Source organism: Dermacentor andersoni, unplaced genomic scaffold (assembly GCF_023375885.2).
Source record: "Dermacentor andersoni unplaced genomic scaffold, qqDerAnde1_hic_scaffold ctg00000039.1, whole genome shotgun sequence".
Lineage (NCBI taxonomy): Eukaryota > Metazoa > Arthropoda > Arachnida > Ixodida > Ixodidae > Dermacentor > Dermacentor andersoni.
Genome location: NW_027314752.1, coordinates 36,245,245 through 36,304,174, shown reverse-complemented (window position 1 = coordinate 36,304,174; position 58,930 = coordinate 36,245,245). Strand labels below are relative to the sequence as shown.

At 45.6% G+C, this 58,930-nt stretch overlaps 3 protein-coding genes across 3 annotated transcripts; 1 reads left to right on the top strand and 2 right to left on the bottom strand.

Annotated features, from left to right (window-relative positions):
- Nucleotides 1-8,892: 8,892 nt before the first annotated feature.
- Nucleotides 8,893-30,570, bottom strand: LOC126519846 (cytochrome c oxidase assembly protein COX11, mitochondrial-like). The gene is made up of 6 exons (XM_050169145.3): nucleotides 30,257-30,570; nucleotides 28,712-28,867; nucleotides 26,109-26,233; nucleotide 25,578; nucleotides 15,489-15,530; nucleotides 8,893-9,155 (listed from the first exon to the last, which is right to left on the bottom strand). The coding sequence occupies exons 1-6, from the start codon at nucleotides 30,473-30,475 to the stop codon at nucleotides 9,015-9,017; spliced, it is 684 nt and encodes a 227-aa protein (XP_050025102.1). The 5' UTR covers nucleotides 30,476-30,570; the 3' UTR covers nucleotides 8,893-9,014.
- On the bottom strand, nucleotides 9,343-10,919 carry LOC140214335 (tigger transposable element-derived protein 6-like). Its single transcript, XM_072285696.1, has one exon. The coding sequence runs from the start codon at nucleotides 10,880-10,882 to the stop codon at nucleotides 9,356-9,358; it is 1,527 nt and encodes a 508-aa protein (XP_072141797.1). The 5' UTR covers nucleotides 10,883-10,919; the 3' UTR covers nucleotides 9,343-9,355.
- A 2,026-nt stretch (nucleotides 30,571-32,596) lies between the features above and the next one.
- LOC126519845 (uncharacterized) lies at nucleotides 32,597-41,702 on the top strand. Its single transcript, XM_050169144.3, has 2 exons — nucleotides 32,597-32,736; nucleotides 41,457-41,702. The coding sequence occupies exons 1-2, from the start codon at nucleotides 32,600-32,602 to the stop codon at nucleotides 41,662-41,664; spliced, it is 345 nt and encodes a 114-aa protein (XP_050025101.2). The 5' UTR covers nucleotides 32,597-32,599; the 3' UTR covers nucleotides 41,665-41,702.
- Nucleotides 41,703-58,930: the final 17,228 nt, after the last annotated feature.

Genomic DNA, 58,930 nt, shown 5'->3' with positions numbered 1-58,930 from the left:
TACTAGACGTGTCCTTGCTGCATTCGTGTTTGTCAGTGTATATATCATAATCAGACCTATATATCATGCAGGCCTTTGCCCTGCAGTGGGCGTAACCAGGCTGATGATGATGATATCATAATCATTACCCAGCACCTGGATTAGCATGTGAGGCGAACAGCGAGGACTAACATCTCCAGCATATCATTACGGAGAAAGAGAATTTATTTGAAGGAAGGCAGAGAGGTTGGCCTGAGCTAGCGTGCTCTAGCCTGCTACTCTGCGCAGGGGAAGGGGTAACGAGGACATAAAGGCGTGATGAGGGATGACTATGGCAAAAAGGGACGCACAACGGTGGAAGAAAGTTCAACACTCTGCTGATAAACAGTCAGAAATCTCATCCATGAAGCCGCTATCGGGTTCCATATCTTGTCTGTAGTCACTAGCTCAAGTGAACCTAGACATAAAGGTGCTAAGACGAAGCTGGCGTCTGGGCCTCCCCTGCCTGAGCAGCACAGGCGCTTTTACAGCACGTAAGGAGAGGCGATAAGTGGCTCCAGTAATCACGCACATTGACTCTACTAGGTACTTCAGCATTTTCTACACTCTTTCCTTCTCATTATGTCCATCTCCTTGCTTGCACATAGTGTCACCGGTAGCAAAGGCCATCCTGTGTCTGTATCAGCCGGTGGAGGTGAATATTCGCTGCGTGCTCTCACCGGCCTTGAATTAGCGGTAGGCACAGTTACCATCCTCGACGCTCATACAGGCAGGGTTAGTCGTGGTGTCTGCACCCCGCTATGTAGTTCTTCTGAAATGGATTTGTGGTGCTTCTTTCACAAGCATTGGTAACTTTCGCAGACAGATTGCACAGCCCCTTTACGTGAAGATCGGTCTCTTACCATTTTTCGAAAAGAATACGAGCTTCTTGTTTCGTATTCAGGCATTCCTTCGAAGTTGCTTCGTGAGAGTCAGTACAGTTGGACATTTAAATGAAGACGCGTCACAGTCGGCGGTATTGCTCTCTCCGCTGCAACGTGAGCAGGTGACTTCACTTTTGCAAACAGCACTCGCATGTCCTATGTTTAAACATTTCCGGCACTGAAGAAGGCTCAGAATAAATGGTCGTACGCGGTGTATCACGCAGCCCACTTTGACAGATGCTGGTAATGTCGAAGAAGCAAATATTAACTTGATATATCGGGAGTTACCCCAAGTGGTGAATCTCAAGAATGCGCACTGATTACTTCGAAAGACTCTTGAGGTCCGCATACTTGATTTCAAGCGCTACGTAGGGGATCACACCAGTCGTCTCCTTCCCGAAAGTAATAAAGGAGCGGATGGGAATTGCGCTTAACTGTGGAATGGTCTTTAACTTCTTCAGTATTGCGGAATTTTTCACATCTATCGTCACGATGTTCTTGCGAGCATTGATCCTGGTCTTGTTGATTTGCCCAGGGGTCACACTTTCAAAATATTCAGTTAAAGACTCATGCTGTGTGACATCAAGAGTGGCACTTAAGAAGCCACGAAGGATTCCTGCTCACTCTGATTCGAGGATGTCGTCTCAGTTGACATACAGCGCATCTTCTTCATATGGTGGCCCGTGGCTACGTTGTACTCACTGTCGGATTCTGACTTCCATCGTTGAGCTCTCCCAGGAATTGAGCTGGTCCGAGCTGCCAAAGGCACGTCATCCAAAACGAGCGATGAAGCAGATGACTGACCTTGTTCAGGTGGTCGTGGGAGCGTCATCTCGCTCATCCTTGATGAAATGACTCAAACGAAAATGTCAAAAAAGAAAAAAAAAAAGAAATGCATAACAGCGAGAGGCCCAGAGCACCAGTGAGCCCTGGGCACTTCTTTCTCTTCCTCTCAGCACATCATTATAGCTTGCATCTCCAAGTGACAAAGTAAGGAACAAATATAGTACAATGTTCCGTGACAGTGGCCCCCATTTCTCTCTTGCTATGCTTCAAAACAATGTTTTGTGTATGTTTACTTTATATCATGGCTCTATAGCAAAGCTGACTAAAGGGAACCGGTGATTAGGTACCCTTGCTGGTTAGAACATAAATGTAGCCTTGTGCTCGGTCTACGGTAGATTTTAACCAGCACATACTCCTTTGGACGCTTGGCCAATTCTTCCCTAACTGCTCCTTGCACAGTTTCTCCTGATATGCTTCTGCAAGCTTGGCCACTTGTTGCAACATGCAAGAGCATACTTCTCTCTGCACTGCTAAATTTACGTGACTGCCGCTTTAAATGCAACGTGATATGTAGGAACATTATAGAATGTTCGACGTATGAACGGGGAACATAATACATAGTAGTCAATGGGATCTAGGTTGTGAAAGCGAAAATGACTTACCAGCTGGGAAAATGCAAAAGTGAAGAACACGTTAATGAAGTTCTACTCTATTTATCGCAACTCCTGTAACATACCGAGTCATAGCCAACCTCTGTCTTCTCTTGTGCAACATAATAAATTTGACCAAATACACCAAAAAGGTTGCCCACCCCCACGAAATGCCATATAGCATCACGGCTGACCCATGCACTATAAAGGTCCACGGTTGAAAGGAACATCTAACCAGTAACAAAACTAATATGACTGGAAAATTAGTTTTTCATAAGAAAGAGGTGGCTCTTATACTTAATCGTACATACATAAAAACAAACACTCCGAGTGCCTTTATTCCATATGTATGCAATAATCAATGGCAAAAATACTAACTGCACCCTCCCGTTAACTGTGGGCATAATTTTGAGTCACAACAGGTGGCATTTTATTTATAATTTGGCTATTTTTTTACAGAAGTACAGGTGTTTTCTACCAATACTACATAGTAAGCACATAGTGTTAGCAAACTATTGTGAAGCATGTCGACTATTGGTAAGTCTATACTTCTCACTTAGCTCATGAGCTTACAGTATATGGTGAGCACATAGCGTTGGGAAACTGTTATGAAGCATGCTGACTATTGGTAGCTCCCCACTTCTCACTTGGCTAACGAGCTTTCATTGCTGTTACACCAAGGCATAGCACAACTTCCCTTCCTCATGAACGACATTAGGGCTGCAAATTTTTTAACCATGCCTTTCCAATGCTATTCTTTTTTACGCTTTGTCAGTGGTCAGAGTGATGCCCTGCCCACATTATCAGTGGAATCAGCCGGTCACGAATTGTGGATGATAAGAGTGGCATATAATCAAGCGGAAGACTATGAAATCGTGGCCGAGCTGACAAGGTGGACGATCATTTGGGATATTGCAGTACTTGGCAAATTACCAAGACTTCTGTGCAGTCACTGAGACAGTTGTCATTAGCACATGCATTGTTAAACCCCGTAGTGACTTGTATATCACACATGCTACTTGAAACCAACTCAAGGCTGAAAATAATTCCAGATTTCTAGGAGGAAGTGAAAGGAACACTTGGAAATACCTGTCCCCATTTTTTCACTTTTTCACCACTGTGTACTTGAACACGTACTTGAACGTATTTGAAGCGTACTTGAACATGTGCCTCAACCTCTGTGATGGCGAAGGGTTTGACGTGAACTTGAGCCCTCTGCAAGTCAATGCATGCCCCTTCTTCATTTGACAGCCATATGTTTGGAAGGAAGTTTAAGTCAAAAGTTCCCCGCAGACCTACTTATGTAGAAGTGTCAACACCCCCCTCCCGCCGTGGTGGCTCAGTGGCTATTGTGTTGCGATGTTAACCACGAGGTTGCAGGAATAAACCTTGGCCGCAGCAGCCGCATTTCGATGGGAACGAAATGCAAAAACCCTTCTGTCCCATGCATTGGGGACGCATTAAAGATACCCTGGTGGTCAGAATCAATTCAGAACCCTTCCCCAAAGGCTTGCCTCATAATCAAATTGTGGCTTTGGCACGTAAAACCCCAGAATTAAACTCAAGAAGTGTCATCCCTTGTGGAGCAAAAATATATATATTCTTTTACTATATCTGAAAGAAAGCTCAAAATTTAAGTACTAATAACCCAGAGCCCTCTGTTATGGTGCCTCTAATGGCCCACATTTCTCTTGAATATGTACAGCCTCAAGAATTTTTCAGTAAAATGCTTCATGATGAAAGAATTGTGGACAATAACTATCATTTGAGATTCAACTCTGCTTTGAGGACATATTCATTCAAAATGTGTTGTAACAGCAGCATGGGACAGATTGTAGTGACAACTCTATTTGGCACTGCGGTAGCTAGAAGTGCTTCGACGACAGCTGTTCACCCGAGGTCTACTGTACAGCTCAGCTGCAATAATGGAGAAATATGTACTGACTTGCGTGTTGTATGCATGAATAGAGGAATGGGCTTTTGCAGTGATTAGAAAACATTTTATACGCACAATAAAACGAACCATTGAATCAGCTTAGCCTTATGAAATAGCTTAAAGCTCAGTCTTCGTTTATTTGGTGCTAATGGGTTGATTATTGGAATATTTATTGATTTATTTCAGTACTCTCTATGCCACGTGGCATGTTAGAGAGGAGTGGAATTAGATACAATATGTGAAAACTGTAGTTTTGAAGGGTGATGGAACAGGATTGCCAAAAACGTAGGTGGGCAGGCAGTTCCAACTGCTTGCTGTCCTTGGAATGAATAAGCGCGCAGGTTTGTACACGAACTTGGGACGTGGACCGACCTTGAAGTTGTGATCCGTGTGTGCCGAGATGTAATGGGGGGGAACGGTGAGTAATGTATTCTTGAGGTGATGATTGGTGTGGTATGTTTTGTGGGACAGCACAAGTCGGGCTATTTTTCTTCGGGTCGCAAGGTCAGGTAGGTCCAGGTGAATTTTCATTGCAGTAACACTAGCGATGCGGGAGTAATTAGGAAGGATGAAACGGGCATCGTGGTTTTCGTTAGCTTCGAGAGAAGAGGTGAGCGAGGCTGAGTAAGGATCCCAGATATAGTTGGCATATTCAAGTTTTGGCCTTACAAGTGTTTTATAAAGTAGCAGATTTAAAGAAACAGCATCTAAGGAAAAGTGTGGATGGAGAAAACCTAACATGCAATTAGCATTGTTAGCCACAAAGTTAATGCAAGTTTGCAATGTCCAGGTGTTAGCTATATGAATGCCAAGGTATTTATATAAGCTAACAGCCTCTAAGATAGCATTATTAGTAAGTACAGGTAAGGGGTAGCAGCATTACTGCTACAACATACTCTCATTACATCAATTTATTTAGGTACATTTAATTTCATTAGCCATTGAATGCAATGCAAAATGAATGTCCAAGTTCCATTTTTGAATTTTCATGCCAGGACCCCAGCACTGTTGTATCACTGTTATGCAAGCATTTCCTCATTTTGGCGTCACTGTGCCTTCATCAATGTACCTCAAGTTTGCCAAGTTCAGCGTTCGGCTCCTTTAAATTGCAGTTCAGTCCATAGGCGTTGAGTTTTCATTTTCCCAGTGGGGACAAGGGCCCGGCGAGCTTTTCCAACCTCCATCCCCCCCCATGAAGTAGTTGCCAGTAATATTGCCAAACATCGCCCGGAAGCAGTCCAGGAACACCCACCTTTTTGCCTTCTGCACTTCCTGGTCACCCACAGTGAGAAAGTCATCACTGAAGTGGGGTGCAGAATTCACTTTGGCCGCCCACAGGACACACTTTGAGAAGCTGGATTAGAGCGCAGCCACTGTGCACGTACGAGATCATTTGCGCCATCTACTATGGGCTGCTGTTTCTAGACAACCTGCTTTTGAGCACGCATTGCCAGATGAGCTGGTTTCTACTACTCTCACTGCTTACTACGCAATTGGTTTTGCAGGTCCCTTCAAGCCATCTCCATACTGCATTAAATCTTTTCTAAAACCATGCAATCCTTCAGGCTGAAATTCTGTCGCACAATCGTCATCAGTCGCATGTGCGTTTTTTTTTTTTTAGTGTGCCCAGTACTCACCTCGCGGGAACATCTGCAAGTGAACGTTCCAAAGCCAAAGCCTTCAGTGCATGGAGGAGTGTGTGACTTGGCCCACCAATCAGACACCACTATCTCAGAAACAACTTACCTGTATCTCGAGACATTCTGTAGATTGCGCACACGTGCTTCAAGGTCAAATGCAACAAAATTTTGGGCCCTGTAAGGAGTCCAGTTTCAGGTAGCGCACGTATAGAGCAGCCTCCATGGGAAGTTTCTCATTTGAAATACAAGTGGATGCGTCTCGAAAGGCTTGCAAAAGTAGACGTTTTCTACAACAGAACTCAAGTCTCCCCTGAAGTGACGTAAAACTCTGAAAGCACGGCTCCTCGACATGACCTCAGGGATCGGATGCCGCACGTGGAGCATTTATAAAAATCATGGAGGCGAATCCTGGCATCTGCAAATGAATGTGTTCACATATTGTGCTTCTAGGTTCACAAGCTCTTTCTTTTCTTTTCTCCATATAGTCGACGCCCTTTGATTCGACCCTTGCGGGACCGCAAGATTTAGGTCAAATTAGGAAACAGCAACAAAATACACAAAATCGAATATTTTTCAAGATCAAGAGATACTGAATAATTTCTTGACCTGCGACGGACAGCACTATATAATTGCCAGGTGACCCCATGCTGAATGAATGGAGCAGACTGATGAATACAGGGGCACGTCACAACACAAAACAAGTGGCAACGAATGGCCTTACAGGTGGAAGGACTGTGAGTAATTGAAAACTAAAAATAAATGAACTTCACGCCTTGGGAAGCAGTAGCGATGTCAGCTGAATTTCTTGTTTTCAAGCTTTTAGTAACCAGTGCATGCATGAGGAAGTGCCAGTAGGGATCAAATTAACATGAAGTGGCATGCTTTTGCATATGAACTAAACTGAGCATTCTTTACATAGCATCCATAGCAATACAGTCGAACCTCGGTATAACGAAAGCGCACATAACAAAATGAATATAAAAACTTTATCACAAATATCACTGTTAGCAAATGTAAGCCTATAACGAATATTGGGTATAACGAAGGTATTTTTGTGTCAGATACAACTTCGTTGTAATGAGGTTCAACTGTATGTGGTTTGTGGCCAGGACTTTCGAATTACGCATTCGATGAGCAAGGAAGTTAAATGAACTGATGTCTAATTAATGCGAATTGACTGTATCTGCCTTTGCGTAATAAAAAAAAAAGTTTGTAGACCCCATGAGCTTTGGAAATTTAAACAATGCTTTCTAGGGTGTTGCAAGGAATGCAGTTCTTTCTTGCCGACAGTTTGAAGCTATAGAGTGCAGGACGAAGTTCGACGTGTTTTCACCAAGAAAATGTGTCTGTCTTAACACTGCGCATCAACACCACCTACTTTCGCATTTCTGGGCAAAAGGTTTACCATCTGACAACATTATTATTAAGAAGGTGTGTATTATGTTAAAAGATCTATGCAGGTCCTATGCCCTCTGCAAATCAATGGTAAGTGAAGCACTTTGCAGGTAGCTGGCTATCCAGTATCATTTGCGATTTAATAAAGCATTACCAGACAGCGCAACAAGTAAGAAAGTGGGCCAACTTGAAATTTGGAGGCTGGCCAGGTGAAATTTGGAGGTGGGCCAACTTGAAACTTGGGGATAGGCCGACTTAAATTTGGGGGTGGGCCAACTTGAAATGTGGGGGGTGGGCCAACTGAAATTTTGGAAACAAAGTCAAAACGTAACAGCCAAGCTAAAGAATGCTTATGCATTTGTGCGGAATTCTCAGAATTTCTGCACAATTTTTTATAAAGAAAGCCTCGTAACGTACTATGCAATGACAGAAAATTGACAACTTTAAGAATTATAGGATGTAAACAACATTTTGTAGTTACTGCGATAACGGCTGCTCAGTAGTAGAAAACTATTCAAAAACTATATGATTCATTTCTGGCAATATTAAATTTATATTCGATTCGGTCTCAAAGATCACTATTTGCACACCCTGCCCTGTTTCAAATCCCACTTGGACATAATATTTAGAGCAATAGCTCTACATATTCGAGGTACAAACCCACAAAATGCCTGGTTCCGTAAATATGACCGTCAAGCTCAGCCAAGGTCAAAGTGGGACTTGGCTGCCACTACCGGCGGCTGCTGCGTACACCCCGTGGGTGCCCATATCTTGAAAGTAATCTGCAATGTGCACAAAGTGCGGCGAATGCTGGTAGCTTCATATGCATTGTGCTTTTGATGCTTAGTTTGTGTTGAAACGAGATGCAGCATGAAAATCAATTCGCTCACTGCCACACCGAGCAGCGTCTGTGTATTGTTTTGTGGTGCAATTGTAGATGCGATAGTGGCTGAAGGCATCCAGCAGCGTCCGTATCCTTTCCCAAAGCAAGCAGAATCATGCTAAAGCTCAACAAACTTGGTTTAACCAAGTTCAACCATGGCACTTTTTTTGTGTTGTTGTTTGTTTGAGGAGGCTGTGAAAACGAGAAAAGATAGGAACCTGACTACCTACCCATCACCACCCACCACCACACAAAGTGCTTGGTAAGGAGCAAGGCATGCTTCGCTTTATTAAAATAAACTCTACCGAAGTTCAGCTGTACTTGTTTCAATGCCAGAAATTGAACATGCCGGTTGTGGCAAACTCCTGGCAACACAGACTGATTTTCTGGCTCTCGATGCTCTAATGAGCTCTGCCGATATACGATTCTGTCATGGACAGTGATTTATTAATTTTTTTGCATGTAACATTCTAAAGTTAAGCAGGGGCTGGGAGTGAAGTTATACTAGAGGGTTCTGGATTAAAATATTATCCACCAGAAGTTCTATAACAAGCAGCCAACACTCGATATGTGAACGATTCTGCATTCCACCCGCATTGGAATTTAGCTGCAGCAGCCTATAAACAAACCCGCAACCTCTGAGGCTAGCAGCCAAATGCCAATGATCATTGAGCGGGTGTTGTCATGGCCATTATTCAAATGCTGCCAAACGCTTGTCACAACACACAGTTCATTGTTCACTCTAAGCAGCGTGAACTGCACGCTTTCTGCGACACGTTGCAGAAGAGAGGAGACTAGATGCCGGGTCACATCGGTGCGCGTTCACCGGATGGTGGGCAGTGGCAGCTGTATGCCTGGCTTGGCCTCGAAGAAGGTATACGAGAGTGTGATGTCGTTACAGGTCTCTAGCATCGGGTCGGCCGCAAACTCCGGGTCGATGTAGAAGAAGACCGGCATGTCCACCTGCGGTTCGGCACACGTGACACACTTCTCTTAGTAAACGAGGCTGCTGAAGTAGAAAGGGCAGATGCGGAGGGAAAAAAGGTGCTACAGTTGAGCCCGCTTATAACGAACCCGAGCGTCACGCGGAATTCGTTCGTTCTATCCAGAAGTTCGTGGTATGTGGGCCACACACAAAAATTGACATCAATCAAAACAAAAATTTATTGAGAAAAAAAATCGGTGATCGTTGTCTGCCTCGTCAGAGCACACCCAATGACGGCGGTTTCAAGCTTGTTCAAAGCTGCGATGTGTTCGTCACCCAAGGCCTTAAAATACACAAGATTTCTAAGTGCCTCAATATGGCTCACTGCTGTGGTCGCGCTTACGGGTGCTGGCTCCGACGGATCGTTGTCATCGTCCGATGCTTCGGCGTCGCTTGATGCCCGCACTTCCCGGACGGCGGTCTCGTCGCAAAACGACTCCGCAACTTCAGCAGCGTCGTCCACATCAACAAAATCTTGCCAATCAAGATCGCAGCCGGCCAGGTTAGCGTCAACAACGCGTCGCCACAGGTCGTCGTCAGGCTGGCTTTGTTCAGTGTCTTCAATGCCTGCTTCAGGTGCGTCGGCGAAGCCGGCCTTGCGAAAACAATTCCGGATGCATTCGGGTGTCACTTCCATCCACGCCGCTTTGATCATTTCTATCGCCGAGTACAGCGAGACCTGCAGAGGCACATTGGCAGCGGGGCGATCAACTGCAATCAGCATCCGCTGTACAACACGGCGCCTGTAGGCCGCTTTAAACGACCGTATTACACCCATGTCCAGCGGTTGCGCTTTTGAAGTTACATTTGGCGGCAGAAAAAGCAACTCAACTGCCGTTAAGACAGCTTGGACATGGTGGGCGGTACAGTTGTCGAGAATCAGAAGAACTTTGCGCCCTTTCTTCGCCATGCTGCTGTCAAAGTCAATAAGCCATTCCGCGAACAACTCGCGTGTCATCCACGACTTCGAGTTATGCCTGTAACGCACTGGTACATATGTGCGGAAGCAACGTGGCCTCTTTGATTTGCCGATGACAAATGGCAAGCATCGATCGCTTCCATCCATGTTGGTGCACAAAAGCACAGTTATGCGAACTTTGCTGTGCTTGCCGCCAGCACATTTGTCACCCTTCATAGCGTGCGTTTTGCCAGGCAGCATTTGATAGAATAGCGCCGTTTCATCGGCGTTATACACATCCCTTTCAGCGTAACTTGATACGCGGGCCAAGTTTTTAGACATCCACGTGTTGATGTCTTCGTCGCTTACCGATGCCGATTCGCCGTTGATGGTCTTGAAAATAATTCCGTGGCGGAGCTTGAAGCGATGGAGCCAGCCATTGCCAGGAGAAAAATCTGGGAAGTCCAGGAGGAACGCTAAGTCCTTTGCTTTGGACAACATCATCGGCCCGCTGATGGGAACATTGCGTGCTCGAGCATCAAGGAACCACTTTAGAAGCACGTCTTCAACGTCTGCATATGTGGCTTTCCGTAGGCGCTTCCTCGTCGCGGAGTCCGTGGCGGCACTCTTGTAGATTTTGTCCTTCTCTTTTAGTATCGTGGATATTGTCGATTTCGACAAACCATACTTTTTCACCTGTTCGTGGTTTTTTGCGCCTTGGGAAAGGTCTTTCAAGATCAACAGTTTCGTGGCCAAGTCCAAAGCTTTTCGCTTCACTGTCGAAGTAGACGCCGGCGAATCTGCCATCTCGGATAGGCACGGGAGCACACCAGTAGGAAACAACGCAGACAACGCTAGCACAACCACAAGCACGAAAAAGACAGTCCCGCAGTCATGTGAGGTGTGAGGCTCGGCGTTAAGGGGGGGAGGTAGAGGAGAGGGTACGAAAGCACGTGATGACGTGCTACGTTGTCAATTGGTGGAAAACTTCGCCGCTGTCCTGACGTCGACGATGGCGAGTGTGGTGCCATGGCGAATGAGCTGTCACTTTCAGGCTTCCCTTCGACTTGCGTGTGCTCATGCGGGCTGGACCGGCTCTTTTTTTTTTTTCTCTCACGTTATCGCGCGATCCCCTCGCCGCATCGCCGCTCCTCCGTGCCTCTGGCGAGACGCCGCGGGAAAGCCAATTCTCGGAGCGTGCACAGCACAGGGTCGGCGGATCTCGCCACGTGAAAAGTGGTCCGCGACACCAAGGCGTTCGCTGTAACCGATCGGCTAAGCTCGCGGGCGTTCGTTGTAGCTGAGACCGAGCGCCATAGCCTAAACGTATATTTTGACGGTCACGCTGGACTTGTTCGTGATAAGCGAGCGTTCATCTTAAGTGGGGCCGTTATAAGTGGGCTCGACTGTAGCTGAAATTTGAAAACAAGGTGAAGGAGTTCACAGTGTAGTACAAGGATGCAGAGGAAGAACAGGATGTGCATGCATTGACAACTTCCAGTACTGATTTGAGGGAAAGAACATTTACACATCCTGCACTTTACATCACAGAGCAAACACAAAAAATTTATATTCAGGGGATTATATGTTCCAAGACTACGATCTGATGAGGCATGCCTACAGTGGGGAACTTTGGATAATTTTGACCACCTGGGCTTTATTTTTAGCATGCACTCATATTTAAGTACGTGGGTGTTTTTGCATTCTGCCCCCGTGTGGCAACCGTGGCCAGGATCGAACCTGTGACTTTGGGCTCAGCAACGCGACGCCACAGCCACTGGAGTCGGAGAGCACAAAAGTATTGGGCGTATCAGAATCAGAATCGATTTTAGTGTGATGATTAGAAAGATTATGAGATGTTAATATACAGAAGGAGGTCCCAAAGTCAAAGACTGCAGCGGGACCTCCTTTAAAAACTAAACGTAATAAAACACAGATTACAGCAGCTTTAACAAATCGTTAACTAGAAAGAATTATAGGTTTTAGTATGAATAGCATAATTGAAGAACTAGATGTGCATCAATAAGTCATATGAAAAAGCACTGTAGCATAATATCGTTGACCACTAATAAATTAACAGCATAAATGACATGACGTACACAGCATAATTTGCGAACTTGAATATATAAGCATGGCGAGGACATCAAACAGAAGCCTAATGGTATGACCATGAAAATGGAATGAAGGCACCCGAAAGAGTGGTTGTGAGTATGAACTAGGCATCAGTATTCGACAGAATGTATTCTTTTCGTTGTTTCTTGAATTTGTGAATTTTAAGAATTTTTTTTAATATATCTAATGCTAGTGTTCCAGGCTGCAACAGATGAAAAATTGATACTCTGCTTGCCATATTTAGTATGTACGTATTTTGGGTGAAATGAAGTTCCTGTTTATTGCAAAGCTGGTAATATTAGTATTTATTAGAGAAGAGTGTGGTATCAAGCTACCGCATCATGTGTAATTGATTTGAAGGAACAAAAAGGTACTGAGGTTATATTTAACGAATTGTGTGACAGAAAGAATGTGATTAGTTTGTAAAAGATATGAGGCGTTGTGGCTTTATGGGCTAAATGTAATTATTTTAATATAGTCGAACCCCCTTATAATGATATCGGTTTTAACAATATATTGGTTTTAATATATCAGTTCTAACAATGAGAAGCTGCTGTACCGTCAACTTTTGTACGTTTTGCATGGTGAAATAACCTGTTTACTACAATACCCTGATGCCGCATTATCGGTTATAACGATGAAGTCTGCCTCTTCGGTGTCTGAGCCGAAGGGTAGTAAAATGTGAAATCCTTGAAAAGAAAAAAAGGAAATGAGAAATTTGAGCTGCTGCATGATGGCCTGCTGCTCGAACGGTCGCCGCGCGCTTCCAGACTTCTCCACGTGCCCCTCTCTCGTCGCCCTTCCACCCCTCCAAACACGAATGGGCTGCACCGATATCTCTATGCCGCGCCGCCCTCCGAAACACGAATGGACTGCGCCAACTGTACTGCTCGCATCTTGCTCGCTGGCTCCTCATTCAGCACAGCTCTGCAAATAGCCCTGCGTTCGTCTTTTGCGTCGAAATCGTTCCTGGCCATGTGGTTTCTCAGCCTCTTTTGACTCGCCGCCGAAAAGGAAGATGATTGACCTGCCCGCTGATAATCGGCAGTGCACGACGTTGCCGGTGAAAAGAAAGCGCACGGCTATAGATTTGGAAACTAAGTACTAAGGGCAAAGTTCTGACTGGTGTCGTAAACTGCGCGGGCCGCTTTTTTCGTTGCGACGATAGATTGGATTTTTTACAGGTACTGCTCCAGGAGGGCACGTGTAACTGGCAAACGGAGGCCTCAGGAGAGCTCCTGAGGAGGCGGCGCAGGATCTTCATGGCACCCAAGGGGTAGTGGGGGAATCAAAGGTGGAAGTAGGGCGGCCCTTGGGTTGGCTGTCCGCGACAGTTGGCTGTCGCGGACAGCCAATCTAACACACCTCTGGCATGCTCAGGCCTCGGCGAGCCCCAACCCACGGACCAGTCCAGGTTATAGCTTTGATGTCCCTGTTGCGGCTTTGGTGTCCTGGAGGCGCCGCCAATAATGCGAAATAATGACATGTTGTCACAACTAGTAAACAACACAATTGAATAAGTATAATTACGTTCAGCTGCCAACTTGTGATGTGAAGTTCAGCACTACCGCGCCCCATGACTTCTGCAACACCAGCCGGAACTTTGCCGTACTAAGTGCTTCTAACCGATGAGGCGATTGCCGCAAACGTGCTTGCGTCGGATAGCGACGGCGACGACGGCAGCGACGACGCGGTAGGGCAGGCTGCCTCAACGTTGTCCTCATAGGAGGCCCGGCAGATGATTCAGTCCCCCTCTGGGGCTTCGTTTTCGCGAGGAACCTTCCGCTGCACTACGTGGAGCCCTCGGATGCCTAGGAGAAGGGTGTCGGCAAGGCCGATGGACGTAGGGTTTTCTTGTGCAATGCAGTGCAACGTACGTGGCAAGACGCTTGTGGCGATCGCGCCTCAGCGTTTCTTCTGGATTTCTCAAGGTGACAGGCTGCCACGGCAACCTCCTCGTTTTAAAAGGCCCTTTTTAGGCCCACCAAAGCGCTGCCACGGCGGTGCTCGCATATCGCTTGCCACCCTTGACCCCTCTTTGCAGTCACAGCAGTGCCATTCTTTAACGCCAACAGCCGCAGCTTGTTAAATGTGATCAGAGCACCTAGGAAGCAGTTAAACGAGTGAGCACAATCAGCAGCCGGATGGAGGAAGGTGGTGGGGAGGGGCACTGGCCTCCCCACCATTAGAGTTTGCTAAGATCAGCTCTGCGATCCCCCTGTTTTGAGTTTTTCATGCAACCCGGTTGTAACAATTATCGGTTATAACAATGGAATTTTCGTGGCATTTGAGTATTGTTATAAGTGGGTTCGACTGTAGCCTGATTCTTTAGGATTTGCAATGAGTTTAAATGGGTTACATAAGTGTTTCCCCAACAAGTAACGCAGTAGTTAATGTGGGAATGAATAAATGAAAAGTATAAGGATAGTAATATTTGATGATTAAATATATTTTGTGCCTTCAGAAGTACCCTGATCCCATAGGTAGTCTTTTGTTTTACTTTGGTTATTTGTTCAATAAATTTAAGATTTCTGTCTACTTCTGTACCAAGATAATTACAGGAAAAACTTGCAGGGATAGGACTGGCATCAAGAAAAATAAGTGGAATGAATTGAAGTGTTCGTCGGTGAGAAGTGAATAGAACAAACTTTGTTTTCGACAGGTTTATCTGTAGCTGGTTAGCATGGCATCACTCCAGCAGGCCGTGCAAATCACCATTAAGATTAGACACTAAAGTCGTAAGACATTTATCGGAGTTATTGATAGTAGCACCATCTGCATAAAGTATACATTTCGAAGAACAGATCATTGACATAAAATAAAAATAAAAGTGGACCCAGTATGGAACCCTGGGTCACGCCAGTATTAGTGAACATGGTTTTAGAATGAATGACTGAAATAGTTACTACAGTACCAGCATTCTGTCTGTTAAGTAATTTTGTAGTAACGAAAGTGCTGGGCCAGTAATTCTTAATGACTCAGGCTTATGAAACATGATGCAATGATTTATTTTCGCGTATGCTTTGCTTAAATCTACAGATACTGAAACTGCATATGTAATTCCTTCATAGATAGCAAGCTTTAGTGGATCGGTTAGCGCAAAAAAGAGCAAGTTTCCTCGAGTAACCCGGGCGAAATTGCATTGAATGGTTTGTCGTTCCTTCCGGGAAATAAGTTGTTGCTTAAAGTTAGCGCTGCGTGCGTTTCCTGTTCTGCCTCAGCGTCCATATACTTGCTGTGCCACACCAGATGTCTCGCAAACATTTTTAAGTGACAGCATGATGGGCAAAGTAGTGCTCACCTGTTCATTTGGGTTCAGGCGCTGCTCTTCAAAACAGAAACACTGCAAACAAACACAAACAAGAAAGAATTACAGTTGAACATCAACAGGACGAAATTCTTGATATAATGAAGAATATATTTTCGTACAACTTCTTGTCCATAGGACACCATGTATTTTGAACCCAAATATAACAAAGTGTGTTTATATAAACGATTTAGATATAACAAAATTGCACTGCTGCTGCGAAGGAATACCAAGACAATAAATGGAAACTTCCTCGAACGCAAATGGTCAAATAGTGGTTGTATTACATGCTGCTTGCAAATGCACCTTTCAAATCACGTGCCGCACGACCAAGAGTGACTGTGGAAGCATAGCAGCGTCATGCTCCATGTAATGTCCAAGTGCAATGTTCGTATTGTGTTTGAAGTCCTGTATGCTTTAGGTATGAGTGGGAGCGAGGGGGCAGGTCGGCATGTGTCCTTTTCAAGTGCAGCTGCAGCTACGTACGGTTGTCGGCATGGCTGATTGCAATGCTGAGTGCCTTGACTGAGTGAGGCTGAGTGCATGGCCGAGTCGGCGTTCGTGTTGTCCACTTCTGTACTCTTGCGCCCTGTCTGCACGCCTCACCTCTTCTTGCATAATGCAAACACAGCTTTAGCAGCATACCCTCTTTTAGAGCTAATCTGGCGAGTGTTCAAAGACTGGGCAAGCTGAGGTAGTATGGCATTGCACGCTGCCTTCCCGTGTTGCTAGTCTTGAGTTTTGGAGACGCATTGAAGTGACAGGCAGATGAAGCATTCATTCCCGCTGCCGGCGCTTACCATGATAGCACTGTCCCTACTGCAAGCGACACTATCAGCCATGGCGACAGAGTGGTGACGAAAGCGCGGCTGGCTTCGATTCGTACCATCTATGTGAAGATATCGTCGGTATGCATGAAACCCTATTTTGGTCGCCAACTCTCAAATTCAACAAAATGATCTGTTTTCTCATTCAAACTTGCTTCTTCCGAACGCCCAATAATTCAGAAAATCTTGCAGACGCTTCTGTGTAAGGAAAATCTATCGGCAACCATACCTATTTGCATAAAGATTGAATTTCAATACAGTGGAACCCCGGTTATATGTCCCCCGGTTTTGCGACGACCCGGGTTTTACAACGGGTTAGCGCAGTCCCGGCGAAGTGTCCATAGAAGCAATGCATTAAAAACCCCGGTTATCTGACGAAATTTTAGGCCCGACCCGCATTATACGACGACCCTCGCGAAGCGCGGGACGGAACAGCGGACGAAAGAAAAGTGCCGCGGGTCTCTTTCCTCGCTTCGTCTCTCCACATGCGAAGTGCTTGACACTGCTCGACCGGTTCGCTCCTGCGCAGCTTTCTTCCCTGCCTCGTCTCATCGTTCGTTTCTCTCTCCCCCACGAGCAGCGGCTAGCGACGCTCGCTGTGCTGAAATAGCGCCTTTTCTTCTCCACAATCACTTTCTCCCTCTCTTTTCGGTGGCGGTGCCTCTCGTTGCGTTGGGGAAGCGTTTCTCTCTTTCCTGTTTCCCAGCAGCAGATGGCCGACAAGGTAGTGCGGAGAGGCCTAGGTTTATTGCACATGTTCTTCGTCGTAATCCTAGCGACCAGCGTTCAGCAGAGGTTTTGAATTGTGTGAAGCAATGCAATGCACGATGTTGCGAAAGCGGCAGTTCTGTCGCTTGGCGATAAGCTGAATATCTTTCCCTGGCAGATCAATGCAAAGGGAATTACACAAATGCTCACGGTAGCACCGTCATAATCACAGCATGGCTAGGCCTCTAAAGTCTGGTTATAAGTTAATATTCATTAACATTCATTGCTTGGCATAAATTGAGAAAAAGGAAGGGGAGGGCGCATAAGTACAGCTATACATACTATGGTGTTAGGCTGCTGAGCACAAGGTCGCGGGATCGAATCCCGGCCACGGCGGCCGAATTTCGATGGGGGCGAAATGCGAAAACACCCGTGTACTTAGATTTAGGTGCACGTTAAAGAACCCCAGGTGGTCGAAATTTCCGGAGTCCTCCACTACGGTGTGCCTCATAATCAGAAAGTGGTTTTGGCACATAAAACCCCATAATTTTTAAAAGTACAGCTATACTATAGAGGGACATGTATATTTCACTTAAACTTTCGACAAAAGATTTCGCACTAACCACTGCACTCTTACTGCTCTAAAATTTTGCAGAAATATCACATTCTGGAGTCTATGTATTCAATGTAACACTTTATGCAGTTAATGGCCTCATTTTTAAGACAAATATGCAAAGTTGGCTTTCATATGGCGATACAAGCTGCTGCCGAGACGGCGTTGGCATAATCTTGTGTCGCCGCGTTACAGTAAGGGTTGCCGCATTTTGCTTGTTCCTCTTGAACACATGACAACCCTCCCTGCACAGCTGCTTTCTGCAGCTTCCAGCAGGAGGCGACACAAGTTTTAACCTTCTCCATAGATTTGTTTTTTGGAAGTTTTCACAGTTGCTAGGGAGTTCGAAATGTTGAACATACAGTATACTTAAGTAATGCAACCTTGCTGATGATATTCACGGGATCATGTAGGCGACCAGAGCAATATGACCAGGAATGCACAGATGCTAAGAATACAAAATGTGATGCTGAAGTCTGATAAATGCAACAACTAGAGCCTAACAATGAGTCCTGCTGCACTGCAGAACAAAGAACACGTTCATTCATACAAGTATGCCTTCAATTCAAACCTTCCAACTGTGCTTTAGCGCATGTTTAACATAGGTTGTGTGAAATGGATGGGAAATTTTTTTAAATGAGGCAGCCAAGAGTTCTTTAGCGAATCATGACGATCGTGCTGCACTTGATGGCCCATTCTGATATTCAATCTAGAATGTCATGACAATGCTGTTTACTTAAAGGGACCCTAGAACGATTTTGAAGATTTTGTACAAGCATACTGAGTTCTTCTGAAACGTACAGGTCCTTATCATCATTAATTGATGCATCTAGTGCTCTGCGTAATGTGTGTAATTAATTATAAGGTTTTAAAACTGTACATCACTGCCAATCACAGCACACCACTCGGCTGAATTTTCAGCCGCCCCTAATCATTTGACTTAAATTTCCCTAATGACGCTAGTAGGGTGAGCTATCCGATTGGTTGCCAGGGCGCGTCATATACAATTTTTCCAACTTTATGGGGAACAAATGTGGTTCGTAATACTTGGAATGTTAGTTAACTTTTTTTATAAAAAGAAAGTAACAGAAAGAGAATGAACACGAACAATTTCTCACTACATTTAAGCACTTCCGGCACACAGCAAGTGTCATCTGCTTGTGTTACAACGTGCTCCATGTTGACAAGAGCTCCGCAGTCAGCGCCGGTCTCAAGTCTTTTCGCGAGCATCATGATTTGCCTTTGTTGTCTTGTGAGATGCAAATGTAGCAACTGGCAATAAGTCAAGCTGCAACATTGTGTAAGGCAGCAGACGAGAGGAGTGGCTGCAGCACATGGGACTCATTATCCAATGGGCGCCAGGATTTGCGCGTTTGCAGCCGCCACTTTACACTGGAGGATTACTACCATAATAGCATTTCACGAGTCCAGTATTCGGTTAAACGCAAGTGCAAGGGGACTGGGCCTGGCCGTGCCGTTTCACGGGATGAGCAGAAGCGCAAATGCGAATGGTCTGCACGGTGCAGCCACCTGGTGGCACAGAGCTCAACCAAACACAGTAGCAGTAACAAAGTGTTCTTTGCTGCTGCTGTAAATTTTTTGCAGGAGTTTAATCATTAACACATTGTTTTTGTAAATGTTTAAGGGGTTAGGGTAAGCGAAAAATCTGAAAAAATTCGATTTTTAGTTTTTTTCTTAATATGAAAGTATAATCTTTTCTGCATCATTTGATACATCACACTCCATTCTGTGCAATTTGTACCAACCTGAAAAAGCTATCTGAATGCAAAGCGGTCAGCGACGCAACCCCTTTACGAGCGGTGTGTTTTCTGCGCTTTTACTAAAAAATTTTTTAAAAACACAATATGTTCCTAATTTTAGCTGAAAGAGAAAGCTGTCTGGCAACCAGCCAAGTTGTTAGCCAAGACAAGCGTGAGACGCTGCTGCGCGGCTTACATGTGTTTTCCATGCGGTGCTGTTCTGAGTATATGTCGGTTTTGTTTACTTTACACTAAGCTTTCTCTAAACAATATTTTTTGTTACGTCGGTACCATTATTTTCGAAATCACAATAGATATCAATCTGATTTTTTCTGTACATACAGTACATATATGTGGCAATTTACTGTGCCAAAATTATCAGGGTGCTAATAAAATTGTTTATTTTAAAATAAAAATATGTACAAAATTTTGTCAAAATTAGTGTGTGGAAAGTAAAAAAAATCATTAATAATTTCATTTCTTGTATACTAAAATAATTTTCGTACAGCGGCTAGAAGATGAAATTCTGAACAAAATGAAGCAAATATCTTGCCACTATCTTTATTAGTTGCTGAGAAAAGTGCACCACAATTTGCCCCAAGTTACATGGGAAAGATGGGGCTTACCCTGTCCCCTTAAAATGTTTTAAAATGTTTGTCCCCTTAACCCTTTCGCTGTCACGGACGTACCGGTACGTCATCGCGCTTCCGCCCCACAGTGTCACTGACGTACCGGTACGTTCTCTATCGTGCGTCCAAAATTTTGCGCCTGAGGGCAAAGCTGGCGCTCCTGCACTGGCCACGCCATCTGTTGACTCTTTCTACAAGTTCGTATTTTCGCCCCGACCTGTGTTAGTCCATGTATTGAACAGTACGGTGCGACTGCCACTCCCCACTTTCTCTTTGCTGAGTGGCGCGGTGGCTCCGCGTTCACTGGATCATGCTTCGCGCGCATGTGGTTATGGGTTTAAGGCTTGTTCTGCCATCTCCGCTGGTTTGAAGGTTTTTATTTTTCTTCTGTTGGTGTGTCTGCTACGGCGCGTCAAATTCAGGCGCACGTGCCGTTGCCTCTTCGAAAAGAGTGACTCGATTGCTGCTTTCGCTCTCTCGTCGCACCCTCGCTTCCGACTTGCAGCAGTAAACGTAAAGCCCTTCCAACTTTGTTTCAGCCTTTTTTCATCTCCCTCTGTCTTCTTGATCACACAACGTCCCATTTCTCTCCGTTGTGTGGGCGGCTGAAAGCGCATCCTCCCTGCGCGCGGTTACTTTCGGATGGCTGAGCAGCGAGAGACCTTCATTTGCTCATTGGAGCAGTGGCTGTTCCGATTCAGAATACGAGCCGAGCTCAAATTTGGACTCGGACAGCGTCTCATGCGAGGAAGAGATGAGTTCCGCATCGTCAGATTCGGATGTTGAACGGATGTTATAGTCAGGCTGATGATGATGTTTACTAACAACAGCTGCAGAACACTGAAATGTGCATATTGCATTGACTATGTATTTGTATACCAATCATAATAAAAAATAAATTGCTATGTTCATTTCCTGTTATGCTCGTTCCCTGAAACCAAGCCGACACTGGGAGTGCGTCACGGCCAGAAAGGTCCGACAGCGAAAGGGTTAAATGTTTAAAATGTTAAAATGTTTGTCCCCTTAAAATGCGACAGAATGCTCGCAAGGAACGCTGCTTCGATAGCTCTCGCTTGGGATTGACTGCCAAGCAGCTGGCGGAGAGGTTGGAGAGGCTGGAGAGGCTTTGCGGGTTCGCTCCTAGAGAACCGGAATTCGACAACACGATGTGCCATCATGATGCAGAGCCAGTGAAGGCGAAGCTTAGCCCCCATCAGTCAGCGAACGATTTGAGGAGAAAATGCATGGCTATGGAGGAGGGTAACTTGCAATCGTCCGTAGCTCTTTTAATATGAGACGTTTCACATAAAATTGTGGTGCATATGATTAACTTTAGCTGTACCCTACGCATCTACAAAATTTGCCCGAACCATTTCAGGGGCCCTGTAAAGTACTATTCTAGACGGGGCCTGCTTCACTTATTGCACATTACATAACCTACTATGCTCATAAAGGTAGCTGTTAACACACATTGAGGGTTACCTTGTTTCAACTAATGTGTCCCCACAGGATAAAACTTTTTTTTTGCTGTGGATTTAAACTCTTCCGAGCCAAGTTATTTTAAGAAATAACAAGCAAATAAATTTTTAAGTGGCAATAAAGCAACAGAAATCTTAAATGCGTGTAGTTTTATACATGGTTTATTGTTGACTACATAAAAAAAACTAGCATAATTATTTTTTACACCAGTAATACGTTCACAGAACTCATTTTTACATTTTAGATAGGCTTGACAACACTAAGGGCCATATGATGAAACATTCCATTTCATTTTCCACTTTCATTCCGTGTCATGCTTTTTTGACCACTGTTATTCACTACTAGTGACTAGGTGTGGCATACACCCTAAGGTCAATTGCAAAGAAATTTCCCTTTGCCTCAATGAGTTATAAATAAATAGTATCCATATGCAGTCAACTTCCATTAATGCAACCCTGACAGGACCGAAGAAATTGAACTAATTATAGGTGTTTTCGATGGGAGACGTGTGTGCAATGCATTCACCGTCACCTAAGCTCTGCCAAGACAGACTCTGCCACTAAAGGGGTCGCTATTGGGGTCACCCAGTGGTCAGGAGTGCGTGTGCTAAGCTTTGAATTATCTGCCGAAGGCCAATTCCGAAATAAAAAGTTTGGCCAACAGAAAGGCATGGGCACCGGCAGGGAGCTTCAACCAAGATGTAATTAATTGCGAAAATTAACCAAAGTCGAATTAACGGAAGTCTACTATACTATTGAAGCAATATTGGTAAAGCCGTAGGGCTAGTAAATGTCTAATTTGCTTATTAGCAGCCTTTAAGTAGCACCCCGGCAGATCAAGCATGCACTGCGTGGTCAGCGCATGTTACAGAAGTTCAAGTGGATCGCCTGCAACATATTTCAGCGCACCCTGGGTGGCGCCCGATCTCTGAGGTCATGTTGAGGATGCCTCCTTGCAGCCTTATCATTTCTTAATTTAGGTGTCAGAAACATCTACTTTTGCAAGCCTTTTGTAATACATCCACTCGTATTTCAAACGTACTTAAAGCTCTGCATGGAGGCTGCTCTTTGTCTACACAATCTGAAACTAGTTTTTTTTTTTTTGCAGCCCAAAATTTATTTGCAGTTGGCCTTTAAACAACTATCTCACATATCTGCCAACCTTCATGATGATCTTACAATGAATGACCCCCCAGTACAGTAAAACCTTGTTACAACGAAACTGGATATAACAAAGCAATCGTGATTCCCCTTGAAATTCTAATAGATGCCCGTGTATTGAAAACATCGTTTTCATGAAGCTAGAATTTCTTTGCAATGGGTATAACGAACCTTTTCCTAGAGTGTAGCTCTTTGGGGCATGTTCCTGCGTTTCGCGGCGTAGACGTGCTTCACCATAACTAGCTCCGTTGCTGGGGCCTGTGCGCACTCCTGGCGCCACCTCTCGCGCACGGCGGGAGCCTTGCTGTCTTTGCTCCTCCTCCAATGCCACCCATGTGCGGCGGCAATCAGAGCACCGGCTCAGTGGCGGCTGATCTCGATGATGTGTTGCTGCCCAAGCCGAAACGCATAAGCCGCTGCCGTTCGCGACTGTGTGTACCCCTTCTCCCCACTTTTCTCTTCCGTGGCGGCGACTGCGCGAGAGCGTGCGGTGTTCTCTGGTTGCCGAAGCGCCGGCTCAGTATCAGTGGATTGAGGTGTGCGCTTCCCAAGCCGAACCGCAAAGCCACCTTCAGTTGAATCGCTAGCAGCATCAGCGGCGTCAATAAGCCGCCGCCATCTCTTCGCCGCGCAACGTTCCTATGCGCCTACACGCTGCCTACCGCGACCTCCCGATAAGCGAGGCAGCTGCGCCAAGCTGCGCTCCGTTTGCGGCAGCTGGTAGGAAATGTTCCGCACCAGACGGATTGTCCGAGGCTCACGGATGGTTTATGTTATAATATAGTCCGTCGGCCTATATAAGTAGTTTATTCTCATCCAGTTCTTTCTGAGCCATGGGTGAGGCAACTGGTGGAAGTGCTTTGTTCGCCGCTGCTGCTAAACGAACTGTGCGAGCAGAGGCCCAGCATTGTCACTGCCAGAATCCAGAGGTGCGCTACGCCGAATCAGGAATTGGTGCAGCCAGTCTAGCACACATCCATCTATTTCTCCGGACACAAAGCTACCTTTATGACAATCAAGAGCTGGGAGTGGAGTGTTTCTTGAAGAACTGAAGAATAAGAAGTTGTAACTGTACATACATGTCTTGCTTAAATTATTTGCCTCAGCATATAGAAAAACTGAAACAGCTGAAGAGCTGCGCTCAAATTTCGCATTAGGAAGTAATCGTTGGCAATCTTTCTTTTTCACAGCGAGCATTTACTGATTATTTTTGTACCTGTCAGGTCAGTTTCTTATAGCCGGCGACACTCGCATCTCCTGTGCACGTGTCCCGGCCTCCCCTCTTTCGTGCAACTGGTGGACCCGCCTGCTCCTCCGCAGCGAGTCTGGGGCGGCGCCGACTGCGGTTTTGTTGTTGCTTGTTGTTGCCTTGGTGTGCATTAACGATATCAGTATTTCTATCGGTTCGTTCATTCGAGTTCCCACCGCCAGAAAGCAGATGGATGATGGCAAACGGAAGTGCAAAACGATATTAATCGAGCAGAAGGTGGCCATGCTGAAAGCCGTGGAGTCCGGCCTAAAGAAGAAAAAAGTGGCCGAAGATTTCGGCACAGCGTTGAGCACGCTGTCGACGATTTTGAGCAGCAAAGAAGCCGTCACCAGTGCTGTCACACATGACGTAAAAGGCGACAGAAAGAACCTGCGAGCCCCTGCTTTCGAAGCGGTAGAGAAGGCGGTCTTCAAGTGGTTTTTGGATGCAAGAGTGAGCGGCACTCCTGTGAATGGGGCACTGTTGCAGTGCAAAGCGAGGGACTTCGTGTGCATCATGGGGCACAACGATTTTGTGATGAGTGTCGGCTGGCTGCAGCGTTTCAAGGAGCGCCACGACACTGCCGGCAGGGCTGTCAGCAGGGAAGTGCAGTCTGCTGACCGCGAAGCTGCAGTGGCGTGGGTGGAGACAAAGGTTGGACAGCTGCTAGAAAAATACGTTGCCAAGGATCTTTTTCTGCGAAGTGAGCTGCCAGCTGGCCAGCTGGTGTGCTGTTGAACGATCGGTGATGAGCCGTTCGTCGTGAATAAAGTAGCAATTCCGTGTTGTTTTTCTTTCGCTTGTTTTTTTCCGTGCGACGGCCATTTTATTTTCGCGTGGCAGGCTGCTGTGAGATTTGGTGGTGAGTACATCCTCTCTTGCTTGCTAATTGTGAATAGAAATGGATAGTAGCTATAACGAACTAATGGTTATAACAAAGTAATTACGACCCTCTCCTTAAACTTGGTTATAATGAGGTTTACTGTACTATTAATTCATGCTAGGTGGTACGAGTCCCTTTCTCTGACCTCTACAGAGCCCCACACTTCCTTGTTGACTAAGACGCATTGAAATGAAGCAACGAGTGTGTCAGCTGTGCCATCAAAGCCGCTAAAGACACCTCGCACCCATTTGGCAAGTCCTACACTAGAATGTCTGTTGATATGCGGCTGACCACATACGCGCAAGAAGCTTGGGCATGGCCAAATTGCACTTAAGTGGGAGCTTTAGCTTGGGGCCAACTTCCATTTCCTTCCCCAAATAAACATGTAAAATGTGGAAATGCTTTTACAAGGCTAGACTGATTGAAATGAAATCTGCTGCGTTTTAGAGAAAAAGTTAAACTATAGCAAATCCTGGAAGCAGAGTTTTAATTTAGGACTTTGAATTTCTTACAAAATGTGCCATAAATAGGCAAGTTACAAAAGGAAACGAAGTACCAAGCTTACATATCCGTAACTCTGCACCACTGACAAAACTGCAGTTTCGTAAACTGCATCCAGCTTATATTAAATTGTTGGAATGCTTGTGAGGATTTTCCAAAATTTGTAATCACAATATAATGATATATATCAATGTTGTGTATAGTACATCGATTGTGTCCACTTTATATATACTGAAACGGGCAAAGATTTCAGGTTAAATGGGACTATGTTTACTCTGCATAAGATATGGCAGGTACAACCAGTATGGCTGAACGCTAGGATAGCCCCACTAAGTCATCGCTTACGTCTTGTAGGCGATCGTCATCTTTGTCCCTCTCGTGGCACCGTGACAATATTATTAGGTGCCCTTTATAGGACTGCGATATCCTTCTTCATTGCCAGGTTACAGAGTTGTTAACTTACTTGAGTTTTCTTTTATTTTGCAATGTTCATGATCTTTCCTAAAAAACTGATGCCCCAAAAATCCACTTTATACCATTACTAGCTTTTCGATTTTTCCATTAAATGCAACAGATCGCATTAAGCTTGGTGCAATAGTTGCAAAGAAAAACGATTCATTCATTCCCACGTATTTACCAGATAGAAGTTCCCACGTTAAAGCTTTCTCTTCACTCCCTGCATTTGCAACAAAATCTTTCCAGCACTATGTAAATTTTTATTGCTAATCAAAAAGCACATTCCAAAGACTTCAGTGGACAGCCTGTTTACGCAACAGACAGGCCTAGAATAGAATGATCTCTCAACTGGATCTTGTTAAAGTACTTTCCTGCCTCGAAGGGCAGGATGTTGTATGTGGCAATGCCATCCACGGGCTTCTCGCCTGGATTGCGAGCAGTGTAAAAGGCCAGCACGGTCTCACCTGGGGCAACCTGCACGTGGGAGTGTCTTGGTTATCTCTATGGTCACTAATGACATTTTCTTTACTAGTATGTCTGTCTGTTTACGTCTATGCTCTATAACGCCAACTTGGGTAACTGGTAGTGTATGGTCTAATGGGTGGAGCATTGGGCTGCTGTGCCGATGTAACTGTGTTCGAAACCAACCATCAGACTAACCTGGGTCGCAGGGTATGTAGTGCTCTTCAATGACAAGACAAATCCTTCAAAATTTCTCTGCTGCTGGGTGGAATCAAACCCATGTCATATCATATTCAAACAGTCTTGTCTGAATACCGTATTTATTCGCGTATAACCCGCACCAAAATGTGAAAAAACGCGTTTAAAAAGTGGGGGTGCGGGTTATCTGCGAATTTTTTCCTTGGGAGGGGGGGGGGGGTCGGCTTCACCGCAATGTGCGGCGGCCTCCCCGTGTAGTCCGCCATCCCCATCGTCATCGACGCTTGTCAAGCCGATGAAGGGCCAACGAAAGGCCAGCATTGTTGAGCCTCGCGTTAGGCGCTGTTTAGTGTACTTACCCCAGTTTGCACTGTTTGCCTGCTTTGTTTTGGCATCATGAGTGCGACTCGACGGCAGTGTTTCACAGCGAAAGAGAAGCTAAAGATTATAGCCGCTGCCGAAGAAATCGGCAACAGAGCTGCTGCAAGACAGCATGACGTCGACGAGTCGTGCATTCGCGACTGGAGGAAGAAAAAAGAGAGTCTCGAAGCAACGAACCGGGACAGGCGAGCGTTTCGGGGTCCGAAGACTGGCGCGTACCCCCACCTCGAGACGCAGCTTGCGAAGTTCATTGAGGAGCAGAGAAGTCGTGGCCACGCTGTTTCGACTGAGATGGCGCAAATGGAAGCCCTGAAGTTGGCCCGGGAATTGAACATTCCACGTGAGTTTCGTGCAAGCCGTGGATGGCTTCAGCGCTTCATGCGAAGGCATGGATTTTCTATGCGGCGGCGAACAACCATGTGCCAGCGGCTTCCTGAAGCCTACGAGGAAAAGTTGTTGAACTTTCAACGATATGTGATCGCACTTCGGAAGGAGCACAGCTATTTGCTGTCTCAGGTGGGAAATGCTGACCAAACACCTGTGTACTTTGAGATGCCGATGGACACGACCATGGAAAAAAAGGGCTCCAAATCAGTCAGCGTGCTGACCGGCGGAAATGCCAAGCTGCGCTGCACAGTCATGCTATGCGCTTTGGCTGACGGCACGAAACTGCGCCCGTATGTCATTTTCAAACGCAAGACGCTACCTAGCATTCCACTGCCCCCAGGAATCGTTGTGCGTGCGGAAGAAAATTCGTGGATGAACAGTGGCCTAGTCGGTGACTGGCTTCGAGTAATCTGGGAGCGAAGACCAGGTGCCTTGCTGGCACGCCGGTCGATGCTCGTACTAGATTCCTTCAGAGGCCACTGCACTGATGCGGTGAAGGCTCGCCTTGCCGAGACCAGCACCGACCTCGTCATAATACCTGGCGGCATGACGTCCATGCTACAGCCACTCGACGTGTGCCTGAACAAGCCGTTCAAGGCACACGTGAAGCGGCTGTATGCCCAGTGGATGGCCGACGGCATTTACACCCTCACACCGACGGGACGCGTGCGAAGGCCTGATATTCCATTGCTGTGCCAGTGGATCGTGGATGCGTGGAAAGCGATACCGGCCGATTTGGTGCGCAAAAGCTTTAAAAAATGTGCGATCAGTAATAGTTTGGATGGTTCCGAGGACGACTACGTCTTTGAGAGTGGCGATGAAGCCTCGGATGGCAGTAGTGAGAGCGGCGACGATTAAGAATCGGATAACCAGTGACGTGGTGGCGGTCGTTTGAATAAATGTTCTGAAAACGAAATGATCACTGAGTGTGAGTTGCATCTTTCAGTTGCATCTTTCTAGCGCTCATTTTTTTTTTTCAGGTAAACGTGCGGGTTATACGCGAGTTCTTTTTTTTTTTTTCCGCCGAGTTCAAAGTTAGGGGTGCGGGTTATACGCAGGGGCGGGTTATACGCGGGTAAATACGGTAATTATTCACAAGCACCACACGCAGACTTTCTGGCGGCAGCGCTAGATGACACGGGAGGTCCAGAGAGAAGCACGAGAGAGGATCCTGGCACACCTCATACATGGCAAATTTTGCCGGTAGCAATACAGTGTGCTGATACATTGCTTCAATGCTAATCCTATTATAACCTCAACATACACTGTGAGATGAGTCCTGAAGGAATTTTTTATTGAGCGTCTGTGCCATAAACCTTTAGCTGCGAGTCGTGAATTGTGGCGTCTGCAGTTCTGTCGCCTGCACAGTTTTCACGCTGTAGTGTTTGTCAGCAAAGGCGATTGGCTGGCAAATGCAACAAAAATTACCTGAGAGGTGTATTCGCTCCGCTTGTGAGCACGACCACAGTGACGTTACAGCACTCGTGTCTGTAAGCATGCAGCGGGACTGCTCGAGCTACGCACCACAATGTCAGACTGCCGTGGCTTGACGTTCCAGCGCAGTCCAGAACCAGTGTCGGCAGAAAAGATAACCCGGATCTGGCGATGGCTCACGGGGTCCATCTTCTCAATTTTCTCACCGGCTTCGATCGCAAATGCTTGGCCGCCCCTGCCCGTTGACTGCATTGGAGAAACAAATCAATGAGGGTTCACTTGTTTACTGTTTAAGCACAGGAGTGAGAACAAAAGGGTGATGGTCGCAGCAACTCACATCACATGCAAAGACGCTATAAGTGAGTTAGCCAGGCTTTTATATTACTTTCGCAAAGAGAACTGCCATACCTTGATTGCTCATAGTAAGTAGGCAGTGGGGGGGGGGGGGGCACATATTTAATGGCAACATGTGCTCTTGCTTATGCAACAATCTCGATTTGATGTTGGATGTACTTGCTGTGTGTGAATAAAATTTACTAGTCGGCACTCGTTCCGTTGCCTTCTAGGCTTTTCGCGTGTTGTTGCATATCACTGTTGTTACAAAATGCAGTTACACAAACTCGCCCAACGTTCGATTCCGTTGCAGTGAGAGTTTATGCAACAGGCGAAAGACGGCACTCATATCTGTGCGCTTGAAAGGCAAGCCACTCTTGCAGAACAGGCGTGTTGTGTGCCGACAACACAAAACAAGCTTCTGCTGTGATGTGTTTTAAGATCGTCACATGAGAGGTAAAAGGAAGGTGGATTACAGTATACAAATGAAATCAACACTTGAGCACATGTATGTAATCTGGCACCTGTCTTAGAAGTGACAAATCAGAAAAGGTTCAAAATGAGGTGACTCAATTTATCAGCAGTAACTGTTATCCCTTGGTCAGTATCTTGGTGGTAAAGGGCACACTAGGGATGGGACACACTGCACGTTATAGAAGTAGAAAGAAAGAGTAAAACTCCTGCATGGTATGTGTTGCAATTAAGAAGCAGGGTTAATAAAATCGAATGTCTTCCACTACCAATCAACCACTTCATGCCTTGTCACTTGCTTGAAGCTTCAGCTTTACTGTCTTTCTTTTATACAAATAATTAGGGACGCTAGTAAGCTTCTAGACTGGTGAATAGACAACGGGGTCTTTTTTTTCTTCCCTGATGTAATGTGCGATGTTCAATTTTAAGCGTGTGCATTTTGATTTTGCATTGCCTCTGAAATCTGCTATTTGTTTACCCACAAATGACTTGCTCAGTTATGTAGTTTCTGAAAATATGTAACTTTTGTTTGTTTATGTGTTTTGTATGTCCCGTCTGCAGCAACGCTATGATGGTGACGCAGGTGTCGCACAAATGAAACATAGTTTCCACGACGGAGACAGAGTGCGACGTTTCTTATTTTCTGTCTCTGCTTCACAAGAAATCTGGACGCACAGTGTACCTAGTGCATTACTTGACTTTTCGGTGCGATCAAGCACGCCTGTTCTCCAGTTACACGTGCGTTCCCGGGCCACACATTCAAAACATGTCGGTCGATTTACGGCGAGCATCTGAAACTTCTGAGCACGCCGTCCTGCAATGTGCGCTCACCTGACAGTACATCCTGTACAGCGGTACGGCCGCGTAGCTGAGCCCACCGACGAGCACAGTCATCGAAGTCACGTACATGAGCACTGTCCGGCTCTTCTTCTCTCGAGAGCTCGCGGCGCTGCTGGCGTACATACGGCGCACGCATGGCGAGGTCAGCAGCGTGCGTTTGAGCTTCTCGAGCTGAACTGCCGACCGAAAGACGCACACGCACATGCTCATGGTCGGGCATCGAGCGGCTTACGAGTGTGCGCCTTCCGCTAAACGGATTGCACTAAGCCGCAAGATTTCCGATCGTTAACTTTTCAGCATTAGAGCACAAACTTGCGACTGAACCGGCGTAATTTACCGGTTTACCCTTGAAAGCCAACTCGCGCTGCTCGCGCAGCAGAAACCACAATCTTGCGCTTGGCTTGGATGCAAGCCATGCGTCGGGACCGTTACAGGCGAGCGCCCTCTTTGCTTGTTTGAAGGCTTGCGCAGCCTTGCTGCTGCGTGTTGACCACGACTGTTTTGATAAAATCAATGCAACGTTATCTTGCTGCGGTGTCATCTTGGTTCACCCCGAGTAACAGCACCCGGAAAAAGTTCTTATCTTTTGACAGTGGCCTGCTGCGAGTATTAAAAACAAATCTTGAAGGCCATACTTTTACTGCTTAAAACTTCGGAGGCAATATACTTGTATCACCTACAGCAAAAACGTTTTGCAGGCAATCCGATCCACAGTGCTTTGGCGTGTCACGTGACCATGCATGTCCACACGTGTTTAAAGTGCGCCTCTGCAACGAAATCGCTTTCGTTTCTGAAGCGGGCCTGTGGGTTGTGAAATCGGCGACCTTACAATGGCTCTTACTGGCTCCAGGGGTCTGCTGTCCAAAATCTGTTTGATTGAGAGCGCTGTCAGGAGAGCTGCAGCGCCTTGCCTGCCCGCTCTCCAAAGGTATGACGCCGTTTGTCGTGTTTGCCTGAGCACACCTTCGCAAGTGATTGATCATTTCAAATAATCACATATTCAAACTTGTCGGCGGCTTCACAACGTTTACGAGCGACGGAGCTTTTACAATGTGTTCGCAGTGCAAGGTCATTCGACGCGACTAGCGCGGGATTGAATTATGTCGTTTGGCGCAGTACAAGAGACGAAGGGGACAGACGGATGCAAGTTTGCATCTATGGTTTATTAAAAGAAGTTGCACACTTAAATCCAGAAAAGTCCCCAAAACCAATAATGAAAGCGCACGAGTGTGCTTAAAACTACGCACAGAAAAAGTAACTTGAGCAACAAAAGAAAACGCAAGGTTCAAATCCGACCCCCCCCCCCCCCCCCCCCACACGCACCCAACGTTTTCTGTAGGTAGTCAGGTGCACTAGTATCGGAACACTGATACAGGCATCCAAGCACATATGGAAGTTTCTGGCGTGGTCTCTGAACATTTCACTTCAAAAGCACTTAGTTATCCTTCACCATAACATTGAAAACTGATGCATCCACTCTGAATCAGAAAGTGACTAGCTCAATCTCTGCTGAAGAATCTTCATTAAGTCCTTTAATGTACAAGGAGTGTAAATTATTTTTTCCAGCTTCCCTAAGGTGCATTTTTTCTTTGTCACTCTCAGTTGCAGTACGCCTTTAGGCCATTTTCAGCAAGTATCGCCATGCTAACTCTATGACTATAATATCTGGCCTTCAGTTCCTCAACTCTTTTCATGGCAGATCATTGTATCTCTCCTGGTGGGCTCATGAGAATGATACATGTGTTCTCTGTGTGTTGCATGAAAGCATGATATTAATTGCAGGTGCTCAAACTTGCTTTTTTAATGTACATGTGATTTGGCTGGCCGTTTTCGATTGCTCCAACAGCGTGAGTTACATTTTGCTGGTCGAAGCCAAGTGCTCGGAACACATTTGGCTGGTTCTTTTCGAACATTCGGAGGAGCTCCCACCTTCTACCTGGGAGCGTCGCTGAGGTGCGACAAGCTCAATCACGTGGCTACACTGATTGTTCTGGTAGCAGCTAGTACGTTCGGCAGGGGCAGCCTTCCTGTGGCTGCAATCTCGAGAGGCTCTGCTTCACTGCAAACTGAGTTGGAGCGTGGCAGGAACCAGTAGAATGCACCACAAGACATTACTGCTGTGTGGAGTAAAAAATTGTGTTCTGGAGGCATCTGTAAAATTTGAGATTTCAGGCTACAACTGTATCACTGTCACCTCTGCTCTTGCGCAGTTTGGTGCTGGGTATCGCACTATAATGCATTACTCTGGGCATGCGAGTAGCCAATTTCTCTGGCTTGTCTTGCTTCTCTCACCCTCTGGTTCTTAGTTGAGTTGGCATAGACAGACTTGGTTGCATGTCTGTCATTCGTTTCAGCAGACGTGCGGCTGGAGGGAAAGCGGACCCAAGCGACGCAGAGGAGGACGACAAGCCCTACGTGTACAGCACAAGCAAGGCAGCCGAGTGGAAAGCTGCACAGACCTTCCGCCCACCGTAAGTTCGGAAAGGCAGCAAGGGCAGGAAGCGATGCCATCTGTTTCTTTTTTTCTTCTTTTTTTACTTGGCTTGCTGAGGCCTCACTTACATTTACTGTGACTATGCATTGCAAGGCCAGCTTGCACTCTTTGAGATTTTGCCCAGCATTTGGCAACCTTGTACTATTCGCATAAATTGTTAGTTAACTCCTCAGTTAACATACAAGATAACATTTTTTGTATGTGTGTAAGAATAAGTGTATGAATATGAATAAGTGTAAAGAATAGCGCCTGTGTGCGCCACGTCTCACTTTCGTCCTTGTCTTTTTCACGTGCTATAAGCCTCACAAAGTGTATGAATAATGTTGATTTAATATCATAAGGTGGAGATATGATATACCAGAAAAGGGAGCAGCTAATTTTACATAGTTTGCTCGAAGGCGGCTAACAGTAATAAATTATTGCTTGTGGAAAATGTGGTATTGTTAGTATTGTTAAGAACAGTGCTTGGATAAGCATGGATAGATAGGATAAGCATAGTACACTTGGTAGATGTTATGGCACTACTGACATGACATTTTTAACTTTTCTTTTGTTTAATAATATTAATTTTCATATTATTTAATATTAAGCATTAATTAATAATGTTTCTTAATTCTTAATATTTCTTTTGCTAAATGAATGCCAGAACCCTGTGTACCCTGGTAAAAATACTGGCAAGCACCAGAAAGCTTTTCATAAATAATGTACTAATATATTAGCCATGAGATCTTTGAGTGGTGTCCTCTCATGTGTGATGTCAGCAACGAGACTCTGTGCATGCTACGTAATGGACGCTGTCGGCTGACCTACCCTGCTCAATATCTTTAAATGCAAGTCTGCAGGTTTGTAGAACAGCATGTATGGAATGTTCCAGAACGCTGTTCGCAACGGCATTAAGCAGAGTCACCATCGTTGCCGCACTTAGTGTAGATTGCTCCCGATGTCATCTGCGAGCCGTGACTGTATACACATGCATGTACGGCGTTAATTTTTCGTTATTGCTGTTCCAGTATCGTGGCACTCATGGTGACTTCTCACACATTTTTTCTTCATGAACTGCAGCATTTGGCTTCCAGCTACCATATCGGCAGTGCAATACCATGTCTGTGTCCACCGTGCGCAGCGTGTCTTTGGTTTCCTGCTTCGTTGGCTTCAGACATTTCAATTCTATTGCTGTCCAGCGCGTTAAGCATATCACAAAAGAAATTTCATGCCATTTTTAAGAAATTAAATGGTCGCGGCAGTGCCTGAATACATGCACTGCTCTAATCGCATTACCAGCAAGATGTGGCATTAAATAAGCAAGTAATGGACCGGCTGCTTTAAATGGCCTGGCATGATGCAAGCTGCACTTGCTAAGAGAAAACGAAAAAAGTGGGAAAACAGAAATTCTGTGGCTGAATGTCACATCACAGGTCTCCCTGACACTGGGTGTGCCTTTCACTCTCTACAGAAAGTTGCTATACTTTTTGTCAAAAAAAAAGTTATGTACGACAAAAGTATGCTATCAATTCGTAGAACTTCGAAGGTTATCTTCAATACTAGAAAATCTACCAAACTTGCATCTAACTGCTGTCATCGACCTTTCGATGTGTACTGACTGCCCATCCATAGGTTTGGGGTGGCTATGAAATGCCTAGAACGTCTGGTAGAAGGGCAGGCAAAATAAATGGGCAAAGTAGACAAAGTTAGGTAGACTTGTGCTACAGTGCTGACCTTCACAAGGTAATCAAACTTGATTACTTCCAGCATGACTCAGCTCGGCCCCTGCACGTTAGTCTGATCAGCCTACCGTGGCACTCCTTGCTTTGCTACTGCCATAGGCAGCAGGCACATCTCATGGGCGACATTCATTTAGCGATAAGAATTAGTTCTATCACATAACAAAATCAGTCGACAACCTTCGCTTACCACCATTTTCAATATATGTTGGTTTCTAAGCACCTCGTAAGTACTTCAATCTATATGACAAGAAAATTGAGAAGTTTGGTTTAGCTGGTATTCGACCGAATGTAGGTAGCTGGAGTGCTAAACACAGAAGGAAAGAAAAGGAGCGGGAGGGGACGTACAAGGGTGCTGTAAAGTGATGACATGTTTTTGTGCCCATTTTTTATATCAATATTTTTAATCTTGAGCTGTTAAAAGTGATGTTTTCTTAGTGGTCCCCAGTAGCCTGAAAGTATGCTGAACAGAAATAGTCTCAAGCAAACCTATATAAATAAGATGTTCAGATTGGAAAATGCTAATAAGATTTATTTGCAAGGAAATGGTGTGAAGGATGATTGACGATTGTGAAACAATATGGAGCATGGTGCCAACCAATGTCGATATGTACTGCATGTCAGGAAAATTATAAGTGTTTTCTTGTCAGCAAGAGTTCTATATATGCAACACCAGTCACCAGAATTATGAGCGAAATACAAAATTTGCATTGAACTACAATGCCGCTTAATTGATGCGAATTCTTGCGAATGAGCTTTGTGATTGTGCTTGGTTTCCAAAGCTGCATAGACTCTCATTTACTTGCTTAGCGTGATGTCTTATGCCTAAGTCGCGAGATTGTGTCTAACCTCGCTGGCCATGGTTATACAAAATGAATAAACATTCTGGGGCGTTATGCGCCAGAACCACAATATGATTATGAGGCTTGCTGTAGGGAAACACATCGTATCAATTTTGATCACCTGGGGTTCATTCATGCAAACATAAATTACATGAGCGATTTTTTTCATTTGGCCCCATTGAAATGCGGCCGCCATGGCCAGAACTAAACCAGCAACTTTTGAGCTCGGCAGCGTAGTGCCAAAGCAAATGGAAGCCAAATTAAATATTTACAATGTTTGTTTTCCTTCTAGTGCTGGCATTTATAAAACTAACTGCAAAAATTAAATACAGCCACTAATTGGAAGGTGCTGTGTTACGCAGGCACACGGTTGGAGAGTGAGTAAACGGATGAAAATGCAGCTATTCTATCTGGAGCTTAGCAAACAACAAAGGCGAGTCCGCCAGCTGACGTCATCGGAGCATCGTTTGCAGAGCCGTCATTGGTGGTGCATAAGGTTTATATAATACTTGTTTCTGCAGACCAGTTTCAGTACCTCCTACAGGTCTACGATCAGGAAGAACACAGAATTTTGGGGGAATTTCTACTTCAGTTGCTTTGAGCTGTCAATATTTTATTGCGTCTAAACTGCCAGTGTTGCAGACTGCCAAATTCAATGATTTCGAAAAGGCCACCATATTAGACAATCCTGCAGGAAGTGGATGTGTCCCAACATCATGATACAGTGGCTACGGTAACTGCAGCTGCCACATGTGAGTGCAGCATTCTTGTTTATTTGTTTATGAGCAAACATGCATAGCCTTATTGCTGCAGAACAAGTCTTTACTGTGCAACATGGTGTCAATGACTCCAGGCTTCGACACCAACTATATATCAAATTAAATTGTGTTTCCCACTCTGCGCACTCACTGAACGTAGTCCCTTTACACACCAGAAGTGTTTCCATGACCTCAAAAGTATGTGTCAGTGTGCCTTTAACATCTCCCTTTAAATGTAGCAACAGTCATCATAATTTGACGCTGAGCAGGACAGTCTCTCCATTTCAAGGCTTTTACATAGGAGCTCCTCAGATAGATTCCTTTTAACTAAGGGTTGGTATACATTCAAAGATTTCAAATAGGAATTGAATATTGTGCACTAACTGCAGTCGACTTCCTTGAATTTTAGCCTGATGGGACCGACAAAATTGATTCAGTGATCCAATTCGAAAATGCCAAAACATACCACTGATTCAGTTGGCAGTATTTGTCCAATTCTAACACATCCCCCGAATCAAATATGTGCCCACTTTCTGTGTGCACAAGGTAGAAAACTAACATAGAATTTACATTAAAGTTCCTAAAGAAAGTAGACATCTAACGTGCACCCAAATGTTTAGCAAGAAAAATGGGCAAGGGTCTACTACTAGTTGCATGATGGTGGCCTGTTTTGCTGTTGTGCAACTAATATTAGACCAGTCAGCTTTGCCACATGATTTTTAAAATGAGTTTCTCCCCAATACATTTGTGTCATGCAGTAAAGCATACAAATTCCGAGCAGGCGATTTTGGTTTTGTAACCGATTTCACCACGCAGGCAATTTTCGGCCCATTTTTCGAGAGAAAGAAAAGTAGGCGTGTTAAAATTAGATGAATACTATACTCAGGCATTGTGAGCTACAGTTATTACTTGCACAGCCGGCAGCAAATTCTTCAGTCTGTAGTGGTAGACGACTCAATCCATCAGCACGTGCAATGCCTGGCCTAAAACAGAGGGCATATAGCAATACCCAGAAAGGAGTAGAAACCACTGTAGCACTCCTGGTGAGCAACATTCAAGATTGCATGCATTTGCTTCCTTCCAGAAAGCCCAGCAATGGCTTGTGGTCTGTGACAGATTCAAAGTGCTGACCCCAAAAATATTGTCTCAGGTACTAGGCCTAGGTCCTCCTTGTCCAGTTGACTATAATTCCTTTCAGCAGCAACCACAGAGTAAGATAGAAAGGAGTGCTGGCTCCGCCTGTATGGCTGACTCTGCTCGTCTGCAAGTGCCTGCGCCGCTCCACACCGCATTCACCAGACGGCGCTGCGCGTGAGGGAAAATGTGGAGTTGGGCGAGGGGAAGTGCTCCACCCAACCAGAGGAGTGGACAGGTGGCCAGGCTCAGCTCTGGTGCTTGTACACCTGTCACTCTGCTGTTGCTATAGCAATGGCACATGGCCATGCTTGGCCTCATCTGCTTGCACATATGATTTGCTGTCCGCTTGGCGGATGCCCGAACACCTGTAGTGTGAATAGCCCTTGCTTCTTGCGATTTGCAGGGAGATGTTAGTGGATGAAACAAGTCTTCATTTCACTTAGATTTATTAATTAAACCTCATTGGGCCAATTTAGGACATTTAATAGGTGGGGTTATGTGGATTTTTACAGCAAATAGGAGCAAGATGCACAGAAAGTAAAGTGTAATCACGAAAATTAGCAGAGAGCAAAATTTTGAATGTCAGAACACAGGGAAAACAAAGTTTTAAAGGGCCCCTGAAACGGTTCGGACAAATTTTGTAGGCGCGTAGGGTACAGCTTAACTAGAACATTCGCACCACAATTTAAGTGAAGCGTTACGTATTAATGGAGCTACAAGCGATTAGAAGTTACCCTCCTCCCTAGCCATGCTTTTCCTCCTCAACTCGCTCGCCGAGCGAGCGGCGCTAAGCTCCGCCTTCACTGGTACTGCGTCACGATGCGACGTCACATTGTCCACTTCCGGTTTTGGAGCACGCCCCCTCCCGCGCGAGACCTCTCCGCTAGCCGCTTGGCCGTCGACCAAGAGCTATCGAAGCAGCCTGCGTTGCGAACATTCTGTCGTAGCGCCGAACGTGTCCGGTATTCCAGTAACCACAGGCAAGCTGGTCATTTCGGCAAATGACTGGAGGCATAAACTCAAGCGGATGAAGGAACTTTAGCGCAGACGTACGTGAGCAGCCTGATCGGTCAGCACGGTCCAGACACTTGTTGGCGCAGCGCTTAACCAGTCAGACAAAGCGCTAATATTGCTCTAACCAAGTGTAAAACATTCTAAACATATATAAAAACAAGGTGTTGATTACACTCCTGCGAAAAATACACACCAGCAGCAAAGAATACACTTTGTTGCTGCTGCTGTGTATGGTTGGGCTCTGTGCCACCAGGTGGCTGCACCGTGCAGACCACTCACATTTGCCCTTCTGCTCATCTCATGGCTCACCCCGTTACAGCACAGTCAAGCGGCCAGATTCTGTCCCCTTGCGCTTGCGTTTGCCCTAATACCGGACTCGCGAAACGCTATTGCGTTAGTAATCTTCCGGTGTAAAGTGACGGCCACATACGCGCAAATCCTGGCGCCGATCGGATAGCGGCAGTCCGATGCGCAGCAGCCAGTTCGTTCGTACGCTGCCTTGCAGAGGGACACGATGTCGCAGCTTGACATATTGTCAGTCGCTACGTTTGCAGTCCACAAGGCAACAAAGTCGAATCATAGTGTTCGCGAAAGGACTAAGACCGACTCTGACCGCGGAACTCTCGTCAATATGGAGTACGTTGTAACACAAGCAGACGACACTTGCTGTGTGCCGGAAGTGCTTAAGTGTACTTAAAGATTGTTGTTGTGCATTCTCTTTACGTTACTTTCTTTTCATAAAAACAAATTAACAAACATTCCAACTATTACGAAGATCATTTGTTTACCATAAAGTTGGAAAGATTATCGATCACGCGCCCTTGTCAGCCAATCGGATAGCTCGCCCCACTGACGTCGTATGGGTAATTTCGGTCATATGGGTAGGGGCGGCTTAAAATTCTGCCGAGCAGTGCGCTGCGATCGGCAGCGATGTGCATTTTTAAAACCTTGTAATAAATTACACGCTTTACGCGGAGCACTTAGATGTGTCAATTAATGATCAGAAGGACCTACTCTAACGACTCAGTATGTTTGTAGAAAATCGTCAAAATCGTTTCAGGGTCCCTTTAATGCCGAAGGTGCCTCTTATTACTCTTTATACCTGAGTGTTATTTAATTAGATAGATCTTTTGCTTGCTTCTGGTGCAGCAGCTGCAAATCAGATGGCGCCGCGAAGAGAGACCTCCCATCCCTTGCCGTACCCTGATTTATGGCCATGCAGGAAACACTTAATCGTTTGCTGTTCTCCTGTACTAACTCTTCAAACATGAGTATCAACACATCTAGTTTCGTTGGGCATGATTAAAAATACAGTCAACGACCGATTTTTCGGACCCTCTAGGGAACTTAAGAACGTCCGAAAATTCAGGCAGTCCGAAAAAATGAATGCATGAAAAAAAAAAGCGCACCTTTCTTTTTCTTTTTTTTCTCGGATTTAGAAGTAAAGGGCGAAGTACCAGGCTTCCGAAACCCTGCCAAAGCATCAGTGAATTGGCTATAAAAAGAGGCGTTCAAAAACTGTGTGCAGCCGACTGCCGGTTTATTATATACATATGCATCGTCGGGCAGCCGGTGTTATTGCTGCAGTGGCTTGAAGAACTTGCTAATAGTTGTTTGGACGGCGTTCCGGTTGCATGCGATCATATTCCCCTCGATCTGAGCAAGGGTCATGTCAGCACTGTATACCGATGAAAGAGTCAACAGTGCTCGTGTCAACTCGGCGCTTGTAGGCGGCGTAGGCATTGGCTCCTCATTTTCAACATCGGGGTCTTCCGAGTCCCCCACAACCTGACGGACTATTTCCTCGTCAGTCAGTTCTGCGCAAAGTCGAGCTCGTTGTCAGCGTCAGCAAACTGTTCAAAAGTTATTTCCGTGGGTATGGAAACCCCAGCTGAGCGGAGGTCGTTGATCACGTCGTCCATGGGCGGGCACAGGTCAATCGTGTTGTTGCTTTCAGGCAAATCAAACCTGGTTCCTCTGTGGCGAGTACGAAGCCCGCGTGGCGAAAACAGTTGCGAATCGTGTCTTGCCTCACTGCCTTCCATGCGTCCGCAAGCATTCCAACAGCATACTGAAGATCAACGTTGTAGCCTTTGCCGTTTTCCGCACACAGCACCATGCGGTTTAGTACCCGCGAACGGTACAAAAGTTTCAGATTGCGGATGACGCCTTGGTCCATTGGTTGGAGGACTGCAGTCGTGTTGGGTGGCATGAATTCCAGCTGGACAGCCTTCAAATTCTTGATGTGACCATGAGCGGCGCAGTTGCCAATGAAGAGCACGACACGTCTGTTCTGAAGCTCAAACTTCCTGTCCAACCTGCGGATGTAACTTTCAAACAACTGCTGAGTCACCCATACCTTTTTGTTGGCTTCATACAACACTGGCAGCGTCGCCCCTTTAAAGCACCTCGGGTTCTTTGACTTCCCGATTACTAACAAGGGAAGCTTCTCGCTGCCAGAAATGTTGCTGCCGACGAGAACGGTCAGCCGTTCTTTACTGTGCTTGCCACCATGGCATGGGTCACCAGCGAAAGCGAGCGTTCTTTCTGGCAACATCATATAAAACAAACCAGTTTCGTCGCAGTTGAAAACGTTGTCAGCAGAGAACTGCTGCAACAAAGACTGAAGTTTTCCGTTGCGGTACTGCTCAATAACTGCGCTGTCGACGGCGCCGCTCTCACCGCACTCCTTCTTGAACTTGTGCTCATTCCGATGTTTAAAGTTCCTCAACCATCCATCACTAAATTTAAAATCCTCGATGTCCATTTGAACCGCGAGAGTTTCCGCTTTTTCTTTCAAGGTGCAGCCCGAGACCGGCAACTGCTTTGCTATCATCTCAGTGTTGACTCGTACCGGCGCGCCATACATTTCGGAGGCCAAGCTGAGGCTTCACAGTGGTGGCACTAGATGGCGCCGAGTGTTCTTAGAGAGGCATGGAAGAGCAGTCCCGCCGCTGTACACGCCTCATACGTAACTTGTTTAGATAGCGAGAATACGTTGTGCTACTGTACTAAACGCTTTACCATCAACAGTCGTTGTGAAATGGGTTCTGCCGAATGCTTGCATATGTTCTTTCATATCAACCCTCCTCTCACAATAAAAGTAGTTTTGTATTGGTACTCTAGAATGGTCATTTGCTCATACAGCTCAGCTTATTTTGCTCCCTAGCGCTCTTTTAGAGCAAGCATCTTTCTTTCTCTCTCTCTCTCTCTCCCTCTGTGCAGAAAACGTGATATACCTGCAGCGCAGCGCTGGTCCGTCTTACTGAGCATTTCGGTGTTGCTCATTTACTTCTGCGTGCTGCGTGAGGAGAATGACTTCGACGAACAGTTGGCGCGTCCCATCACGGAAACTGTGCCGGAACTGGGGAAGTATGTCGAGACGCCGCCCCCACTGCCTTCCAAGTGGGTCCCGCCAGCCTGGCGGGACTGATTCTGTATCGGAGAAGAATTGCACCCACGTGGAAGTCACGTCGGATCCTTGTTGAATTTTTTTTTCTTTTTTGGCTGCGCACTAGCGTTGCACCTCACGGCACTGCCACGAGCGTGGCCGTGGAAGCCACAGTGACAGTCTAGTCAGTCCCATAGTAGCATCAGCCAGAGCAGCTTTCTCGCATTCAGATTGTGGTACAGGGAAGTGCTCGTGAAAGCTTATCAGCAAGCTACTTGATTGTATCTGTACCAGTTCTGCTTGCACTAGGCGTTATTCTGATTTGATGGTTGAAGACAATACGGTAGGATTAGCTGTTCCCAAGACTGACTTGTGGCGGCGTTGCGGTGATGCTAAGGCGCTTTTTACTAGGTTGATGCATGAATAGGCGCGTTGTGCGGTCGATGTTAGTAAAAAGTCACAACACATGCTGGTATGACCGCCACGACGTGGATACTCTATAAAAACTGAATTATTGGAGAGCAGTGACTGGTGGAATCTAGGCAAATCAGTTCAGCGGGGATCCACAAGGTGTAGGAAAGTTAATGAACGGGATTAGTTGCGATTCATTTAGAGGGCCCCCTCACCAGGTCTGGCCATTTTTTTTTCAAACCAAACGCCCTGTGCCCTTTTCCTCGCGGGCATCGCACTCCGAGCTGCAGAGTCGACCTAAGTCGCACAAGTGCGTCTGCCTCAGTGGCAGTGTTGTGGTCTCACTCACCGTGACACTTGACCGAGAAGCATTCAAGGCAACATCAGTTTGCTCTGTTGCTTCAATAGAGAAATTAATGTTTGGAGAAATAAAACATACAAACAGAATGTCTGCGTGTCTGTTTTACTTTGCACCGTAGCAAGAGAGGTCTACTTCCGTTTCGTCTGCTTGTTCTCTCGTTCTGCAGTCGCGTGCGCAGGGAACAAAGGTATGTCACTTTCTACCGCGTTCCGGTGCGCGATCACGCTCTTTGATCTGCTCACGTCTACCTCGGTGTTCACGTGGCACTGACTTACCATACCGCTAGTCTGGTGCCGGCGGTACAAGGACGCTGTATATTACGGCAAGGATGCGTGAGGCGTTCCAGCCTCTAGAAACGTCCGCGCACTGTAGGTCCAGTTTGCAGAAGCAGGCAGACAACGCAGGTGTTCTTGTGCGCAGCTCGCAAGATCGTGCGCAGAGCGAAACAGAACAAACGCAACAGCTCGCGGGCTTGCGCGCGAGACCGTCACCGGAAGTGCTCCATGCAGCGAAAACGCGAAAAAAAAAAATTGCGGTGACCGTGAAGGTGCACGTGACGCTAGAGAACGCAGGGAAGGAATTTTGCTTACGGACGCTAGACTGGGCAAGTGTCGATGTGGGCAGTGAAACTTGCCTTGAAATCATGGATTCGCAACACTTCAGACATTTCTATCTGTGCCAAAATGAACCTATTTGAAAAATTATTGCGCTACAACGCTCACTAGAGGGCACGTAACAGCTTACAGCATATAACCAAGTTTGCTATGCGGCCTGGTGACTGCCTCTTCAGGTGTAGCAGGCTTTTTTCAAAATAGTGAATTTTCTTTTTCACGAACCTTCCTCCGTCCTATGGCCCTCTGCATAACCGATTTGCGAAGTGCCCCGGCACCTCAACTTGCCGGTTTAAATCGACCTAGCTTTGTGATTGCCTTGCCTCCTAGTTAGCTGATGTGGTAGAGTGACCACTTTAAAAAAGGCCTGTTAGTACCACGTATGATCCCGAAACCACGTTTCTGTAAGGCGTACTAAAGGAAAATGTTAAGTTGAGTTAGATTGAAAGATTAGGCTTCTGTAATAAGGAATTTTGTCATTTGTATCGCGTACATTCGTAGCGCTTGTGAGCGAGAAAATGATGCAAATGGAGAATCAGGGTGCCGCCACCTATTTCGGACTATATGGTATGCCTGTCGTGTGACGTCAGCACTAGCTGATTCAAAGAGTGCCAGAGAGTGAGGCTCGCGGAAGGATTACGTCAACCCGTCTGTTGTTTTGGGGCAGGCGATTATAATTAAGAAGCAGCAGCGGTACATTTAGCGACAATTTTATAGGAAACAGTTTGTATATATGTACAGAGAAAATGATGCCTGATTTCTAGACAAAGAATATATCGATTTAACTCGGCTTTATATATTGTGTCCCTTTAAGTGCTAAGCTTTCCCTCAAGGGGGTGAGAAATTTTCCCTTTCGCATTTCGTTGTTGCTAATGGTGACGTGCCCAGCTGCCATGACGACTATATAATGGACATTGACTCTGGTCATGCTGACCATATATAGTAGTTTGACAATGCCAGAGTGCAGCAGGCTCCATGTTTCTCAATTTGTGATATATTCTGGGTGCACCAGAAAAGAGGGCTTTTATTCGTGAATGGTTTGTACTACATGTAGGACAATCGTGACCATCCAAAGAACAACTGACCTATAAAATTTTCCCGGAAAAGCAGTATTGTGGTAGCGGTGGTACTGCGGGCGCCTACTTCTCTATAGTCAAGAGCGTTCTGATGTTTCATCAGGTACATTTATGACAGTGTAAGCTGTTATGGGCTCATTGGCGATGGTGTCTGCCGCCAGTGTCCGTCGCAGTTACCGCCTGGATATAAGCCGGGCCCGCTGCGCGGGAATCAGCCACTCTACCATTGAGCCACACCAGCGCTTGCTAGCTTACAGCGGGAAAATGCCGTATAAACGCATCCTTGCGCGCGAGGAGACACGTGATTAGAGCGGAGGCGCAGGCATCGAGTCATCCTATGGGCGATCAGTGTTCCTGCATAGCTTATACAGGAACACTATAGGCGATGTGACATGAGCGCCGCATAGTGTGGATACGGGCTCGCTTTGCATTGCAGTTGCATATTACTACACCAGGTGGTACGCAATTTAGCACATGCACTTCTCTCTCTCTCTCTCTCATCTCTCTCTCTCTCTCTCTCTCTCTCTCTCTCTCTATATATATATATATATATATATATATATATATATATATATATATATATATATATATATATTGCCAAGTGATCTTTCGGTACGTGCCACCTGGGATCGCTCTGCCACCGCTACTCTGTCTACATTGAAGCCACGCCAAAAACGGCAGCTGCACTACTCAGCATATAATTTCCCCTTTGACTTTTCTGCAGTACACGTTCGTTTTTCGCATGTTTCACCACAAAGCCCGACATGAAGGGCTCCTTCCAAGGGGAGCGGAGTGAGCCGGCGCGCAGCGCGGGTGGGAGGGAGGTAGGAGGGGGGTTAGGCAGATGCCGCCTTAGCGGCCACAGACCACTAAGCGATGCTACATTCTTTTATTTAATGTGTTAATGACATGTTGATTTGTTGGAAAAATATTCATTGGAGGGTATACGGCAGTTCATGTTCACGACAGGGCAGAGAATGCACACTCAGAGTGGGTACAGGTGGCACGTATACTGTAAAGTTCGCCTCCCTTGCGGATTGCCCGATTGCCATTGCAATAAAGAAGGCTGAAAAATGCGTCAGTGAAAGTTATCTTTGTCATCGAGAGATCTGGTTTTCAATGGTACATTATGAACCACAACACTCTAGTGTTGCCAAGATTTTAGGAAGCGTGTCACTGAAGTGAGACAAAAAAAAGTCACTAAAATTCCCGCTATAACTAAAGTGAATTTTAAGAATGCAGGTGTTTGGAACCCTCTAATATAAGCTATAATGAAGTAAATAATTTACCTATAGACGTGTCATGTTGGTCTAATGTTCGTGCTGCTGAGGGAAAACAGTGAATTTACCAGTATAGAGGGTTTCAGCTTTAGTAATGTATTTACTGTAGGCTAGGTGAATATCGAAGTTTCGAATATGAATAGTTGGTGTGTGATGTTTTACCCGTATTCGAAAATGAACTATTCGGCATTTTCAGATATCAAAGCTAACCAAATAGTATTTTGCAACAACCGACTGTTCAAATCGGGTTTCTGTTCTCCACCTGCTGAACGAAGTATCGCAAATTATAATTAACAGAAGTAAAACAGCGACAAAGTTTTCGAAGCGATGCAGAAAGAAAATCGGTAATGCAAGCTTTGTTTTCGGTTATGCGGTGGAAGTGTGGCACTGGTTAAGACTCCTTGGGTTACATCTTGTACACATACATAAATACCTAGGAATGCCATCTCCGCAGCACAATTAGTTCTGCAACGCGCGCGTAATGCAGAGGTTGTGGGTTTGACTCGCCGTCAGCAGGTTGAATTTTCCTCCATTTCTATTAGATTCTCATTTTTGCACTTCAATTAGAAACTACGAATAATTTATCCCATGCTTTTCGTTTGTTCATTAATCTGTTGGTTTCGTATGGTTCTGACTAAGAAATACGCGCGAGCGTTCTTATACAAAAACGGTGCCCTTACAAAACCGGGCCCCTCGATTCCCCTTCTTTTCGTCCAATACATGACAATCGGCTATATTGTGCTTGTGGCCTGCAAATTAGTCTTTCTTGCAGCCTAGTCAGGTAGGAGCTTTATCTCTTACGGTACAACCAGTGATGTTCTTTTCTTGTAAAAGACTGTTTTCGGTCTAGAGCACGCAAATACCTCCTTAGCGTTTTATTTTCATTTTCCGTAACGTCCGATATTTGTTCAAACATTTATTATGTCTTTTTGAAAAGTTCGTCAGTTTCAAATGCCTGCCATTCTTGGAAAGCTTGTTTGCCATCACGCTTAAAGGTGTGAAGCGGCTATTCCTGTAGTCTTTTTTTATGACTGTTGTGGTCTTGTGTCTAAACAATCTTAATTGTGCTTGGTAGTGGACTGTCTATTCAGTGCAAGCGAGTTCCCAATTATACTGAAACAAACATTCCTGCTGTAGATATGTGCGTCTGCGTTTGTCTATTTGATATTTACTATTCGTATTCGCTTCTTATTTGAAAAAGTCGATATTCGATCGCCTGCCTCTAATATTTACGTGCTGTACTATGACAGCATAAATTTTTTATTACCCTCAGAGTGGAAGGTTACAAATACAGCACGATTCAAAAAGAAACGAGCAACGTAGTTTTCCTAGCATGAAAATGCATTTAGTCTGCATATTATGCCTACATTTTTTGTGCTTCTCGAAATTCGTGGTAGCAGAACAAGACTATGTGGAACGCGCTCGGCCTCATGTTGTTAGCGTGGCAATGACAATTACCCGAGCTTTTTACAGGTTAAGTACAATATTTTTGCCCTTGATCTACCTGAAAGCCACCGTGAAGTACTGATTGGTCCAAAAAGCGTGAGAAACGGAAGCGATTTGTTTAGTCGCGCATGAACGAGCCAAGCCGCTCCGATAATTACACCTTTTTTACGCAGTCGATATGTCTTATTCGGCTGCTGTGTTCTAAATCTGCACAGAAAATTTATTCCACTTGGTTTTAGTAAATTATTTCTCGGACACGCTAGCCAAGCGTCTACCAAACGAATGGATTTAGTGACACCGCTGAACCTGCAGCGTTTAAAAGCATTCAACTAGATTTTGTATATAATAAACAAACTTCAATTTTGTGACCACAATGTCAAGGCTATGTGACAACCTGTGAAGCACAATCACAATGTGAAAGCTTCCAATGTGAAGAAAACCGTTGGTTCACATGGCCACGGAGCCTATGCATTGTACAGCGACATTCGGCGACTTGCATGTGGCTTTCGAATATCAAAGCGCGTTGTTGAAGGCCATTTTCCAAGCTATTTTTCTAACCTATAAGTCGTTAAACTATCGCCAACTGTTCTTTAAGGTCACCAAAAGATGTCACTGATTGCTAAATAGCAGGCTTTGCCGTAAACAGAGAAGAAAGTAACTAAATCTAGCGTAAATTTCCGTAATCTACTCGTGGACAACTCTCTGGGACTAAAAAAAAAAAAAAAAAAAAGAACAGCTACAGAAGCAAAGCGCAAACTAGAGCTCTGGTATTATTTGTCCCACATTGTCATTCGCGTTACATTAGACTGCGTATGAGAAAACAAATATTTTACTCACAACAGCTAAATCAGATAAAATACCCAACTGTAAGCTTCTTTTCCGGCTTTTCTTTACCGCCTTTGGTCGAATGCAAAGCCGTTGCGCGTAGAAGCCATTCAGCTCGTGGTCTGAAATATCAAAAGCGTAGTCAAAGTTTGTTGTACTACGTGCAATAACACAGGTGTAGCTCTTCCTTCATAGCTGTAAAAACGTGCTTGCGAATAAAATACCTCGCGATGCTACGTGACACTATGCCGTCTTCAAATGATTAGCGCAGAGTTTATCTTATGCGCTAAAGCTTCGAGATCGCACCAGATTGGCAATATGAAGCAACACGCCGTGTTGGCAGGCCATTTGGTAAGACATTGTTTGGGAGCTTAAACTGCGGTTAGGAGAAGACACCGAAATAGGAGAAGACAGGACGAACGCAGATTAAAAACTAGTCTGTTGAAACTACACAATGCTGCCTCTCCGAAGCATGTGCAGGCGCAAGCCCAATCATAACCGCGTGACCGTAGAACACTCCGTCGCCAAGGCCTTATCTACGCCAAAAATCAACCTATTTCTTGAAAAAGTACACTGATGGTTCGCTAACGCACCTATCTGGGCCATGTCTTGCTATCAAGGAAGGTTCAAAGATTCTTTTTTTTTTCTTGGTGTAGATAGGGGCTTGGCGAGGAAGTGTTCTACGGTCACGCGGTTATGATTGGGCTCGCGCAAGAGCAGTGTGTAAACATGCGGCATTGCGTGGCTTCAATAAACCGGTTAGTGTGCGTTCGTCCTGTCTTATTCTATTTCGGTGTGTCGTCCCTAGGTCAGCGTAAGTTCCCAAATAATCTTACTAACTAGCTTCCAAGCACACTTAGAAGGGCTTGGGTGAGAGCTAGTTGGTACGGGTCATTCATATTAAACAGCACCAAAAAAACACAGGGACAAGGAAGAGCACAGGACCAGAGCTGACGGCCAACAACGCCTTCATTGAAGCCGGCACTCATATATGCTATTCACAACTGGCTGAAAGACTGAAAGGAAGAAATTGTCAACCAACTCCTGCTGCGCATGCGTCAAACGTCATCATCATCACCAGCCTGGTTACGCCCACTGCAAGGCAAAGGCCTCTCCCATACTTCTCCAACAACCCCGGTCATGTACTAATTGTGGCCATGTCGTTCCTGCAAACTTCTTAATCTCATCCGCCCACCTAACTTTCTGCCGCCCCCTGCTACGCCTCCCTTCCCTTGGAATCCAGTCCGTAACCCTTAATGACCATCGGTTATCTTCCCTCCTCATTACATGTCCTGCCCATGCCCATTTCTTTTTCTTGATTTCAACTAAGATGTCATTAACTCGCGTTTGTTCCCTCACCCAAACTGATCTTTTCTTATCCCTTAACGTTACACTCATCATTCTTCTTTCCATAGCTCGTTGCGTCGTCCTCAATTTGAGTAGAACCCTTTTCGTAAGCCTCCAGGTTTCTGCCCCGTAGGTGAGTACTGGTAAGACACAGCTATTATACACTTTTCTCTTGAGGGATAATGGCAACCTGCTATTCATGATCTGAGAATGCCTGCCAAACGCACCCCAGCCCATTCTTATTCTTCTGATTATTTCCGTCTCATGATCCGGATCCGCCGTCACTACCTGCCCTAAGTAGATGTATTCCCTTACCACTTCCACTGCCTCACTACCTATTGTAAATTGCTGTTCTCTTCCGAGACTGTTAAACATTACTTTAGTTTTCTGCAGATTAATTTTTAGACCCACTCTTCTGCTTTGCCTCTCCAGGTCAGTGAGCATGCATTGCAATTGGTCCCCTGAGTTACTAAGCAAGGCAATATCATCAGCGAATCGCAAGTTACTAAGGTATTCTCCATTAATTTTTATCCCCAATTCTTCCCAATCCAGGTCTCTGAATACCTCCTGTAAACACGCTGTGAATAGCATTGGAGAGATCGTATCGCCCTGCCTGACGCCTTTCTTTATTGGGATTTTGTTGCTTTCTTTATGGAGGACTACGGTGGCTGTGGAGCCGCTACAGATATCTTTCAGTATTTTTACATATGGCTCGTCTACGCCCTGATTCCGTAATGCCTGCATGACTGCTGAGGTTTCGACAGAATCAAACGCTTTCTCGTAATCAATGAAAGCTATACGTCAAACGTAAAACTATACAAACGTTAAATACACAATATGTATACAATCGAAACTGGTTAACTTCTAAGGAGCTTCACTTCCTTATCGCAAAGAGCTATAGAAGGGGCGCTTACGAAAGTAGATCCTAATTCACAAATTGAAACGGCCTCAAAGATTTCCAAGGCCATTTGATTCCTGTATCTTCTTAGCACACGTGTGTCGTAGGCGTGGTGAACAGCCATACATTTCACAATGAAAAGCAAGATTACTGCCAGTCTTATTAATCTTGACACAATGCGCATGCTCACATAAACGTTCATTAAGGCAGCGTCCCGTTTGCCGTATGCAAGTCCAGCTGCAAGAGGTGGGAATGACATAAACTACATTAGTATTACTGTCTACGGGCTTGTAGGTATGTCGCTTACTACACAGTCCAGGCGTTTGCCGGCTATTCTTGACTTTTTTGCACAAGCTTCCGAACTTGTTAGGAGCGGTGAGCACCACCTTAACACCGGCCCGACCTGTGGCTTTCTTGAGACGGTGGGACACACAATGTACATACGGGATTGCAACAGTCTTGGTTATGCCCTTTGCCACTTCTCGCGATTTCATGGGGTAACGACCCTCTTGCAATAAGACTTCCGTCAAGGATCACAGCAGTTGTGCTGGATAGCCACTTGACTTAAGCCGATGCACTTGGTTAGCAAAGCTGCAGGATGTCAAGTGGGGGCAAGAGCGAACAACAGCATTCCTGAGAGCCCCCAGGGCTATGGAGCGCTTCACTATTTTTGAATGATTTGAAGTATAGGGGAGAATGTGTTTCTTTGAATGTGGCGCATACATCCAACACGTGTTCTCTGCAGTTTCTAGAAATAACGCTGTTCTCGTTGATAAGGACCACCCATGTGGGTCGTACTCGCCTCGTTCAAATAAAGAACTTCTGACGTTTCATTGATGTCACTCTAAGTTGGTGAAGAAGGGTATTGCGATGTCAAACTTGAGGTGGATCTCTTGGCAAATCACGTCAGCATAACGTCCAAGCTAGTTTCTCCTCGCAGGTGAAACGCCTCAGTAATGGAGATTTTCCGCAGGCCATAGCTGAGTCACTGTTGAAGGCCATATCCCAATATACCACCGACACTGGGGTTGAAAAAGGAGAAATGAGAGGGAGGCAAAAGTTTGAAGTAGTGCCATCGGTCCATAAGGTTCGCATGGGATCGAGAGGTTGGCCGGGAAATTCGGTGTTGATGCGAATTTTCCAGCGCGCTGCATGTTGTCGCGTTTATGCGCCCTTTCCGACGTAGATAAACCCAAGAGTGATGGATGTGGCATATAACACAGACGCACGTATGTACCATGTAGAACAGAGGTGGTGTAGGAGTTTCCGCTGACTTGTGGAGTGTTCTATGTGGGGCAAACCGAAAGCTGAAAAATCAGCGTTTATTGGAGCAGTTTAACTCACTAGAAGATGGCAGTGGAAAGCACCTGAACGTTCATTGTAGGTCATGTGTGAAGAAGTGCAAGCCTATTTTTGATAAAACGAAGCTGTTAGAGCGCGCTAAGGGCCAAAGGGCACGTGAAATCTTGGAAGCTTCCTTAATAGCAGGACATGGTCCAGATAGGTGCGTCCGCGAACCATCACTGTATCTTTTCAAAAAAGAGCTTGCTTTTTTTGGTGTAGACAGAAGCTTGGCGGGGGCGTGTTTTACGGTCTGGCCCTTATGATTGGGCTCGACGAGGTAGCATTGTGTGGTCCAATAAACCAGTTGATAGTCTGCGTTCTTCCTGTTCGGAGCCTAAGTGACGATTGCCTGGATGAACTCGTGCAATATTTTAACGAGCACTTATGGAAATCTGGGACACTTCTATCAGAATGGAAAGAGGCATCAACAGTACTGATCCCCACACCCGGCAAAACACATGCAAGTTTTACAGAACATCCATCCAATTTCCCTTGCATACTGCCTCGGTAAGCTTTTCGAGAATGTCATTCAAACCTGACTAATTAACTATATAGAGGATCGAGGCTTTTTCCCGACCCACTTGTATGGCTACCGCCGAATCTCTCAACGCAGCACGTTTTCCTCCGCCTGCGGGACGAGGTCCTTCGCCACATTACCCCGGGTACGGAGCGCATCCTGGCAGCTCTCGATTTAAGAGAGCTTGTGACACTATGGGTCATGAGCTCATCCTGCAGGAACTCAACACCAACTGTGGGTTACGGACATATAACTATGTTAACTCCTTTTTCACTAAGAGGACAGCCGCGATAGGCATAGGAGAAACCAGATCGTCCGCTTTCACTATACCCAATAGAGAAGCCATAATATCTCCACTAGTTTTCAACGTTGGTATGGCTCGCCTCGCCTGACTCCTCGAGTCCATGCCAGACTTGGGTTATGCCCTGTACGGCGGTGACATTACACTATGGGTGAACAGAGGTTCTCTCGGACAAAAGAACATACTCTGCAGGAAGCACTACGGACAGTGCATCCCTATGCAAAGGGCTGTGGTATGAGCTGCTCCTCCGAAAAATCGGAATTTGTACGGATGTATGGGTAAATGTCACCGAGGCAAACAACTCTTCGACCTGAGAGCTGGTGACCACCCCGTACGCGAGGTAGCCGCATACTTGGTCTCTGCACGCATGCTTGATTTCTGGGTACAGGGTAATAGGCGCACCGACCACACGCTTAAGACTCTTCGCACGACAGTCAAACAAATTGCATGCATGGTGCAGAGAGTAACCTACCGTCGCGAATGCTTTGGAAAGGCGGATACGCTCCGCCGAATCCATGCCTTTGTATTTAGCGGAGTCACGTGCGGTCTCACCTACCTAGAAGTTACTAAGGCCGAGGACGAACAACCCAATACGCTCATCCATATCGTCTACAAGGCTGCCCTCAGACTACCAAAAAAAAAACAGCTACCGATTGCCTTCTAGCCTTAGGGATCTACAACATTTTTGAGGAGCTGAGGGCCGTGGTCCTCATGCCTCAACGAGAAAGACTCAGCCTCACGCCCACGGGTAGAAGGGTTCTACGCGGCTTAGGGTATCCCATGTGGCCGCAGCACAGTGGCGAAGAACTCGTACCTCTTTCCACCAATATCCAAACCCAAATCGATACCGCGCCTGTACCGAAAAACATGAATCCCTTGTACCACCGACCACGTCATGACACGAGGGCCAAACAACTCACACACACGCTTTACAGGGACCCAGCCAGCTGTGGCATACATGGCTTTTCGCTGGCCGTCGTTGGCTCGGCCCGCAGGCCAGGTTTATTCACCTGCGCCTCAGCCAAGACGAGTTCGTCAAACACGGCGTAAACCCTAGCGGTCGCCCTCGCAGTAAAAACAAAAGAAGCCATGAGACAGGGGTCTTATATCCTCACGGAGTCTCAAATCATCATCATCATCATTATCATCATAATCATCATCAGCCGGTTACGACCACTGCAGGGTAAAGGCCTCTCCCATACTTCTCCAACTACCCCGGTCATGTACTAATTGTGGCCATGTAGTCCCTGCAAACTTCTTAATCTCATCCGCCCACCTAACCTTCTGCCGCCCCCTGCTGCGCTTCCCTTCTCTTGGAATCCAATCCGTAACCCTTAATGACCATCGGTTATCTCCCCTCCTCATTACATGTCCTTCTCATGCCCATTTCTTGTCTTGATTTCAACTAAGATGTCATTAACTCGCGTTTGTTCCCTCACTCAATCTGCTCTTTTCTTATCCCTTAACGTTACACCTATCATTCTTCTTTCCATAGCTCGTTGCTTCGTCCTGCCGGTATAGATTGTTCTAGAGAAGCTGGCCACCCTGTATACGCAATGCCTCATGACTTCGAGCGTATCAGAATCTTAGAAGAACGTTAACATAATCCTAATCCATAAGAAAGGAGACGCCAAAGACTTGAAAAATTATAGACTGATCAGCTTACTGTCCATTGCCTACAAAGTATTTACTGAGGTAATTGCAAATACAATCAGGAACACCTTAGACTTCCGTCAACCAATGGACCAGGCAGGATTCCGTAAAGGCTTCACAACAGACCATATTCACACTATCAATCAGGTGATAGAGAAATGTGCGGAATATAACCAGCCCTTGTATATAGCTTTCATTGATTACGAGAAAGCGTTTGATTCATTCGAAACCTCAGCAGTCATGGAGGAATTACGGAATCAGGGTGCTGACGAGCCGTATGTAAAAATACTGAAAGATATCTATAGCGGCTCCACAGCCACCGCAGTCCTCCATAAAGAAAGCAACAAAATCCCAATAAAGAAAGGCGTCAGGCAGGGAGATACGATATTTCCAATGCTATTCACAGCGTGTTTACAGGAGGTATTCAGAGACCTAGATTGGGAAGAATTGGGGATTAGAGGTAATGGAGAATGCCCTAGTAACTTGCGATTCGCTCATGATACTGCCTTGCTTAGTAACTCAGGGAACTAACTGCAGTGCATGCTCACTGACCTGGAGAGGCAAAGCAAAGGGTGGGTCTAAAAATTTATCTGCAGAAAACTAAAGCAATGTTTAACATTCTCGGAAGAGAACAGCAATTTGCGATAGATAGCGAGGCACTGGAAGTGGTAAGGGAATACATCTACTTAGGACAGGTAGTGACTGCGGATCCGGATCATGAGACTGAAATAATCAGAATAAGAATAGTCTCAAATAGCATGCCGTTATTTCACTAGCGGCCGCGTTACTGCGTGTGTCGCCCGCCTCCTAGGTACAACATGACATCAGAAACACAGAATCGTATGGTGCCCAGGACACAACGCAGCTACGGGGAACGACACAGCGGACAGTGCAGCTAGAGCTATGACTCTGCGAGCGAGTGTCCCCCTGTGCAGACACCCTCCTGCTGTCCTATGCGCCCCACACGCCTCGGTATATCCTAGAATACCAGCGTCGCGTGAGACAGTGCTACCCACCGGCCGATTCTCTGTTAAGTGTAAAGGAAGCGTATGAGTGGCACCGCATGCAGACAAATACATGTTCGCACTTAGGCTTAAAACATGCCATTCACTCCGCCGCATACATGGGCACGTGCCCGTTGTGCGGAGGCCAGCCAGCTCTCGCCCACATTACGTGGCAATGCGAGCTCAGGCCAGCAAAAATTAATGCGCCTCACATTCCGGCGCAACAATTCAGAGCGCAGCGTTGGGAGACCTGGCTCGCCATCGAGAAAAAGGAGGCCCAAGAGGCACTGCTCAACCAAGCACGGCGGGCTGCTGAGGCCAGTGTAGCCGTAGGCTAGGGGCCCCACCTACCTGCTTCCACAACTCTTTCATTACACAGTAAACGTTTGTCAATCAATCTACTTCAGCATCTCGTCCCTAGCGCAGTTTTAGCTGCCAAATAACACCCCGTGTGTTGCGTGTTCTATAACGGTAATACGCATGATAAAAGGAAGATTCGCGACCAAGTTCGTGCATGTGTGCATGTCTCCCTCTGACGCCTGCGCTGCAGTGCGAGGTGCAGCCGTGAGAAATAACGAAGCGTGATCTGCGTGGAAATTAAATAGCCCAGTGAGAAGTGCATTATGTTGCGAAACATGCATAAGCTGCATCTGCTCGACAATCACTGCCGACGATTTCTTAGGTGCACCTAAATGAAATCGAATCTACTACGTATTACATTTGGCCAAGAACAAACAAGTTAGCTTAAAATAATATTCGAGAAAAGACACTTTTTTAAAGAAATGACGGTCACACGTGGCACCTAGTTTCAGGTCTGCTGCGTATCTCCCTTACGCCTGCTATAGATCCGTCCGAGTTTGGAATGTTCACTTGCTCGGTTAGAAAACAATACTCTTGTGTTACGCTGGATACGGCCCCTGTACCAGAGGCTCATTGTTCGGCTGCGACGAAGCAGTAATACGTTTAAGCAGCGGTAGTATTACTCTCGTTGTGAATTTCAGCAGCTAACGCTACAGATGGTGGATTTCATAGAAGGCTCAACCTATCTCTAAAGCTAAAAAGATGGTTGAAAAAAAGGCATATACAGAGGTTTTCTTTCTCGAGAATATACACTTTTGTTATAAAAATGATACAAGCGTAGTGAAGCTGGAGTTTAATTACTTGAAGTTCTGGGTGAGGTGCACAAAATTTGCGTCTCATAAGTTGGGTTTCGACTAACAGAGAAGAAAAAATTGATTCTGAACTTTTTTTCTTATAGCCTTGGGTGCAAGTGCTCTTATGGAAATTTGGAGGCCGTCACATTTTATGTCGACCCCACTTTAAGGAAATCTTGAAAGTCGCACGTATGTCCAGATCATCATTATCATCATCATCAGCCTGGTTACGCCCACTGCTGGGCAAAGGCTTCTCCCATACTTCACCAACTATGGCGTTGCGCTGCTAAGGACGACGTCGCGGGATCAAATCCCGGCTGCCGCGGCCGCATTTCGATGTGAGAGAAATGCAAAAAACGACCATGCACCGTGCATTGGCGGAAAGTTAAAGAGTCCTAGTCGTCAAAACAATCTCGAGACCCCCACTAGGATGCTCCATAGATTCAGATTGATGTTTCGGCCTGTAAAGCCCCAGAAATGAATAAGAAAAAAAGTTGCCAAATGTCAAGGTTCAATACAGGCAATATTCTGAAAGACGCCATGTGGCGGCGATTGCTCATACGACCCGTCGTGGCAGAGCTTGCCAGACAAAACGTGTAGTATCGGTACCTGCCGTTACGCCACGATATTATGTTTGGAACATGGCTCGCCTTTTGGCACGGGGTGTTTCCGTCTGATGTGAGGGCAGGGTTGAATTGCCAGGGTTTTGATTTCGTGTTTAACTTTGATGAATACTTTAAATTAGGTGCGATATTTAATATATCTATAAAAAGGCGATGCCTGAAAATGTGGCTACTTCTAAACTTTCCATGTGAATAACTGCTACCCCCTCCAAGGATCTCCGGAAAAAGGCACTGACAAATTCATGTTAGTTATTCGTCCTATGCTCTCCTTATAATCGGCAAAGTACCCACGCGATGCCTAAGAACACTTGAGCAAGTACGTCACGTTCACTACAGTCACGGCTCTTCTTATAAGAAAAAACCTTATTCTGAAATAAAAAATAACGCCCCAAATAATATAAAAATTTTTTATGTAGATATGAACTGCTTATTAATATTTATTGCAATACAGCTCCTTTAAGTTCTTTGTGAAGCCCTTCTATGGCCATCTCATATTTAGGTAGTCCTTCAAAAGACGGTATGCTTCGGGAATTCTTTTGGCACTCATGCATTGCCACCGTAGCATCCACACACCGATAAAACCACCATGTTATTTTTGTTTCCCTGCTTTTTGTTCAAGTAACTCCGTTCACGTAATGCATAAAACTAGACATGAGCCCAAAGGGTATAGGCGGTTTGCGCGGGAAGAGTGGTGCAGTCGCAAAATTATGTAGAAGTACAATGTTGAAATATGAAAGAAAAAGATACTATTAATACATATAAGATATCTTTATATTGGGATAGTGCGAAAACAAGAGTGACAAATAACATATGGCGTTTACTTCTTTATGCGGTGCGCGGCTTTCCTTCTTTATGACGTAACGTTGCATGTTGTGGAATTCGAACTACGTCATAAACTTCAGCACTCGAGACTCATCCTGTATAATAAGTATGCTGTCTTTATTTAGTCAAATTAAGAGCTTTATAAAATATTTTGTTGGCAGATGTTTGGCCAACAGCTTATGCTCAAACAGTTTTTTTTTTGTTGCAGGTTGTCCAACATTTTACTATCTCAATGTATTTCATGCGTATAATTTTTGTGAATCAGGTTTATTTTGTTTATTTTGTGTATTACCACGGTGAGGTTGCGTTGTCTGTGTAAAAAGTTTCGTAAACTCATGTAAAACAGTCACATTTTTCTCTTTCCATGATTAAGTAGGACAAGGTGTAAGCATGACTTGACTTCAGCGTGGCACTTCAGATGACGGTGAAATGTAATGTCTCTTCACAACGTTTCCTAACTTCAATTTCTCTCTGATTGAATATATAGGGCCACAGGCGAGGAGACACTTGTGTTGAAAGCTACTTGTTTTTCAGGGTCGGTGAGTCGTACTGAAGGTACCGCTTGCATATTAATGGGCTATTAGGCCATACCTTCTACTACAGCTGATGCCACGAGCCAAATGACACAGTATTGAACTGCGAAATGACCTACGAGATTTGAGCGATTTTATTTACCGTGTACATTTCCAGGCCTAATAAACATGTACCCGGTCTAATGCGGACAAAGCGAAAAAGGACCAAGAAGTATGGCGTTGGGGTCATAGCTTTTGTTAGTACTCGTTTTCTGCACATTCGTGAATTTTCTTTGATAATTGATCAGCTAATCACTAAAAGTCTGCCTTAAATTTTGTCATACTTCTATAATTGCTGAAGATCGAATGTCAGATTGTGCATCCTATTTGAAAAGATTGTATTCAACAACTTCCGGCTGTCTACATTCCGTGCGTCCCCCCCCCCCCCCCACGTTTTAACGATGTAGCGCAGCTCGCACCCCCCAAAAAAGTCGAAATTAAGCGGGCACACGCCTTCCCCCCGCGTGACATCGCCATTCTCAATCGTCATTCTGTGTCGTAATCGACGAGGACAATGGCCATCGTCAGTGTAACAGAACGGAAGGACGGACGGACGGACGGACGGACGGACGTACGGACGGACGGACAATGAATACTGATTTCAAGCAGTTAACTGTTATCCCAGAATTTTTTTTAAAGACAAGTATTCGCTTTCTGGGATCAGAGTAAGATAGAGCAAAAACAAAGCCGTTGCTTTTTGGAACCAGAGTATCATTGAAATGTGTTACGCGCCGTACCCGCGGCATCACCATGGTCACTGGGCGCCTGGACTAATGGCCCCACTTCTTTCAGCATAGAACGAGAAAGTTAATTTTGTTCTTACGCGCATTATATTCCGCGCCACAATGTCACAAACTATCTTGCTTCTATTGCATACATTTAACGCGCAATTATATGCGGCAGAATCAGGCACTACTGAAGCAAAATCGGTGGGTAAACTCTATGCAACTGTTTTGGACAGAAGCCCGTCTATTGTTTGTTTCATCGCAGCAGATAACTTTGATCCACGCGTTCGAGTCCATTTAATGGGAAATAATCTAAAATAAGAGAAAGAAGCCGCGCT

What these genes read in the sequence shown, in the direction of transcription:
- LOC140214335 (XM_072285696.1), bottom strand. Translation starts at nt 10,882, where the DNA reads ATGGCAGATTCGCCGGCGTCTACTTCGACAGTGAAGCGAAAAGCTTTG.
- LOC126519846 (XM_050169145.3), bottom strand. Translation starts at nt 30,475, where the DNA reads ATGAGCATGTGCGTGTGCGTCTTTCGGTCGGCAGTTCAGCTCGAGAAG. An exon ending in TGTACAGGATGTACTGTCAG is followed by an intron (nt 28,868 to 30,256) that starts GTGAGCGCACAT and finishes TCTCCAATGCAG; the next exon opens with TCAACGGGCAGGGGCGGCCA. An exon ending in CACGGCAGTCTGACATTGTG is followed by an intron (nt 26,234 to 28,711) that starts GTGCGTAGCTCG and finishes TCCCACGTGCAG; the next exon opens with GTTGCCCCAGGTGAGACCGT.
- LOC126519845 (XM_050169144.3), top strand. Translation starts at nt 32,600, where the DNA reads ATGTCTGTCATTCGTTTCAGCAGACGTGCGGCTGGAGGGAAAGCGGAC. An exon ending in GCACAGACCTTCCGCCCACC is followed by an intron (nt 32,737 to 41,456) that starts GTAAGTTCGGAA and finishes CCCTCTGTGCAG; the next exon opens with AAAACGTGATATACCTGCAG.